A 62271-nucleotide genomic window follows, 5' to 3' on the forward strand; every position below is an offset into this window, starting at 1 on the left:
GCTGAAAATCACGTCAGAACAGATCTGTCCCTCGCTGTTTGCTTTTCATGAGCACAGTGTTGGCCTGAATGAATGAAGTCAAGCGAAACGGCAATTCAGTGATTATCAAGTGACCTACGGAAAACACTGTATATTTACTCTCATGTAAGGCATATCTGGCAGAGGATCTAAACATATGTAGTATCTGTATCTTTTCTGTCAGCCACTGCAGAATTTTTCTATTTAGGAGTTTGTACATTTACTTTCAGTACAATTTCTCCACAAGCTGATCCCAGTCTGCTGAGAGCCTTTTCAGATATTTTGAGCCCATGATGTTCATTTAGCTCCCCCTGGATTTAGACATAAATGTCAAGGACTATCTTTCATCCTGGTCAGCGGCATTCAATGACAGAGCTTCATGCCAGGAGAGAGCCAGAGGTTGGAGCAGGCGCCTAGTTCTCCCCAGTCTGTCAGTCTCTTGTTTTATTTGTGTAATATGTGTTTTGGCCTTGGTCCAGAGCAGGGAAGTGCAGCAATAATAAGATTATGAGCGAGCCCAAACTTCATCACCTGTCCGCCACAGAGCCTGGGGAGATAAATTGATGAGGTGATAGATGGTTTGATACGACATGGGGTGCATGGTTGTGCGTGAGAAAATGATATTAATCCAGTTTATTAGTGAGATGGAAGCAAATTGTGCATAACCGTGGTGGCTTTTTGGTGCTGCTACAGGGATATTAGTGCTGTTTGCGGAGTGGTGTGTGTGCACGAGAGAGAGATGGGTATTATTTCAGTGTATTTTGTTTGATACCTTCTTCAAAACAGCATTCATTTTCCTTAATATAATTCATAGATTTGGTCTATTGTATGATCAGCAAGTCTTTCACATGAGCAAACATAGAAAAATAAAGTCAATTCAAGTTATAATGAGCAGCAGCAGCTATAGTCAGGGGCTAAACCTAATGAAGTTTTCAATCTAAAACTAATCAGTATGATAAAATAGAGAGAAAAATATCATAATAATAGGGCATGTCCTCAAGCATAATTGACTTTGAAGACTTTCTGATTTGTTTTCACTCATTCAAGATTGTAGACATAGTCCGGAAGTGTTGATGTCAGGCCAACATTGTCTGGGTTAATGTGTATGTGAGATCGGCCCTGAGGACAATATGCAAAGTGTTCACTTTTTCTTTTGCGACTGTTTCCTCATCTCCTCAAATTTACTGTTGGATTTACTGCCAGCAGTTCCTTCAAATATGTGAGTGTGTATTAGCTGTGTTGACAATATGGTTAATCGCTCACTTACGAGGAGAGATCACACAATATGCATGTCAGCGTCTCATCAGCATTACACAGAATGTATACAAACAATGTAAAACTATTAGTAGGATGCTGTGCTATGTTAAAAGATTTATATGATTTTAAACTAACAGCAACCAAAAATATACCTTATTCCAAAAAGGGTGAATGATAGTTAGAGTGTCTGTTGTGCAGATATTGGTACCCAGTGATTAGAAAGAAATGATGGATCTGTGCCTGCCACCTGACGATTGTCTCATCAATTTCTACAGTCTGCTACTGTGCAACATAAAGTTACAGCGCTGCATGTTTGTAAATGACCCCTTTGTGAAGGATCTGAAAATTTCACTGCTGGCACCGATTTGCACTTTCACTACAAAAAAGGGCTCTGAGAGAAACTGCAACCAAACCTGTTATATGTCAGTGTTCCTCGGTGATCCATGTTGCATGCACCTGCATGTATTTGTCCCTCCTTCGTGTGCACCGTCCAGTGGCTTAAGTTGACTCAATAGAGTAAGTAAATACAACAATCTGCCAAAAACAATTACCTGACTTTAAGATCCCACTCATTCACTGAGCTGACGGTGCCTTTGAGGAGAACGGAAGCTGACACTCGAATTTGCATCCGAGCAGGGTTGCTGGCTGGTAGAGTGGAGGGTAGCGACTCCTCACCCCTGCCAGAATGAGGCTTTGTTTGTGTGTGTGTCAGGACCGATCGGTGTGTTGCAGCTCTCGAGAATGCATGTTTCCCCTGTTTAAGTGTTAGACTGGATGGCTGTGTTGGAAGAAGAGAGAGAACAGAGATAAATAGGACCGGAAAGGTGGGAAAGAGGAGAGGAAAAATACAGGGGAAATGTTAACATTTACGGAGACAAAGACAAAACAGGGAGATTAAGTGGTGAGAAGGACATGTCCTCTGACTTCACCAGAAAATAGGATTTTATCTATCAACAGCATACTCTCTTTCATTATAGTATCTTTATCCAGTATGGACAAGCACAACTAGAAGATTTCAGGTTTCATGCATGGATAAACCTCGTCTTCCAGCGTGACATGTCACTCTGTGGTGTTTCCTGGTTACTGCTGAAGATTTTCCTGTTCAGGATGTTCATTGTTCTTAAAGGACTCATTCTGTGTTCATATGGCAGCAAGATGCTTTCACGTGAGTCCATTTATACTTGTGCTGCTACAGCAACGCTAACATAACAGATAAGAATTAAGCACAGTAGTGTTAAATTGCCAGGGCTCAGTGTTGACATAGCTTTTTCTGTCTGTCTAACAGGGTGGGAATGTATTTTTGGGGGGAGTGTTGTAGATTAATTTCTAATTGAACTGGACAGTGTGCTTTTGTTGAGCTGTACCACCACCTCAGTGTTGAGGCCAATCTCTCTTGCCCTTAATCACCCTTCTACCTCAAAACACCATATTCTCTTGTATTGGTCATTCATTTTGTAGGAGTCCACTCCCGCGCACCATTGCAAAAATCAATACAGTCCGAGCTGAGCTCAGTGGGTGGACGGAAAATGGCTTTTTCTAGCCCTTTCTTTCTCACTGACCAAAGAGGATGTTGAAGAAAGGAATCAAAAATTCTGGGCAAATTTTGACTGTTATGTTCAACAGATTTCATTAGCTTCAACCTTTCCGAGCCTGAAATCCATCTAATTCACGCCACCAACCGAGCACATAACAAGAAAGGAGTCAAGGACGCCTGTCATTAGCAACTGCAACAAAGTGGGATGCACATCTCCCATAGCATGTGCAGCCAATTACATGGATAGCTGGAAACAATAGTCACTGAAGATGTCAGAAGTGTGTTCATAAAGTCAACACTGCTACACTGCAAAAGAAAAAGATGTATTATCAAAGCATCTAAATATTATTTTAACAGCTTACATCAGAAGACTAATGAGTGCGCGTTAGTGTTTTATGCTCACTGAAACATGCTCTCATTAAGTGTGACCTCCCTGTCAGAGTAAAGCCCAGTGGTGAGTGTGTTGTGTTGTAATGAGAGCTGGCTGTGGGCTGAGGATGAGGAGAAGAAAGATCAGGACACTGTGTCTGAGACACAAAGGGCAGAGGACTGATTCACTCTAACCAGCCATACCACACTGGAGGAAGAGGAAAACACTGGCGCCATGACTGAGAGCTCTGTATATTTGTTAAATTACCAAACACTTCCACACAAAATGAGATCCACACATTGGATATTTTTAAATAGATCATTATAGAATTTTTAAAACTCACAAAATCATGAGCTGCACAATACAAATCCCTTTTGGTCTCGGATGCATCCAGCTACAGTATAAGCAAACAGCTCCATACAAGTAGATTTAAAGGAATAGTTCAACAATTTGAGAGACATGCTTATTCGATTTCCTGCTCACAGCTGGGATGAAAAGATTAATACCAGTCTCATGTTTGAACGCTAAATATGAAGCTCCAGTCAGAGCAGTTAGCTCAGCTTCACTCCAGGAAGTTACTGCGATCAGCCTTCCTGCACATGATGCTACATACTAGCAACACTTTTGTTTTTGTATGGATTAAACAAACAAAACAGAAGGTGTTAATCAGTAATCTCTGGAAGCAGTGGTAGGCAGAGCCAGGATAGCTTTTTTTTTTTCTTGTTAACAAATGGGAAAACTGCCAGTATAAATAAAGATTTACAAAAGGTAAGGCCTTGGGCATTCACAGTAATTACACAAGCATTGTACTGACATTGAAAACGACACACCAACGTTCACACCTGTATGGTATGATAAATAACCTTGATCCAAAGCCTTAACTGACCTAACCCTGGGAATATAATTTCCCTCAAATGCTGCATTCAAGGCTTTTTCCACTTCAAGCTTTTTTTTACTCAAGAAACAACATAATCTACTCAAATCTTTGTAGTCAAGTCTATCCAGCTGCACTGTGACCTCACTGCATGGCTACAGGACATTTACATATTTGACCCCGTGACTTCTTCTTGTGCAAAAAACACATGAAATTAAGTGTTTATGTAACATTTTCCACCAGTGAAATACGTATTTCCTCTAAAACTGGTTGAGCTGTTTTCTTAAATCACTGCACATGCATTAAACACATGCCCTCTCCTCTCCTTTTCCCTCATTAGGAAATAAACTAGCTGTCATCAGCAAACTCTTGTTATTCTCCTCATACATTCAGCTTGACTTTGTCCTTTTTTGCTCTTTCTAATTTTCCCTGAGTCCCCGCTTTGAGCAACAAGAAGACTGAGACACCTTTTGTTTTGCACGTTGACCAAAAACGACCTCTTCCCCCTTTCCTCCATTGCTCTTTAGTATTACACTATTACTATTACAGCAGGTAATAGGATGTGATGGGACTGGCTTCAGCAGGTGTTGGAGGATGGGGGAGTCAAGGCTGCCTGAGTCCAGTGTGGGGATCTTGATTGCAACAGACAGGCTATCTAGATGTGGCCCTCAACACAACCTGATCTGGGATTGGTAGGGACTGGCTAGATGGATGTTACAAATGGGGTCATCCTCCTCTAGTTGTCACCAAGAGGACAACATCCTCCTCAGTAACTATACACCCCAAAAGAAGCAGAGAGGAGGAGGAGGGAGATACAGCTGGAAGGAGAAGAGACTAGAATGAAAGTTGTTTAGAGAACAAGATTACAATGAGCATCCCTGGAGAGAGACAAGGGGTGGGGATAATTATGATAATATCCCATAATGACCTGTATTTACAGTTAAGGTTTTATTTTTACAAAATTACAAAGCGCTTCACAGAGAAGAACATATGAATACAAACACTGACAGCAGACACAAATCAGCAAAGGGAAAAACTGAAACAGAACAACAAACAGAGGGAGAGCACAGGACACGCAATACAAGAAACTGAAAAAGACACCAAGAAGACCTGAAGAGAAAGAGAGCCCAGTCAACATACAGAGGCCCTCTTACAGATATATTTATAGCAGCTTAATCATATATTTACAGCAAGGAAATGAGAGACCTTAAGAACCTGGACCATGGAGCCGCTTTAAAGTGGCCTCGCACATGGACGGTGTTCAGTCCCATTTGCATTCAGTGGTGGAAGCCTTCTCTTCCTGACAAGCATTTGAAATGATACACATAAAAATCAGGTTTATCTGCAAAGTTGTAGGAGGCTCATGCAGCTTGATAGAGGTTGTTTTTCGCGAGTCCTTATATACCTGAATCTCTGCATCAGAGGTGGTGAGTGCAAAGTTAGCACAGGCTGCAGAGCCACTGTAGCCATATATGGGAAATATACCTGATACATAGCAGAACGCTCCTCTGCATTTTATTTACTTGCTGATTAAAAGGTCTGTATCAGCGATATCTAACAATATGCCTGTTTTATTCACACCTTATAATATGTTTTATTTGGCAGGTAAAATTTCACAATAATATGGATAAACTAATTTGAGGATGTTAATGGTAAGTATGACTGAGTGTGTGAATAATAATATGGAATATTGTGGTTTTTGAACGACCCGATGTAGAGGGTCCATGTATATTGACGACAGAGGAGGACCCAGAATGGATCCTTGAGGAACACCTCAGCTGTCAAGAGCTGGTAATTAGTGACCTTGACAAAAGCCGTGGTTGTAAAGGACAAAGTTCATGTGGAGAGATCAGGTTAACTGAATGAGTCAACGCAGCGAATGACTAACACAGGAGACTGCAATTTATTTTCCCTTTCCTACAACAATCAATGTTCTTTTGTTTTAACCATTATTGTGGTCATTCTATAACCTTGTTCCATAACCTGTTTATTGTTCGTCAATAAATTTTAAGGACTTGTTGGTAGTTTTTGAGGGAGAAGACATCTACTGTTTTGGTTAATCAAGGTTGAACAATGGCATGTATAAGAGAGTTTCAGCAGGAGCATAACTTGTAAAACAGATGAAGGCTGAAAAGGCTTAGAGAAGGTTTGTTCTCATCCCACCTCGTACACAAAATGAACCAAAAAGTTCTGTTATATTGGGTCTGGATTCAGAACTGAGAGAAGAGGGATTACTACCATTAGATGGATAAAAGCTATTGTGAGACAAAAGAGGAGGGGTCATTGAAGATGAGATTTGTGCTGAGACAAAGAAGAATGGAGACAAGCAGCAGAAAATATCCCTTCCTCATCTTATTAATGTCCTTTCCTGTTACAGTAATTAATATTTCGATTGCACTCCATTTATCATTCTTTAATACAGTACATCTTGGAATTGTCAAAAGGTAAAAAAATTATATATATACATATATATATATTTTAGATAGCTACTGGTACTGCTTGGAGACTTTTTAACTAATGTTGCACTATAATTAATTATTTTGATCTCTTGCTTTTTTTTTTTTTTTTTTTTTTTGGTTTGTTTGTTTTACACACACACAAAAAAAGGTCTAAATTGCACTCAGTACAGTCATTTTAACACTCTGACCAATTACAACAACCATTAGAGTCTATTGCAACAATGTGTATAAAGCATTATTTTCTCCTATTCTTAGCTTAGCTTGTTTATTTGTGTCTCAAATCCCTGTTCTCTGTCCTCTCCACCCAGTCTTTTGCAGTTTGTTCCTGATTAAATTGCACAGTGAAATGAAGGATAAATAAATATCAGTCTTACTTTTCCTCTTACCTTATAGAACCCTCTCAACGTGACTTCCTTGGGAGCAGAGCTGTCCTTGGTGGTGCAGACGTCCCCATCACCCAGCTCCACCAGCATAAACCACCTATGATAAGTGCAGCTGTAAAGCTTAAGGTCATATGTAAATGACTGAATTATAAGGTCAAGCATCAGTCTGATGAGCGAGAAGTGAATCTCATGTGTTTTTAATGTGGAGGAGAAATCCTTAAAATTGGTTTGTAATTATCAAGCTTTACTTTAATTTCCTAAAGACAGCATTATACAGGAATTTATATCTGCATGTCTTGTATATTGGACTTGGCAATATTTCCCCAACAATTTCTCTGCAGCTCTCAAGCAGCAAAGTGCTCTTATTTTAAAATGCAGTCCAAAATTTGTGCCAAGAGCAGACAGTAGGTGTATATCATTGCAATAAATCTGAGTGAAGGAGACAAATTCACAGCTCTCTATCACGACTGATGGATACAGAGGAGGAGGCAGAGAGCACTCGGAGGTCTGTCTGCAAGCCCTTTAACTCACCCGCTGTCTGCACTGTAGGTGTGGTGATGCTGCAGGAAGAGACATAATATACGCACACATAGATAAGGTGAGTGCAAACACACAGGCGCCCACACACATACCCGACTTAAGTGCATATTTGTGCACACAGGCCATGTATACTGTACATAAATGCCTTGTTGAGTACATAAATAACACACACGCATGCTAACACAGTCAGTTTGGAGGCTGGGCCTCGATTAGAGCCCTCTGGATGACTAGAGAAAATGATCTGTAGGCTATTCCTCAGGCTGTCATCAGCTCAGGATCAGTGTGAGGTGGGGGTGGGGAGACAAATGTGGTGTGGTGGCAGGATGTTATTATTTTATCTGGGCACTGTGCTCGGCCAGAAACTTAAAAATGCAATCAATTGCTCTATGTATATTACCAATTTGAAATGGAATTACATTATTTTTCCACAGGAAAGCTAACAGCTTGTTAGGCTAGTTACATTTATCAGCTGTTACGTCAAGGATGCCTTTAAACAGCTGCAAAGCCTCTACATCATTCTGCATTTTAATATGCGTGAATAAAGAAAACCACACATTGTGGTTTAATGAACAGCTGGCCTCTGATTGGAGGTATTTAATGAACCTCAACTGCTAGCTTGCTACCTTTAGAGAGCCGCTAGAGTTAGCTCAGCTATGATTTGGTACTAAAAGACAGTGAAGCATTCATGATGCAAACAGATCTTTTGGTCTGAATGTGCACAAAGGAATTACATCCCAGAAGAGTCACTCTACTTGCACAGAGGCAAAAATGTCATCAACTCATCAAACTCAGGGCCAGACAGTAAACAAGCTAATGTGATTGGTTGACCAACTGTAATGTAATTACTGAATTACACATTCAAATCTCTATACCACTCATTATTGAGAAATCACATTACAACGATTGCCCCAAACTGTCTGGGTGAAGGGTTTTATCCTGTGATTTAATAATCAGAAGAATATTAAATTGGGCAGGAACAGACACTGTTGTGTGCTTGTGTATGTTTACGCTGCATACATAGCAGAGTGAGGAAGACTGTGCTGAAGACACCTAGGACAGGTGGGGAGTCTTTGTTTTGCATTTGCTTTCCAATGTATCATGATATGCAGTATGTCCCCCATTGCCTAGCAACAAACACATCACCAGCTGTAATTATGTCAGCCCAATTCATTGACTCTATCAATGATTCACCAATAAGTGGCATGTTATGATCCAGCTTTAGGGGTAAATGGATACCAAGAAAATTAAACCAGGTCCCAGGGGGATGTGGGCTTCTGATAAACTAATGGAAATCAATTGGGGCTCTCTCATTAAAGTGATAATCAACTATGTCTGCTGAAGTTGCATTGATTGGGAAACTGTTTGAGTGACAGCTATGCTAACCTCAGGAGCAGTGAGGATGAGTCATGGTGAGTGGGTCTTTTGAAGCATCCTCTGTCACTTGTCATATCCTGCCTCCTCGCTTTGATCCGCGGGGACACAGCGGGTCACATGTCGTGACGCTGTCCAAATGATCCACGAGATGATAGATTCACACTCTTACTGCACTGTGTAGTTAGTGCGAGGTGTTTGATGAGCATGGGGAGGGAAGAATTCTGAGTATGCACAAGTTTACTTTTTATACAGCCTAACTTGTTTTTGAAAAAGATGTTAATGATGATGCTCCTGTACTTATATGGAAATTCATGCTTACCTTCCGATCTGCTCCCACATCAGCCCCATTCCCTCTGCCTCCCTTCTCCCTCCATCTGTGTGGAACAGGACGCCGATCTCCCCACCCACGGTTTACTCTGAGAAAGTTGCTTCCGCCCACCTATGGAAACACTTTCCCTCAGTAAGTTATTAAACACAACTCCCCCCAGTCATGGCAATATTGGCTCATCACCTGTGTGTGTGGTTTCATTTCGCTTTCATAAAACTAAATAGAATTCCCCGTGGTGAGGAAAATATTTGTTCACCTTCTGAGTGTTCAGAGGTGTGTGTGTATTTGTTTGTGTTTATTGCCATTGCCTACTGGCCATCCATATTGTCCTGTGGGTGTAAATACGTAGTGATGAGTAAAGGAGAAAAGCAAGGTAAAGGCACAGCGGTGACTCAGGTCAGATGGAGGCATCACACCGAAGTAAAGCACAAAAATTACGTTCTGCTGAATAGTGGCAAACAAAAATCTACCAAGATCTGTATACTTTCCCGTCAAAACAAAGCCTCTCCTCTAATAAGGTGACGAAAGTCCAAAACACAAGACAAACGACCTCCTATTTTAAGCAGCAGCACATTAACAAGCCGTGAGCCATGTCGGTGTCCGCATTTTAGCAGTGAACAATAGTGTTTGATGAGGCAGACCTAAATGTTCCCCTCTCAGCAAGTGAAAACAGACTGCAGTCTGCCATTGATTTCTCATCCTGGATAGTGACTAAATACCTGAGGGCTGATGTTATTGCTGAGCGAGGGTGTAAAGTTTGCATTAAACTGTAGCTGTTTGTATTGAGCAGCTTACAATTTACAGCACTTGGCAGTTAGTTTCAGTGGAAACTGACCTTAAAACATTTCCCTTGTTCAACGCATCCAATAGTTGGAAAAGGAAAAGAGATGCCTGGTTGCTCTATATTATCCAACGTAGAGCAAAAATATGTCGGGTGCTCTTGGAAAATGGGGACAAAACAGAGTGCATTAAACAATAGGGCAATGTAGGCTCTCCAAATGTAATGAAATGTAACAAGCAAGGATGGAAATATTAAAACAGCTTTATTGTAGCAGCATCTAATTGTTCAGTTTAGACCAAAGTTGTTACACCAGCATCCCTTAAACCAAGTGTGGCTGAAAGCTGTGATTTAAAATTTCTCTGCATTCCCCTTTAAAATGTACTAGATGTGATGTGTTGTCATGAGTAAAGTATTGCTCTTTGTTTGCATGATACAACTACATTGCTGAAATAAAGAGCTCCTGCATGCACGGAAGACACAGACAGAGACAAAGAGTGTGAGAATCTCAGTGTCAGTGCCTCTGTGTCTCCCATCCCCACCAGTAATCCTCTGATCCCAAAGGCCCAGCAGTGGCCCTCAGTAGCCGCCCCTGCAGGTGCCCGTCTGAATATTCTTATTAAAGGGTTTTGGTGTTGTGCATTCCCCAGGTCCCCGTGCAGGGGGTAAGGATTAGCAGGTGCAGAGCTAGACGCTTATCCTTTGAGCTAGGCAGGGAGTTGGTTACGCAGGCAGGGGGTTAGACAATCAGCGAACGGTTGTTAAGCCAGCCAGAGCGAAGTTTAGCCAACAGATTGCTGCTGTAACTTTTCTAAGTGAGCCAGAGAGGTAAGCCAGCATGCCAGACAATTAGGGGTTGAATAGCGAGCAAGGCAGCTATCCAAACACGCGAGGAAGCCAAGCAGACAGGCAGACAGGCAGGGATAGAAAAACTGTAGGGGCAGGTGTAGAAGTAGGCTGGGCAGTGTCAGGCTGTCTGTCTGGTGACTTGTCAGCCTAACTGTCTGGTGTTTGTGTGCGTGGAGAAGGGGTGGGGGCTCACTGAGGTGGCAGCTGCGTAACAGCACATGAGGGAAATCACTGTCAGAATGCTGGAGATGTGTGTCAGCCCTGACCCCAGAGGATGACCAGTCAGATTAGCAGGGCTGCAGAAGGTCGTTACACTGCGTGCTGCATGTGGCTGTGGACATGTGGACGGCAGCAATGTTTGGAGGAGGATATGAACATCAACATGTCACCATATTGACAGCCTGAAAGCTTGCTTCCAAATTGTCTTTGAGTGCATTGGTGATCACGCACATGTGTGAGTTCATCATGACAACAGCTCTATGCTTGTTTGCTTTGTGAAGGGCTCCTAATATCTCACCAAGTAAGCCTGTCATCACACACAGCAACGCCAGCAGGCAATAGGCTTAGTGCTTTCATCCATATTCTCGTCTTTGCTGTTTATTGATGTTTGCTGTCAGAGCAGCAATCTTCCCCACTTTTCGGGAGTGAGGTCACTACAGTATGTAAACAAAATGTCCAACCTTGTCTGCTGACCTCCCTGCTGCTGTGAGGAATCTTTCTGCGTTTGGTGTGATATCCGTAAAGCCGGTTTGTTTACTACAAGAGCTTAGAAAACACATATTACTGAATGTCATGTGACACCACATCCGGACTGAAACAAATATTTTGAACAACCTGTAATTTCACTTTTGTACTGTAGAGCTAGGGCATGGACTCAATCAAAATGTAATCTATATTACAGTTAGACTGAAGGCACTGATTCTTAAGGCAAGGCTGTATAATTATACACATTAAACGTCCCGTTATTTTGTCTTTACAGGCAACAATTTTCTAACAGGTAATTTTGATCCAAATTGCATCGTAAGTAACATGTTTTTGCTTATACCTGTAGTGGTACCCACACACATAGTTTTATTTACCCAAGTTTTGAAAAATTCTTCTGTCACTACCCAGACACAATGGACGTGACTGGAATTTAGTTTAGTTTTTAGAGTCAGCGTAGACGGGGTTGGAAGACTACAGGTCAGGAAATGAGTATCCTCGGGGGGTGGAGTTAGAAAGAAGTGAGCTTACCAGACAATCTGTAACTCCTCATCTCGGCTTGAGGCTAGCAGCTCTTGGCCACATTAGCTGCTATTAGCATAATCATAATTGTGATTGGCCCTGGTGCAAACACCGACAATTGCTAATGCATATACGACTGAGAAGCATTAATTTACTACTTGAAAAAATTAGATTGGCTTACACTTGAAAAGGTTGACGACAGAGAAATGATAAAATGCTGTAGACTGGAAAAAACCTTGCACTTTACTCTAAATGCTGCAGCTGCAGATGCTGCACAGTCTATCACTCACGCATGAAGACTGCGTCTCTTTACTTTTATGCAAAAGGGAGAAACTGCTCCAATAAATCAAGCTCATGACCAACGAGCTATATCATGCTACATACTATATCCACTGTGATAAGAACGACCACAGAGAATGAATGAAAACATGAAGGGATAAAGGGACACTTTTCTCTGCATCAGCCCACAGTGGCACCATTGATATTTACACCACACCTGAATCTCCAACTGAAGTTCTGACAAGAAAGAAGAAAGAGTTGAATGAACTAAATGGTTCTCTGGTTCTGCTGCATCGATTTTGATCTTTTTTTAAACTGTCCATTGAGAGTCCGTCAGTTTTACAGGAGTGCAATCAGTGGAGTACTTCAGCAACATACAGTGCTTGATATTTTTAGGTTCAGCAGGATATCAATGCAATGATTCTCTCATGAATGTATCATTTGTGCCATTTTCGGAAAGAAAAAGTCGATAACAACAGAAACAGAAAGGCAAAATAGATATACAGATGCATAAGGGGTTTCTACAGTGAAGAGTAGTGCTGAACAACAATAAAGCAGATCACAAGTGCATTGCATTTATCAGATCTTGAAGAAGATCTTCTTCTCCACGGAGATGCCATCTCTTATGCCATACCATTTTAATGTCAACTCCAGAACATCATGTGCGGTCTTGCACAGGATTACAAAATGTGCAGTTGTTTCGTTTTTGCATGCAACACAAAAAAAGGCTCCTTCTGGCCATCCGCTGAACTCGATCTGACAAAATGGACTGCCTGATTTTCCACAGACACCTGAGCCTCTTGGGAAGGATGAGATTCAGAGTGAAGATGTGACATGCCATGTAACACAAAATGAGTATCTAATAAAGTATAAATGCCAAGCTCTATAATACCATAAGCTTGTCTGATGGTAGAGCTTACATCCTGTCAGAGGTCAAATGATGAGCTGTAAACATCATCCACATTCAGTTGTGAAGAAACTACATGTCTGTATCGTGTTTACAGGAAGAAAGAAAAGATGGCACAGGTGGATTTTGATGGAAGAAATATATCAGGAAAGTGGTCTGTGTGGCTTTAAGGCAAAGCATTTAGAACAAATAATGTATAATGTTGTAAGGTATGTCGTCCAGCATGCAGCCTGAGCTAGTGTTTCAGCATGCTGCCAGAGCACTGCGTCTGAATCTCCACAGAGGAGGTGTCAAATAGCCTCTGCAGTGGTTACTATCCAGACCTGCACTGTTACTGGATACCTGCTGCTCCTCATGTGCACATGCAGGGGAGCTGGAATATGTGCTTCTTGTGTACCTACCTGTGTTTGTATTGTATGTGTGCTATATTCCATGTGTATGAATCTACTGAACTCTCCACCCTGATGGAGCTATGGTGTTTGTATCTGTATCACCTGTGCATGTATTTTGTGAAATGCTCTTCCAGTATAGAGTGTTTGATATGTGTTTTATATGTACTGCCTGAACCTGAGCAGTAAACTATCGATGCTCTCTTCATGTGCTGTTGGGAAATATGTTGGAGTTTATGGACTTCATTCCCCCTCCCTTTGGGAGAGGCAGGACGTCACAGAAGTATATCAACTCTGGCCGAATGTTGGCCCTGATGGTGAAGCAGACAATAGCCGAGCATCTTACAGCCCCTCCACAGGGAAATACCCATAAAAGGTTAACAAAAGTCACCTCTTAGACGGCTCTCACAGTCTATTAATCATGTTAAGATGATTACGTAAAGGGAATTATCTACCAAAGAGGGCTCAGGCAGGGCACAAGAGTAATTTAGGCTTCTTTTAGCACTGGAGCTTGGTTAGAAATACTGTTCATGGCTACAGAGGCGCCCAGCTTATCCACCCAAATAAAGGCCTCATAGAACATCACAGTAAATAAAAGTTCAGAAGTGGAAATTCCAACTTAATATCTTGAAATTTTTAAGTATAAGTCTCCATGGTCACAATCTGTGTCTTTTAGATATAGAGACTACTGTCTCTGTGGGAAAACATCAATATGTCTACAAGTGTAGTCATGAGACTCTGCAGACTAAAGTTGCACTAATCAATATTTTTATATTAAGAAATGGCTCATTTTACTATGTGTAAAGTGATAAGAGTCACTCAGTAACAAACCCACTGTTTATCAGTGAACAGTATTGCTCCTCTTAGATCAACTGAGCATTTCTAGCATCCTTTATTATTGTTGTTGTTGTTGTTGTTGTTGTTGTTGTTGTTGTAAACAAAACTCATGTATGTTTATGATCACGTGTGTCTGTCTGTGTGTGTTTCTCACTGCAATTCAGGCCAGCTCTGGCCTCACCTGTGGGTGCAGCCACCCTGTGTCTGCTCGGTGGGCTGTTCCCGCTGCTTCTCCGATGTCATCACCACCTACAGAGCGGGCTGCATGCCTCTACCTGCAGGGTGCTGATTGTTCTGGCTTCCTCTCTTTCTCATCTTCCTCCTCCTCCACTTCTTACCCTTGTGCTTCCTCCACGCCATCCCTCCTTCATCTCTGACTCCCCATAGTGACAGCTCGAGTTGACATTCCCAGTATGCCTGAGGCCACTCAGCAGGATATTGTCCTCTTTCATAGAGGAGCGCTAATGAAAAGGGAGACCACCCCCATGTGCACCCACAGGGCAGTTCAGTCAACATCAGACTCTAAATAGAAATAAGTGGTTTATGATTTAGTGTATTGTTGTCATAGTTGTAATATAAATATATCATATATAGATAGGACCAGATTAAACTGATATCACACAGTATCCTAACACTGTGTTATGCATTGACACATGAGGTGAGTAGGTTGCCAAGAGTCTGTGGATATTAAGTGAGAAAAACAACTTGTTGGCGACAAATGAAAATCATTCATCATTGATAAAAAGCTAATTGCTGTTTAGTGAAGAGATGCACATCTGCTATTTCAAAACAAATGATTTGCCAGAATTGATGTAATATTATGAAGAAACACGGTGCATCTGAAGAAAGCATAACTTGTGGCTGATCATCTTGTCCTCGCTGCCTGCTGCTGCCCCCTCTGTGTTGTTTCTTTCCCTCTTTTCCACTCCCCTCTCACCTCCAGTCTTCCTCTCCCAGGGGTTGTATGCCTGATTGATATAAAATGCATTGCTTTTGAATCTTTAATTCTCATTAAACCAAAGTGTTCAAGGCCCGTATAATGGCTAGCAAATTCAAAATTGCCATCAATTATCTCTCTAGACCTCTCATTAGAGATTCTGGCCACAGTTTTGGGCTACTGCTGCTGCTGCTGTCCCCAACAGGACGCTGGCAGGTCCGCCTCCACTAATAAGGAGAAAAGTGCACAGTCATAGAGAGGGGGAGAGGGAGAGCCACACCAGTCCCCTCTTTTTTTTTTTCATTTGCTCATTTTTATCTCTCTCTCAGTTGGTGTTAAAATTGTTACATTACACAGGCATAGGGACTGGCAAAAGATAATAGCAGCAATAAGCCATTAAGACCTCACTCCCCAAATTTGCCTCATTACTGCGGATATAGTGACAAGCCCATCACCACACACACTCCAGATTTATTCAATATTGGTTTTTAAAACATGTCAGTGTAGCTTCTAATAAAATCCGTACCAATAGTTATATTTGTAATCTTGGGCTTGTCATATCCAACTGATGCTTCCACACGGCAAGTGTTCTCTTAGATCAGCGAGCACGAGGGAAGTGATTCCCCTCTCTTCTCTTGAAGTGAGACAATATCACGAAAGGAAAAAGTTGCCTGTTGGCTTGTGTCTTTTTGCATGTTTCAACATGATTTCCAAGGCTGTGACAGAAAGTTGCCCTCCTCAGTCTGATAGTGTTCAAGTGGACAGAGCTGATGCACAACAACTGATGATCTGTTGACTCGCAGTCATTCTGAATGGCATCCAGTTGCCAGATGATTTGAATACAACAGCTGCCGGTGGTTTCCTCTGACTGTCTCCCACTTCTGGCAGAGGCCAGAGTGACACGTTTTGGACCTTACAGTAAGCGATTCGTCAAGATGGCTGGAGAACGTTTGCTTTGATTTTGCTCTGGGGACTGGAGAGCCTCTCAGAATGCAGATCAGAGTCACCACTTTGCTTTGTGTTCAATGAAAGAAATACACACGTTCATACTCTCTCTGTCTCTCTCTCTCTGCTACACACACACACACACACACACACACACACACACACACACACACACACACCACATTGCATTTGCCAGGGCCAATCAACAGGACCCCTGGGGAGCAAGATGGGGAGAACCAAATTCAATCAGGCTATTGATTTGAGGGCGTGTGTCAAAATGGAGGGGAAGTGTGTATGCGCTTGTGTGTGTGTGTGTGTGTGTGTGTGTGTGTGTGTGTGTGTGTGTATGTGTGTGTGTATCCTCACACTGTACAGCATGTCAAGGCCCACTTTTGTCTAAAACAACCCTACAAGTACTTCTATTTAAAGGACTATCAGCTGCTGGAGAGCTCTCTTTGTTCGGCACTGCGGCCGTACAGGGATTGTTACATCCTCGAGTAACATCCTCCAGGATACCGAGTGAGTTAAACTGAGGCTGACACACTTCAACCCAAGCTTTGCTGAATATCAGCATTAGTCCAAAACATCACGGCGAAGGCCTCATTTACAAAGGTCCACCCTCATGTCATAGACACTAAAGGGGTCATATGGACAAATATGATCAGACAGCTGGTTTTGTGAACCTGCGGGATTGGTATCGTGATATGCTGTGTGTTCTTTTATGACAGCCTGTCTGCTGCTATTTGTTTCAGAGGCAGAACAGTTGCTTGATCCTGTTTGGTGTTTTGGAGCCTCCAAAGTAAAGCTTTTTTATTTACCTTACCTCTATATTTTTGCCCCCAAGCCGGCACATGCGTGACCTGTAAGCATTTATGCAAATCTGATGCTGAGTGCAACTGACAGTATATGATTAGCCATCATTGTGACTCCTGTCTGACAAGACATCTGTAGCGATGCATAAAACCGAGCGATTAATTTCCTTGTTACGACACAACACCATGTCTGGGTATACGTGGTAGGATGAAGAGGCAGAAAGTGTGCCATGATAAATGATATGCCCCCCAGAACGAGAAAGCAGTTTATGTATGGAGGAAGGGGAGCAAATGATCTCTTTTTACTAGTGTGCAGGTGGTGTGATAAATCTCTAACCCCAGTGGCCATTTTAAGAGCAGCTTGGCCTGTTTTTGCAGACCCTCCCGTCTTGGCTCCCTGAGCAGAAATAGGCAAGCACCATCCTGCAGGAGATGAGGAGATGCACTTGGTATATTCTTAGACTTAAGCTATATATTCAAACAGTATGTTCATATGAGAGCCAAGGCTTTGTTAGTAATCACTTCACTCTTTATGCTAATTTCTTATCTAAATATACCAAACTGCTGTTTAGGTGGTAAGGTCTGAAAAACAATAGTTGGAGTATATTATTTGATGGATTTTTGAGTCCAGTGTCCTGTGAGAGAGGCCACAGAATGAAACAATGAATAAAGAATGAATTAATACAGACATTCATTTTAAAGGAACCTTTTGGAAAAGATTTGCTTTCTTTTCAAGAGCTAAATGAGAAGCCGTGCACATTAAGCACAAAGCTGGAGCCGGGCGGTGATTAGCCTCGCTTATCAAGACACAGGGGCACCCCGTTTTGTGCATGAATGAAGAGTTTAACATTTGCAGGGCTAAATACAGTACACTTATTCACTTTACACTTATTATTCTTTACAAGATACAACATGTCACATTTAGAAGTGCTAGTCGGCATGATGTGAAAAAAAAGCATCTGTGCATAAAAAGCACACTGATGTACTTTAGACAATGGTAGAGCAGAGCATAAGGGGCTTTAAATCTTGAGATGTGTCAGTGTGCTACCATGATAACATGATGTGACCTTGTCATTTGACCCCTGAAGGTCACATCATGACGTTCATTTAAATTGTTTCCTCCCTAACGCTTATAAAAAACATCATTTTGATTTGATCCATGCTCAGTAGGAAGCTGCTGATGATGGTGGTGCAGATGTCCCAATAAAACAGTCGTCATTGAAAATAAAACTCCCATCCACATGAGTTACGGCTCAGCTTTCTTTCCAGGTGAGGGAACAATGTACTTTGCCCGTACGCCTTGATTCAAAAGGATTCATAGGCATGGCATCGTGTGTTAGTCCTATTCTGTTGTTTACCTCTTTAGACCGGACACAAGGGGAAATCAATGCTGCTCTCTGACAGGTCAGTAAACAGACTCCATCGGATATTTACTGGTGTCGAGGTTCAGCGGCCCTCCTCTTGCTACTGTCTTCTTCATCTACCCCGCCTGAGTTTATATTTCTGACCAAGCCAAGTCACTCCGTCAATTGGCCCCCATCTCTGACATATCCCCCCTTCTCCCGCTGCCACTATCGCCCATCAGGGTGACAGGGTCTTTAATCGATGTGGGGCCAAATGGGTCTTGGAAAAGGCCATTTAGCCTGGGTTGTTGACACTGCTGCTCAGACAAAATGATAAAGCTTCTTGTTGAGATAAGACGAGGGAGGCATGTTATCAGAGACAAGGACAAGGCAGCAGACCTAATGGGGGATCTGGGTGTGGCCTATGTACTGTATATATGAACATGTATGCATGTGTGTGCCCCTTTGTACCATTAAAGCTTGACTGAATGCCTACTCAAAGTTTCAAGTGCTCGTATTAATTAGGAATATAAGCATGGATGAAGCTCCTATAAAAGGGATGAGTCATCATGCCTTAACCAATGTTAAATAGTTAGTATTTGTATTCCTTGCTATCAGTCCTCATTTTCCTTTGTTCAAATGCATTCATTTTTGTGAAAACCATGTGATGATCAACTTTCACAAGCTTTGTAAACTTGGCTCAGCTGCATTAAGTCAAAGCTTCCTTGTGTCATTGTTATTGTCATAAAGATGAGTTGAGGGTGATCAGTGTCAACATCATGTCACTCTCTGCTTAATGTCAATCAACTGACACCCACAGGAATAAATAGAAGTTTGTACCAGGAAAGAATCGCTTCAAACCATGTTGCCCAACAAACTTTGTTTTCAGACATACTCTCACTTGGGGCATTGTGGTTGTCAAGACAGCTGCCTAACAGCTTGGTGCGAGCGCCTGTGATCACAGCCCCACGATGCAGGCACAGCAGTCAAGTTGTCATATGACAGGGATGGCATGGGGGTTGGTGCTGCCTTGATCAGCTACATTTTTGTCCAAAATTCTCAACTGTATGCACTATGTAATTATGACACCTCCCCCCTTGTGGCTGCATCTTGTTTCCTTCCTATGCTGATTTGCTATCTTTAGAATCTAGTGATGAAAAAATAAATAAATAAACAACTCAACAATAACATGACTAAGCATCTACAGCCATTCTGTGGCTTTGTGAAGCTGTACTAAATTCTCACATCAGCATGTTAACTTATCTTACCTTATCTCTTTTCTCTTATCACGCTCATCATGACAATGTTAGCATGATGATGTTTAGCAGGTATAATGTTTTCCATGTTCACCATGTTAGCTTAATGTGTGAGCATACCAACATATGAGAATTATCACCAAACAGAAAGTATGGGGACACTGATGTATTGACCAAATTTTACAGAACTCCATCCAATAGTTGTCAAGGCCTTTCACTATGTAGTCTGCATGTTCTCTCCATGTTTGCATGGGTTTCCTCAATGTGCTCCCACAGTCAAAAACATGAATGTTCTCCTGTCATTCTCCTGTCAGTGCCATCGACCAAGGCATTCGCTTAGAACTGGAATTGCTCCCGAGCCCACAGCCTCCAGTTCATAGGCTGGGAGAGATTGAATTTCACTATTTGTTGCTGTGTGTGTGATTGTGTATTTGACAAAAAAAGCTTGACAACCTCATGGTGGCATTGACTGAAATTTCTTAAAAGGTGGCAGGACACATCGTCTGGGAACCAAGGATATCTGTACCGAACTCTGTCCCAGTTTATCCAGTGGATGTTGAGCTATTTCAAAGGATGAGTGAGAACAAGTTAAAAAATGGCATTATAATACACCATGAATGTCTCATATAGATGTAGGGGTATTTCAGTCTGTACCAAAGTGGTGAACCAACCGGCTGACATTGCCATCCCAAGCGCCACGAGCTTGGCTAAAACCCTTCTGGTGGTTTTCCAATGCAAGACTTTTACTGTGAAGTGGTATGTTGTGATATGTTTGCATTAATGGTTTGTAACACTGAAACAGAGCAGAAGAGGAAGAGAGCAGATCGAGGAAGCTGAGCAGCTCCTGTCTGAAGGAAGAACAAAGCCAGTCCAAACAATTCCAGTGATACACAGCAGCTTTACAATGACTGAATGCTGAACTTTTTAAAATAGCACCTTGTCTCTTGCCAACTGCATGACCACACATGTGAGCCAATCAGGTCACTGTGATGTCAGCACCGCTCATATATGGCCACAGTTTGGCTCTGCTTGGGAGCATGGCCATATTAGCATGGGTCAGCGCATAACCCTCTGCTGTGAGAGTCCAAGGGAAATACAGATGAGCATTGCACTGCGTGGCATGCCACAAAGTTGTATTTTTTAAATAATAAAGCATAAGCAAATGTAAAGAAAAGCATCAATTTACACTACGTAAGTGGTGCAAAATAACATGTGATCTAGATGAGGACAGCAATGAATGAACAGTTTCTCTATGGCACTTTAAATCATTAGAGTGAAGACATCTACAGCATAATCTCTAGTTTATTTTAGACAGTGGGATGAAGCAAGGCATTACAGAGAACATATGGCCACAGTTTATCTGCCCCACCACCACCACTATTCAGACAGGAAGGAAAGCACGTCATGATCTCAGTGCTGCAGAAAGAATAATCGGAGGGTCTGCAGTGAAAGTGCAAGTTGTACTATAGATATCACGTGAGCAACTGTGTATGTATATCAGAGTATTAGAGGTTGAAAGGCCAACTGAGAGGGAAACAGAGAAAGAGACGAGGCAAGCAAAAAGCCTTACTCAGACAGAGATAACACACTCTACTGGGGGACTTTGAGTGTGAGGATGGAGCATCTGCTCCTGCCCACTGGGCCTCCCAGCTAGTGCAAGCAAACACTCACACTCTCTCTCGCACACGCACACGCACACACACACACACACACACACACACACACACACACACAAACAGAGAGAGAGAGAGAGAGAGAGAGAGAGAGAGAGAGAGAGAGAGAGAGAGAGAGACAAACACACACTAGGAACCAAACTGCAGCTGATTCTAATGAGGCCGAGGCCTGCTGGGCAGCAGGATGGCTGTTCCAGCCTCTCTCTGGCTCTCTGATTCTTGTCCCAAAGCTCCTCACACGTCATTCACTGTTTCACACCATCCGCACTGTTTTAAACTCTGCAACTGTTCCTCCCAGCGTTGGCTCTTCAGAGCACCCTCACATTACGAGACCTGACCGGACTGGAACAGAATAGAACTGAACTGAATACAAAAGAAGAAAGGCATTGATTGCTTTCCTTCAGCTTTCTCCCATTATTTTCCCATATCTGGACATCTTTTAGTAAGTGAAATACTGCACTGATACCACAGCTATTTACCAAAGAAAGAAAAATAACGTTCTGAGGTTTTGTTTAGGCTACTGAGCGTACTTTATGTAACTGTCATTTGTTGTTCTGGACTTGACTTGAGTCTTGGTGAGTGACGAGCAATCCCAAACATCTAGAAAGACAAAAGCCACTGTCTTGTCTGATTTCTAGAACTATTTCTTCTTTGTATAGTTGGTTAATAGCAAGTATTCACTGCAAACAGTATATATGTAAGTAGCTAAGCCTAATAATAATATAGAAAGGTTTAAAATCAAGTTGGATTTAAGGATATAATCCTTCAAACTTTCATGAAATCAAAAACCCCACTTTGCCATCATCAGATCAAATTTGCAATCTGATCAATGCTTTTTTTATGACTACACACCTACAAACCGAATGACATTCCCATCATCCTCAGCTATACTTTATGCTTTGTGCTAATTAGCATTGTTAGGATGCTAACATGCTAAACTAAGATGGTGAAGTCAAAGCATTGTCATTGCCCGCTTGTTAGCATAGTGACATTAGCATTTAGCCACTGCTGTGCCTCACTATAGCCTCACAGAGCTGGAAGCATGGTTTTGTCTTGTTATGCTGGTTTGAATAAAGATATTTTTGACAGATTTGGCATGATGCTAGCACATTTCTCTAGATTACAAAATATCAGGTCAGGTTAGAAGTTAGGTATGGATCATAATGACAATGGCTACAGCATGGGGAAGACAAATCTGCAACATAACTAAATGAATACATATCTACAAACATAGACGAATAAGTCCTTTGTTTTTTCTCCCATGTAATCTACGCTCCTTCTGCAGGCTCACTGATGTGTTCGCCCATTTTATCTCATCCAAACTCCAAACTCATTTAGTCTCTTTTAGTCTCTTTTCTTCGATTCATTCACTCCAACTCCCTTTCCTTCTCTGTCTCAAAGTTGCTCCATCATCAGGAGGGATAAGCCCAAACAAATCTGCCTAAAGCCTTTGCTGGGCTGATGGTCTCATAGGAGTGATACCTATTCCCTCTCCTTTCAAACGCCACTAATGGCATATTGACGCTCATGCAGATTAACAGATTATTGCATTTGTGTGCATATGAGGGGAGTGCAGAGTCATATCAGTGTTATTTTAATCCAACTTCTGAGCATCTTTTATCATTTCAGATCGCTCAGAAGGAATTTCAACTTGTCCTTTTTCCCTCCCACTTCAAACTGGCAAACATTAGCATGAGCTACCACCAGCATGAGATGAGTCATACTTGGTTAAGACCTTTTGATTCATTATGACTGACTTTAAGGTGCATGATAATCCATTACAGCTCTATGAAAACATCATTTTGCAGAGATTATACAGCAATTCAATGATTTAGTATTTCATTGATGTTTTTATTATCATTATCATTTTATTTTTTTTTTTAAAATGCAGGGATGTCTAATCCCATCTTACTCACTGTATTTGCTCTTGCAAATACATTTCCTTTTTCAGACAGTCTGGCAGCAGTCTGCTTCTGCAGATGGTTGTTGGGGCTCCACTATTTTTAAAGCGATAATAAAAAAAAAGGTGGGGGACTTGGAATGTCAGTGTGGTAAAGAGCAGGAGGGGACAAAGCCGTCAAAAATATCCCAAAGGAGTCATCTCATCCTTTATTTCAAGCCCTGTAGCTAAACTAATATAGTGAAACGATCTAAGATGGCCCTTTATTTCTCAGTCTCATCTCCTAGGTGTATGTGTTTCTGTGTGCATGTGTGCGTGTGAATGTACATGATTGGACCCTTGTGTCTGATCATTGTGAGAAAGGTGCTAAAATGGTACCCAATTGGTTTTAGTATTTTGTCTGGATTCCCTTTCTGTGGGACATTAAACTTTGCCAACCTCACACAATGGCACACCATGGAAACATTAGCGAACTATGCACTGACATCGCATTGTGTTACTTACCAATCACATGCCAAATCCTTGATTTCCAAATCATCAGAGATCCTTTAAAATAACTGAAACTGGTCATTGTTTTTATGTTTTTTTACAGTCAGGTTTGAGAATTGGGGAAAAAAAAAAGTGAGGAAGAGAGAGAGAATTTCCATTATCAGAAGCTAGCCAAAGTGTCTGCGGTCATTTTGAAGTGAGTGAAAAGCCGGAAACATCTAGCTGCAGCTCGCTGCTTCTTGTTGTATTAGGTCAAATGATAATTACATTGCGTGTATGTGCAGCTGGCTTGGACGGCTTATTTCTGGCGTCATTGCTCTGATAGAGGCAGTCTTCTATTAATTTGATATTTGACAGAGATAGATTGAGAGTCATAATGTCAGACATTAGAAATTCTCGTTGCTAAGCTGATGCGTTTTCGTTACAATAACTGAAACATCGGCAGGCGATTTAGCAGAACATCGTCAATCAAAGGCTTTCTTCCTTCATCAGAGAATACATATTTGTCATTGTACCAGGTGCTGTTTGTGCACCCAATGGTATGCCTCCCAGCAGTGCAGTGAATTCAAATCCACTTCTGTCAGTAGTCCAGCTGAGGCTTTCTCTGTCTGCTCTGTCTTGTTAGCGCCTTGAATATTATTTTCTTATTAACAAGCATGAAGTGGTTTGCATGTAGCTGACTATCATTAGCTTCTCAGCACAACAAGATAAAGATGTTCTCAAATCTGCTGTCAGATTACTACCTTCTACAACATACTTATTTTCTTATCTGAATACTATTTACATACTAACTTGCATATTAAGTGTATAAGTGTCAGCAAAATTCAATGCAGCACAGTCAGATTTTCACATCAAATATGAAGTTTTCCTAAGAAATATAATGAAAACAGAATTTTGTTGATTTCATATTTTCCATTATTTAGATAATGTGTTCCATCCAGGTTGGGGCTGTTGATCTTTTAAAGGTGCATTAACTAATTGTTTGGCCTCTTGGGAGCTACAAAAACAGGCTGTAAACCCAACATGAACATATTATCACCTTATACCGTGTTATGGAACAACATTAGCATTTTGTTGGAGTCTTTTAGCTCTGCTTTTGGTCTCTCCAGAGATAAATATCTGGCTCTTATGCAGCTGCTTAATGTTCCACTATGTTCATGTTACTATGTTGTTCAACTATGTTTGCTGTTTGGTGCTGAGCAGGCAGTGAACAGTGGGTTGAAAACAGCTGTGTGCTTCTCTGGAAATGCTGATGAAAGCAGTGAAAGTGAGCCAAAACAGCCAAGTTGCAGGTTGGAAAACCAAAACAATGAACTTAAAGACATTAAATTACTCAAAAATGTTGGAAAAGAGTTGCTTAAAGCCTTGTCTGCTTTGACAGGGAGCTGTGCAAAGTCTGCTGAACTGCCTAATGTGACATCATTTGAATCAGTGTTGGTTGGGACTGAAGAATACAAAGAAAGTAAGAATACAAAAAAGTTGGAGTTAGAAAGAATTGAGCCCACTCAATTCTATCAAGGCTGCCATAGCTGCTGCTAACATAACACAGTCAGCTTTTGTTTGTTTGTTTGTTTTAAAGACACATCTCTGGTTCTGCTGAATTCATTTTAATGCTTTTTTGTCCATCTGTACCTGTCTGTGAGCCCATGTTATAGACGAGCAATGCTAAATTGGCACTGTCCTCTTTTGATAAAAAAAAAAAAAAAGTAGGTGTATTGATAATAGCAGCTTTAAAGACAACAGTTACAATTTCCTTCCAACACTCAATGCTTCAATTTGCTTTATTTGCTTTAGTTCCAGGCCTTTTTCACTGTGTGTTGTGAGGTGGAAGTTTGCTGTGGAAATGTCTGTTATTATCAAAAATGAAAAGATTACTTAAGCTACAACAGGGCTGTCATATCTACAGAGCCACCTGAGACATTTATAGCAGAGGTACAGAGACGCTCACACACAGACATATCACTCAGGACTACGAGAGTTAACACTTGACTGAGTAGCCAACTCCAAAGCAAACAAAATAACAGCAAAAACAAAGAGATGCAGAAGTAGAAAGGATGTGGACAAGAGGTCATGGAAGTCGAGGCGGTTTCATGTGGGAGTTGGGCGTAAGGTCTGGTCTCTTGTTCTCACCCCTGTCTCAGTGAGTCAGTCCTGGGTCTCTCTCAGAGTTCAGCTCCTACCTCTGCCTGCCTCCACTGCTGTCACTCCATATCAGCATTGTGTTAATGCTAACATCTCACTCCACCATTCCTGACTCTGTTCACCCACTCAGAAAGAAAGAAACAAGTAATGAAGAGAGAAAGACGGCAAGAATGCATAGACAATGCCAGAAATGCCAACAATGACCACATAAACACTGATGAGATACAATATTGTAAGATTAAGAAAGATAAGTAAAAAAAAAAAAAAAAAGCTTCTCAGGTCAGCCAGTACTTTATTATACATCTTGTCTTACATAACATGCTTAAAGAAAATCTACGAGGGTTCATTCAGTTTGCAAGGGTCATTTTCTGTGGGAAATTCTCAACCTCTGGAAAGCAGGTAGACTGTGCAGGCAGGCATGTTGGTTGGAAAGAGAGAATTTGATTGACTTTTATTCTACACCAAAATTTCACTGACAGCAGACAGCGTGAGCACATCACGAAATGTCTCAAGGGAAATTGGAGGAAAGAAGCAGTTTTCACATCAATTCCACCGCTGAACTGCACCTTTTAAGCTCTCTTCAGTTGCAGAAAGCAGGCAGTACCAGTCGCTGATTGCATAATTAGTTGCTGCCTTTGGTAAATCAGATGCTAATTACACACAGATTGCGACTGCAAATAAAACGAATGATTTCTGGCGCTGAGTCTTTGCACATCCATCAATCAACTCATCTATCCGTCAGTCAGCATAATCGAGTCACCAAAGCCCACAGCACAAGGGAGTTAGTGTCCTGCCTCATTGCCTCAGTTTGTTTGTTTATTTATTCATTGGTTGAATAGATTTCTTGAACATCAGACAAAATGATTAATTTGTTTTATGAGATATTTATGTGTAAATGAACAATATGCACAGTTTATAAAAAAAAACACACACACTGTTGCCAATATGGATAATAAATACAGCGTTATTGCACAAATACACAACTTAAACAATGCACAATATGTAAAGGTACTGCACCAGATGAAATGGATAATGTGAGCATATATTAGCACTGATAACAATAGTGCAAAAACTGGGAAAAGCAGAATCAACACAGTGCTACATGACATGATGCTCGCATTAAACAGTGTGACAGCTGTTGGGATGGAGGACCTGCAGCAGCGTTCTTTCCTACACAATGGATGCAGCAGTCTGCTACTGAAGGAGCTGCTTAAGCCCCCCACTGTCTCACGCAGGGGGTGGGATGGGTTGTCCATGATCGATGTCAGCCTGGCTAACATCCTCCTGTCACCCACCTCCTCGTGTCCAGAGGGCAGTCCAGGACAGAGCCAGCTCTCCTGACCAGTTTGTTCAGTCTTTTCTTTGTCCCTCTCAGAGCTCCCACAGCCCCAGCAGACCACTTTGTAAAAGACTGCAGATGCCACCACAGAGCCATAAAATGTTTTTAACAGTGTTCGAGCATTAGTGCAAAATATGTTTGCATTATACCTGAAATGCAGATCTGGCCTTCTCAAAGTCTTGACCTCAGTCTGTATCTGGACCAAACGGCAAGTTGATCCAGACCCAGCCCAGGTCTCACGTTATGAATAAGCTACACTTGGATAAGTTATGGAGTGTAATGTTTTCTATTTTGAAACAAATGTTCTCTTGATCAATAATTTGTTAGTGCAGTTGAATAAACAGTGTAGCTGGAGATCATTCACCCCCCATGAATGTGATTTTAATCTGGTTTATTTCCCTATGGTTGACAGCGTTGTCATGGTGATGTGAACTGCTGGAGAGCGTTGTGTGTCGTTCATACGTTGATGTTACACTGAAGGACTTGCTATCAGCTCCTGAACCACAGATACAGAACGTGTCTCCTTTTTTTCTTGGACATAATTTCTAGAACTAGTCTAAATGTAGTTGTCAGAATATGTTTAAGTCAGGAATTAAGATGGAGTAACTTTCTGAGCCTTCTGCCTCAGTTTCATGCTGGTCCAATCACAAGAGATGTGACGTTGATAAAATGATTAACTGTTATTATGTTATCTCAAATCATTCCAGACCTGTAAAAATCAGACGCAGATACAGTAACATGTTAAAGGTAAATTTTTATAAATGGTCATGACGTTGGCCTAAAGTTACTTGACATTGTGCTCAGTTCACCCAAAGCGCTGATAAAAAGCAGATACTGTGGGTTCTTACTGGGTGGATTTTGATGAAAATTGAATCGAGATTCACATGAAACTTTCATGCATTTTCTATTAATAGAAAGATACATTTAAAATATGCACAATTATGGCAGAGATGTGTGCTTGAACACATCTTCTTCAGAACTTTACAGATAATAACCTCAGGGGCGGGGCTTGTGGACAGCCAAGCCAGGCAGTGGCTTGGAGCCCCCAGCCAGTAGGGGGGCCTGGGCCACTCATTTACAGCAACGATTATTGATAGGCCTGGGCATTCAGGGACCCCAGTTGGTCCCTGGACCTCACTTTGATAACCACTAATCCATTTTCCAGTATTCATCTCAGATGTCCCGGAATTGTGCATTTCTGTGTGCAAAAACCAAATTTTTGTGGCGTGCACGGGTGGGGGCCCCAGGGATTTCTTGCTTGGAGCCCCAAGAGACCCCAGCAATGCCACTGTATAACCTTGATTGTGGATTAAAATAGTTTGCTGACGTCTTACCATGTGACCCCATTGCAGTGTTGGTCATAAAAAGCGCAGTTATCTCACTGGTGGTAAATGCGTTTTAATGGCACCAGCACTACATGAAAGATTTAAATGCATTAGTGTCCCTTTCTAGCAGGGCCTATATAAATGTGGCAAGTGTCCCCACAATGAAGCGCACACAGTTTGTTTAATAAGCCCTCCATTCCAGCAAGATATGGGAAGAGTGGTAATGAGAGATCTGTTATCTCTGTTAGCCATTAGTCTTAGTGTGTGAAGTCATTAGAGGATGTAATTAACTCTTATTGTACTAGAGATGGGTCATTATCAGACGAGTCTAAGACACATGTAGCATCGACGTGATTCCCCTGCTTATGATGGTGACCTACATGGGGTGACACGTTAAACACGCTTTGTTATGCGACTGTATTGATGCTGTGTTAACGGCAAATGCTCGGCCGGAGCTGTGCTTTTTATCATCACTGACCAAATGATGGAGCACGTTGTTCCCTCGCTTTGCATGCAGATGCAGCATTATGAAGACATTTAACAAAAGTGTTTGTGCTGAGAGAAAATGGTCCTTTTTTTAAAGTCAAACATGAAACACAACAAAATGCCTGTCCAGATCTCATGTGTGCATTTATTCATTTTCGCGTAGCTTAAAGATGCTTCTTATTCAGTCAGTGTAGGCGGAGGACATCATAAATGAAAGTTGTTATGTATTTTTTCTTCCTGTTCCTGCACTAGCCTGTCTGACATGGTTTACATTTTACACCAGCAGGCGCACTGGGATGCCACCCATTTACATAAATAAACAAGGTTCTTCCATATGAGGGAAATTTGAGACTTTACTGTGTTACAGGAAATCATAGGAGGGATCTATTTGTTTGTTTCCGTTGCATCTGCATAATAAATCATTGATAGCCCCATTGAAATCCTCCTGCTGCGAGAATGTAATAAAACCCTGAACATTCTGGCAGATGAGCTGAGGCTGAGTATTTGTACAACAAGCCGCTTCTCGTCAAACAGCTCCCCGAAGCCACATCGAACAAGAGACATAGTCAGAAGGCAAGTCAGTCTGCTGTCACAAACTGCATGTCCCAAGGTGCTCTTTGTTTGATTTGTGCTGAAATTCTCACACACTTCAATAAAAGCTAAATCTGAAGAACTGGCAAATGCATGTTTTTGCTTTTTTTGTTTTTTGCATGAAGGTAGTGTGTGATGGGGTATTAAATGGACGTCACGAACGGGATTATGAACCTATTGACATGCAGTAAACCCAGGCTCAGGGTAACTTCTTTAGATCACCTTTCATTTCAAGTTTGTTACAGCTTTTATCATTACATTTATTGCACCTTTGGTCGTACTGTCATAGTTTGGGCCAGCATTCCTTTCTACAATAATAATGCTGCATAAGTAATTACATAAAATGAATGAAACAGAAGTAGAATGTAAGACTGCTGACCTGCTGTGACAACAAAACATTTCCCTCCTCTGGGTTTTTCCTGGAAATTTGGCATCACCATAGTCGAGTCGAGGGAGGCGCGACTCCCAACGCATATTTGGTATGCTGTCATAGAACCTCTTTGTGTTTTAAAACATTTCAGTTACAGATTTTGTAATAGTATGTGAATTGTGTGGAAATTGTATGTCAATCCACCTCAATTTGTGTGGTTCCTTGAAGTTCACATGCTTTGCAAGCTCTGCTCTGTAATTCCATCATCTTTACAGAGATGAGGACACATTGTTAGGCAGTGTTACAAAAATCCATCACCTCCCATACTTTTTTCATTCATCCTCACACTCATCCGTGACACCATTCAATAAAGACTTTGTTTATCACATACAGGAGAGGAAAAGAGAGAGAAAAAAAAACACTGTCAATGGCAAAACTAACAATCAAACTTGAAAATTATATGCAGAACTGGTAATAAATACATAACATAAATACAGTCATAGATAACTTTTTTTTCACAGAGAAATTAAGGAGATTGATATCTGAGGGGATAAGAGTCTGAGGGGGGTATATATAATTAGTATATATAATATATATACTAATATTGATAATACCTGAATAATAGTAATTTTAATGATTAGGTGATTGATGATTATGACTTTAACTAATATCTCTGAAAATCATCATTTAAAGTCAAGATTTCAAGATAAAAGAATAAAAACATTTCATGAAGCTCTCTAATAGACGAGCCTCATACTCAGTGTTTGTCAACATCATATGCCTGTTGGTTAGTTTCAACATGTGGTTGCTGTTGTCTTTTCTTGAGAAAGCTTGCGTGTTTGAAAAAACTGTTCCTCTTTTACATTTTTAATACCCTAATAATTTCAATAGATTTATTTACAGATCTATGAGCAGTTCAGATTGCATCCTTCTCCATGAGTAATTGCATTATTTTCACCACAGCCTCAACATGTTTGAACGTTTTACACATTTGTTTGATCACAGGCTACACTGCAGATGTCTGTGTATGAAGCAGGTGAGAGCTGCTCAGTGACCAAGTGGTTGAACTCCATTGTTTGTGTTTTAGTTGGTGTAGCAGGGTAGACCAGCGCTGTGGATGCTGCTGCTGCAGAGTCTGACTCTTTCTCACCTGCCTGTGAGGTAGAGGGCTCAATCACATCTGTCTGACAGGAAGAGAGCTCCATCACACCTTCCTGTGAGGTGCAGGGCTCCATCACTGCTGTCTGCACCTACAGAGGTCACTCAACAAGCCGAGAAGCTGTGTGTGACCTCTCTAGGTTTAGATGCAGATGCTGCAACACACAAACAAACAAATAAACAGAAACACTGATGACCATAACTTCCATTTTAAAAGTGTCTTTATTTCCCCTCCACAGTCTGATGCATATTATAAACGCGCTGAGATCCACAGAAATATCGTCTTACCTTCACCGCTGGTGAGAGCCTTGCCTCTTATCCTCTTTCTCTTTTTAACAAGCACATAAGACTGGCATCTGGCAAAAACTCTTTTCAGTGACTTTGTGTCATCAGCTCTGGTGGAGTGATGGCAACATGTGTGAGTTGTATGTGATCGGAGCGTACATACATAGTCGTTTCTGGATGACCAGTCATTGCATCACTGTGCGTGGAGCAGTCACTCTTTGTCTGCCTCTTCGTAGTATTTGGCGTGCTCCTCTTCTGACAGCACACACACACTGACACACAACTGCACATGGCTGTAGGCCTGCTAGTGCACATTATTTTTTATTATTTAACCTTTATTTAACCAGGTAAATCCCATTGAAATCACAAAATCTCTTTTTCAACTGATCCCTGGCCAAGCTAGCGGAATAACAGTGTTTCAAACAACATACATGCAAAAGCTGGAGCATAACAGCTGTTTGAATATGCACACAGATCCACATTAGTGAATGCTGCAGGCTCTGCAAGGCAAACTCTCACAGCGCATTTGTCTCATGAATGCATTCAATTTGTTTTCTGTACATGTGACAGTAATTAAAGATCATTTCCGCAAGCATGACTGCAGAAAACGATCTTTTTCTAAATTTTTGTAATATTGAGTGTCTCAAACATAGGGGGCAAACACACTTACCCTCTGTCCCGGCATAATGTTTACCGCTGCACTGCCACTGATTTTGAGTTTAGGCCAGGCCACAACATTTGGCCTCTGCGCCTTCCTGAACAGCATGAAGGGATTTGGCTGCTTATTTACGTATGACTGATCTTCATCCTGCTGGTTTTCATGCTCTCCCCTTCTACGGGAATACAGGAAAAAAGAAGAAAAAAAAACAGAATAAGAACACGCATGTTAAACTGAGGAAATAGTAAATGGACTGTATTTATATAACTTAAATCTAAGGTGATTGTGATCCTGTTATGAAACTGGTTTATTTATGGTCTAGTTGTAGACCATGGCCACAGATCATGAGCCAATCACGAAAAGGGAAACTACATTTTGGCCAAAACTGTCCAGAACTCACTTACTTTGACATGGAGGTGTAACAGCAGAGGAGCAGCAGAATCAGAAGGAGCAAGAAAATATCTGTGTGTATATCAAAAGCTAGGAACTCTTATTAATGCAGCATTTAGTCAGAGTCCTGACCTCATTAAAACAAAATTTCACCTCTAACACTGACTTTTTGGTGTTATGCATAACATCCATCTACGAACTGTAAGTTTTAGATTTCTGGATTTTCCATTTTGCAGCTAATTGATTTAACCTGCAGTTCAGTTGAAGTATGACGTGTACTGTAATGCAGAAAGCCTTGTCCACGCATTGTTTATTTATCCTAAAAAGAAATGCATTCAAACTGCAAGATTGTCCTACTTCTATTTAAATTGTTTTAAAATGTGTCATTTATCTATTGGAGTACACATGTTCAGAACAGATGTGTGTGTGTGTTTGTTTTGCACAGCTGTGACTGTTGCAGCATTGATATCCTTCTTCCACAGCAATGCTTCTAAACCTGCTGTCCACTGCATCGACTCTACAACCACAGTGACAGTAAAGGTGCTTCAGAGTGTGTGTGTGTGTGTGTGTGTGTGTGTGTGTGTGTGTGTAACCAGCATCTTGGTGGGTGTGGATGAGCAGCAGGGGAACTGGCAGCTGCTGCTATTGGGGCATCCACAGTCCACTGATGTGCCAGGTACTGTTAAGGTTAGCCAGCTATGATACACACACTCAAAAAAATTCAAATATCACCATAATACTTGTGTGATAGTGAGGAGATTGTATTCCCAACACACGTTAAAGCATATAATTAGAGGTTGATCACAGGGATGAGGATGTCACCATGATGAAATTCTTATTCTTAACATTTAGGTAGTACAGAACCTGCCCATAGCTATTAATACCTGGCTGAACAGGTGACCTGAATGCATGATGTTTTGAGCATTCAGTGGTCCCTGATGGGAGCAGCCTGCCCAGTGTTCAGTCCTGCAGCAGCCATCAGTGGACCTGGCTGCTCAAACCTGTGTCAGACTGCTCCCGGGGGGGTGCACCCACCATATTCTCTGCTCAGGCCTTCCACTGGCTGAGGGTGGATGTCGAATCCTAGGCCCGCAGGGACAGGAGGAGGAGGAGGAGGAGGCGGTGATGGAGGTGGAGGTATGGGTGTGTCTCCCAATATTTCACCAATCGCCACCTCCAAAGTGGAAAGCCCCCCTCCCCCCCCCCACTCTCTCCTCCACAGCGCGTTCCGACTCTGCGCTGTAATCCATCTCGTTGGCAGATGTTTCCTGCGTTGTCTCCGTACAGTTTGTTCTCAATGAACCTAACCAGAACAACAACTCTTGTCTGACTGTCTCTGAGGGTTGCTGGGCTCCTGTGGCACACTTTGATAAGAAGCTGGGTTTGAGGCACTTCTGTTGGGAGTAACATCAAAAATGAAATCACCAGCTGCAAACTGTGAATGATGAACAAAGCGCAGTGAAAACAAAAACATTGTTGGACAGTAAATGTCCCCAGTCAGCTCTGTGAGGAGCTCTGGCTCAGAGTGATAACAGAATCCTGAATGCTACTAATTATTGTTAAACTGTGTGTTTACAGAGCCAAGTGCATCTCAGTCAACATGATGAGTGGTGTTTCTGTGTTTGAAAAGGCCACCGTCAAACCTGGCTGAAAAGCTAGCTGTTCGAGGACTCACCTACTGCGTGCCAGGTTACATATTCTATTCCCTACAACCAGTTCAGACAGTCAGTAATGGAAAATATCCAAGTGCATTTACTCAAGTACTGTGCTTAAGTACAGGTTTGAGGTACCTTTGCTTGTACTAAATATTCAGCTATGCAGCAGCATATAAAGTAAATTAAATGATCCTCACTTTTAACATCTGCAGCATTCAAGTGATGTTATACATGAATATCTCCTAATTAAGACAGTAATATATGATTCTGAAATGGATCATTTTGCATGACGAGCACTTTCACTTTTGGTACTTCAAGTGTATCTTGATGCTGATACTTTTGTGCTTCTATTTAAGTGAAATTTTGAGTCATAATGTGTACTTGTAATAGAGTATTTGACCACACCCTCAACATGTTGTGTCAGTAAGTGAAATATCTGCAGATGCCAACAATGCTGATGTAGCATTTTTTTAAGTAAATGTGATGAAGTCATCAGTAAAGAGTTGCATGTTTACACATCCAGCAGTTACGTAGCAACATAATCATGAATTTGGAGTTGATACTTGCTGCTCAATGCTCCACCGTGTTCACCAGCCACTCATTATCAACACAAACAGACATGACTGAGGCCTAATTCACCCGTGTCCTCTCGTCAGATAAGTGCAGGTGACCTGATTTTCATACTAACACCACTCCTGACATTATCCCTGAAGGTACCTTTTTGTGGTTTTCCATCACAATAAAATGATGTTTGGGAGGTCTAAGGGCGTCTGTGCTTAGACTGTACAATTATTTGTATCCATGACAGCAGAATACAATAGTTTTTTTTTTTTCTTTGGTTGATTCTGCCCTTGACCTTCAATTTGTCCTTTACAGTAAAACAGTCAGTGTGCTCACTAACAAGGAGTGTGTCTGTGTTTACTGTGCACACATGCATTTACAAATTCTTCTTGGTGTGTGTGTGTGTGTGTGTGTGTGTGTGTGTGTGTCTGTGCGTGTATTTTTTTTTTTTTTTCTGTTTTCAGACTGTGCTTTTTAAGGCAACAAATAATGTTTAATCCCATTTCCTCTCAGTCAGTAACATTATCTCAGTCAGTAACGTATGAAGCAATAATGTCATTGTTTCATGGTGAATTAATAATGTGACACATGCTTGTTGACGGCTCCCAGAAAAGTCCTCATCTTCCACAGACTGACTGTTAATTTCTTCTGACAAACAGCTCCCAAGTCAATGTGTCACCATACAGACATCAGCTGCATGTATTTACATGTAGAATGGTTCCGTCCGGCTCTGGTTCTTACTGGTGTCTCTTTGCTCAAACGGCCGACAGATCTGGTGTGGTGTTTATAGATTTACCCTTGCATCGGCTGGGTATGCAGATGGGGAGGATTGACCTGCTGTGACCTTGGAAGACTGCCCTGGCGGAGGACGACGGCGACCTCGGGATGGGCAGGACATGCTGCAATGCAGCAGAGCAGATCAGTGGCGCTGCATGCTCTCTCACACACACACATACACACACACAAGCTGCAGCTTACCAACACACTTTTCACACACACAAACACACTCACTGTATATAAATTCCATTAAACAGCGAACCGTGCACAGATGCACACAAATCAGTATAGACGCGTGCATTCTCTTTGTCTTTCTGGATGTGCCGGCATGGGTGTGTCTTAATCAACCTGCCACTGTCTGGCTGGTTGAAACGCACACACCGCCCACATGACTCTGCATATTGAACAGCACGTAAACATGCATATGCTCACACACATTTATTCCACGCCCCTTCATAAATGCACACATGCACAGAGAAGAAGCATGTCTGCAGGTGTATACACACACGCGCAAACACACACACACACACAGAGTACATAGATGTGGAAGTAATGCAATTTATAAACTGTCAAAACATACAGATTCACACATCCGGACAATATATCATGCAAGCAGCAAATGGTCAAAACATACATCGGGGCATTTGTATGGTACTATATTTAGAGGTCTACATACATAAAATTATACACACTAAAATAATGCAAAGAGTTCAACATCTTTCCTCTGTGCTCCTCTTTCTTATTCTGTACATAAGCTGCAAGAACAGCACCAGAAATAATAACTTTCCCTCTCCTGTACATCTAATCAGCATCCCTCTTATCACACACACGTATAAACAGAGTCGTCAGTGCTTTTTTGTTTTTTTCCTTTTCACTGCACAACATTTACTTTACAGCTTTACACATAAGGCGATCACTCAGTTCCATCGGCCAGTAGATCCCCCCAGACGCCCCAGCAGGGCATCCCATAGGAGGACAATATGTAACAGCAGTGCCAAGACATCTGCTTTAAATAACAGCACAGCACAGACCCTCATTAAAGAGATTTTCTGGGCCAAATAAGTAAACCCTAATCACTCTGAGCAATCAGATCAAACCAGATCAGCCCCTGCTTGCTTTCATTTGTACTATGAGTGTACTGGTAATACTTCAGCCCAGTGGACGAGCTAATACACGTTGGTATTTGTGGTGACCTTCTGCTGACTTTCATTTATTTCCTGTGGGGCGTATCCATATCTAACCTTACCCAAGACAACTAGACGTCAGTGCCAATGTTAAAGTGGTCTGGTGATGTTGTGTATTTTCCTTATTGTCAACAAATGCCATGAAAAGGCCAAAACTTATGCTGAATCCATCCTGCTAACAAGCATTGCATGTGTAACTGAAGCCTGATATAGTTTGGCTAATGCTCTTTCATGGGTACTGCAGTTTGCCTGGAGTCAAACCTGCAGACATTATCCTGCTGCTGTAAATTCTCACAAGAGTACCAAACGTGCATTAATCTGCAGCTGAAATGAGTTCCCAGCAGATGCAATATTTACTCCTGCTACAGGGCCCAGCTGTTTCAGGAAATGATCAAGTCTTTTTCAAAATGAAACTATTGAAAGATTTACATATTCAGGAGGAACAAATAAAGTTCAGCAGAAGCTCAATCAGGAAGACTACATTCATGCCAGCCCTGTTCATGCTCACTCATTACTTAGATTTTCTCTCTCTCTCTTTTCCCACTTTTAACTCAATAAGCTGACCACGGGCGCCTCACTCTTAGTCAAACCTGTCATATTTTGCTGTCAAAGTTTAAAAACGGTTCCTGTCTCGGCTGCTCTCACTTGCCATTTCTGTCACGTCAATGCGACCCTTCTCCATCTCATTCACCTCCTGTCCTCATTCAGCACCCAGGGATCATTCCACTGCGCTCATCAGAAGTTCTGCTCCACATCACATCTATCTAGATCTTCAGCGTGGCCACCACCAGTGTTTAGACTCCATCGGGCCATTATTCCCTACAGTATGGCATCACTACCTGTCTTAAGATGACATCCTGATGGAGTCTAACTGGCAAAGACTCTTTCATTAGGATCATGTCAAGTAAATGAATTTGATCATTCTTTCAGTCTCTGTGTCAATGAAGTCTCTCCTGACTGAAACAGGCTTGGGGCCACAGACAGGGTTATGAAGCTGGAAAGTAGAAATGGACTAACGCATTGGGGGTTTTGAGCTTTCATGGCATCTGTTGACGGTAAGAAATATAAAGAACAGCATCAGCTTTATCCTTTAATCAAACCATAAACATGAACACACAATAGTGTCGGAAACTTTAAGCGCAGCCGATGCTAACAGCATAGCTGGACTGAGCCTGTTGGTCAGGATGTGAGGGACGGTGATGGGTGCAGAGGAAGGAGAACTGGCTGTTTCACAGGAAATCCACTCCAGTTTGACTCTATTGTCTCCAGTGTGGCAGGATGAGACGTGACAACATGTGATGGTGTCGTGTTGAACTGGGTGAGAAAGTTTGTTTGCTCACGCTTCCTTTGCTTCATCGAAATTTCTTTTTATCACAATTAACAAAATTGGCTTATTCTTCACCACATACATACAGACAAAGGAGGAGAAACAAGTCTTTTTTTGTTGCTGCTGCTCTATGTAACCTATTGATTTTTCCCCTAACCTTATAATCAGTTTCACAACATGTCAACGTGACCTTTGACTGCAGGGTCAAAGGTCAGGACACACTCACCTCCGAGTCATTTCAGCACACTGAAATAAAAGCTGAACAAGTGATGCACTTTTACATAAAGAAGTCTGTTTATTATTTGATATATATATCATATGCATCTTCATATAATAGTTCTAATACCAGTAAGTCAAAAATAATAATCATATTATATTTATATATATAGATATATAGAAAACTAATCCAATAATCTACTTTTTACTTGGACTTTACTTCCTTGTAAAAAACAACATGGAGAAACGTATAATCTTATCCCCAGCTTCAATATAGGCGCTTTAGGGGAGCAAAGAAGATAATACAAAAAAGAAAAATTACACCTGAACATTGCATCTTATAGAACTAGAACATCTGTCAGCAGCTAGTAATGGTGACCATCTTGGTTTAAGACACAGGAAGAGGTTGTTTTTTTTTTTTTCCTTTGCTAGAACATCTTTGACAAATAAGTTTTTTGTTTCGTTTTTAAATTCAGTTGAAATGGCTGAAAAGGTTGAAGACGATGGCAATCACGTGATCGGCTGGATTTGGCGACTGAGAGACAGAACATTAGATTACACCAGTCTCATTACACACTTTGAAGATGATGGATATCCGAAGAGGAGGGGGGAGGGGAAAACCAGGGAGGGGAGGAGGAGAACAGGGGATGAGTGTGGGAAAATAATTAAGAACAGCAGGGTGTAGAAAGTTTACTTCATGTGCTTCTCCACCAGTGATCTGCATTTGTAAACAGAGGGGTCGCAGCACAAACAGCGCAGAGTCCTCTCCCCTCGTCCTCTCCCCTCGTCCTCTCTCACCAATGCCCAGCCTCCTTCCCTTCCTCTGGGTGCTGGAGGTAGCTGAGTCACCATTGGCAGGGAGAGATATCCACTCTGATTCATTTAACTATGGCAGTCTTCACAAGTTTTACCAACTGTCCTAATAGCACCCCCCCTTCCCCTAAAACTCTCGATATGTAGAAATGAAAACATGGAGGCAGGCTGTTTCAGGGCTGTGGACATGGACGAGGCCACGGACAACGGACCACCGCAGCCGTGGAAGGTGGTGTCCGGGGGTCCTCGTGTCCATCGAGGCCAGAGACGCAGGAGGGCTTTGCCGCTGCCACCCCCTCCTCCGTCTTAGGAGCCTAGCTGGTCAAACTGGGGTCAAGAGGAGGCATCAAAGCTGCACAGGAACAAAAGAGGAGGAAGAAGAAAAGATCTTATTACTTTTGTGAGGCTTTACTAATTTTTGACTGATTTGATAAACAGGAAAGACCAAAGGACAAATGCACCTGAGCCCCTGTATGCCTGTACAGCCATATTCATACAAGCACTGCTGCCCTGAACTTTTTCAGACATTACCCAGACCAGCTGTATGTGTGAAGGCAAATGTTTGAATCAGTTAAACCGGACATTAACCAGACTTTACCCTGCCAGCTCCCGAGAACAAAGTCTGTGTCATGTCTGATTGAGCCCATGTGTGAATACAGCAGGTCATCATCTGGAGAATTCACAGCGAGCGAGTGGGCGTGTTGACGATGTCGATGACATTGTTCAGAGTGTAACTGCTTCGCACTCTTCTCCTTGTCTGTATATTGCTTTATAAATGCATGTAACATTTATAAAGTAATATATTACATTGATAGCAATGTAAAAACAGTCATCATTACGCTCTACCCAGGCGCCAGACGCAGTGTTTCAAGTCAGTGAGAACGCGTCTGACACGGACAAATGTGCTACATGCGTGAAAGGACAACTCTGGACAATGTCCACAGAATCAGGTTGCTTAATAACCGTAGAGCAAGTCAAGCAGCTCAACTTCTAAACATGAGATATTTTTGGGTGTTGGAGGATATTGTTACTAATATTGATGTTGCACTGTTGTTGACACTAATCAGGCGCTGAGGTGTGTGATTCCACAGATGCCTGCAGCTCCTTAGAGTAGGCTAATGAGTTCATTTGTCTCTCACAGTAATGCTTAGTTTTTATTCATTGACAAAAACTGTAATACATTTCATCTCACTTCTCGTTTTTTAGAAGTCACCTTTCATTTAGGGTCATTTTCAGCATGAAGAAAGGTTAGCTGTGAATATTTTCCACCATGGTTTTTCTGTTGATAATATTCAAACTGAGTGCAGGTGAGAATAAAAGATGTTCAGCAGATCTGTGCAAATTTAAGGCAATTTCGAGCAACTTAACACAAGAAAATGAACATTTTAATTTAACCTAAAACAGAAAGTACAACTTGATAAGAACAAAATCTGATAGCACTTTCTTATAAAGGCTGAACTAACGGCTTAATGGCCATTCAATGGTTTAGTAATTCTTTATTAACAGTAATAAGGCCCTTTACAAAAGTACACCTTAAGAGTTGGTTCAACTTATTAATATATCATCAGTTCTGCAGTTGGTCAGAAGGCAAATCACTCCGTCATTGCAAACTGCATTTCCCAAGATGCTTCTTGTTAGATTTGTGCCCACACTGTTCTTCAGTAATGGCACAAACTGGTGAGGCTTGCCTTTAACCATCATCATTTAGCATTTATAGGAGGTAATCTAATGTATCTGGCAGATTTGTTGAACATTTATCAAGGTATAGTATTTGTTCAAATTTGCGTCTATATTCAACATTTGTATTGTTTTGTCTGTTTATAAACCAGCCTTCACTGGTGTGACAAATACATTTATGAACACTACTATTTACGAACCATACATTTATGAAGACACTAAATACGGGGTTGAGCAAAGTGTTACTCAAAAGCAGTGCAACTGGCAAATGCATGTTTTTTGTTTTTTGTTTTTGTAGCACAATTATTTCATAGACAGTGAAAAAGCTTTGAGGGATTTGTTTGGGTTTAGGATGAATGACGTCTCGACTACGCCTCTATTTTAATCGGAAGTGCAGACCACAATTATTTTTGCTGAATAATTGCTTGCAAAGTAAGGCACCACTGACATTCTGCATGGCAATGCATTTCTCAGTAAGCATTACTCAGTTTCATGGTGATGAATACTCAACCATTAGCAATACAAACAGATCAAATCCCAACTTAATTCTCTATTTCACAGCAGTCCCTTTGACTTGTCATAGTAGGAAATGCAGAGGTGTTACCAATAACATTAACAATGTCTCTGCTCTATTCAAATGTCCCAGTAAGCCATGACAGTGTGACACTGAGCCAGCCTGCACAATACCAGCACCTTGAAACTGAAGCAGCTGCTTATCACACCAACACAAATACTGAATTTAACCTTGAAGGATTTCAGGGTTCTTAGGGTTCTCTGTAAATGTTAACCAGTTGTTAATAAATGGATTTGGTCCAGATGCAGCAGCCAAGGTGATTTTTCACAATCTGACAACCCAAAAGATGTCCTTGACTTGTTATTGTATTATAAAGCATCAGCAAAGCATTAGTGACTGATTTATTAAGCTGTAATAAAGCCACTGAGTAACTTGTCATGTTTTATCTTAGATAGATAGATAGATAGATAGATAGATAGATAGATAGATAGATAGATAGATTAGCTACAGAAATCCTGTGGAAGCAAATGAAAGAGACAGAGTTTGAATGAGTAAGATGTCGATCACTGCAGGCTTTTGTGTTGCTTATCAGTGACAGATTCTTTTGTTGCCGCCTGCGTCTGTCCCCGCCACAGCAGAGGACCAGGGGACCTCACTTCACTCTGCATTATTAGCACATCCTTGTTGCGTTTCTCTGAGCTTGCAAATCATCTACCAACATAAAGAAGACTTTCTTGTTTCCCTCACCTGACTCACTGGTGCACATGCATCGAAGGAATGATGAGGTGAAAAGAATAATGAGACAGGAAGGGAGGGAGACGTGTTCATCCACAGGTAGTAAAAGTCACCATGTATGGGAGAACGACCATGAGAATGTGTGTGTGTGAATTATGCCTATGATTATACGTGGTTGTGTGTAAGTGTGTTCTGGCTAGGGGTGGCGTGACTGTCCTCTAGGGGGAGGTATGTCTTGTCTTGCAGTTGCATTAAATATTAACACAGCCATCTCGCCCTCCCACTGGGGCCTGATTGAAGATGTAGCATACACACAGGGACAGGTTAGGGTCACCTCTAACTCTGTAGTCCCACTGTAAGCCCACTGTGATTACACCTGGGCCAGACAGCGCATGCAAACACATTTCTCATCTGGAGTCAGTACACTGGACTAAAGGACCAACACCACAATGACAAAAGATCACAACAGAGATATTGCGCTGATCACCTAATGATTTAGCAAGAAAACAGTGAGTGAAAGTATTAAAATATTTCATACACTCCTGACTGTGAGATTTCTAATTGGCATTCCTTTACATACAACACAAATACCCTCTGATTTGACTGTCAAATTTAGATTTCACACTACATTTAACAGCACTCTGTATGGTAAAATAGAATAATGGAAGCTAATTACAGGATTATGAGCCCTTGTGGAAAGAATACACAATGACCGTCATTAGCTGTTCTTCTTTCAAAGACTCGAATTAACAGAAAAGAGGTTTATGAAAAAGAAATAAGGTGGAGAGGGGTTCTTACCTGTCCCATAGCTTGACATTTCTACAGTTGTTGGTGCAGCAGCCGGCTGATATCAAAGCTGTGACAAACAAAGACAGAAGAAGAGATGGGTTTTAAATGTGTTGTTTTGACAACAGAAGAGCGCCTCATTAATCTAATGATTTAGAGCTGAGTCTGTCTGTTTAGACTGCCAAAACAGGGGAAAATGACTCATTAATAAAACACGGTGATTGAGTATCACCAGTTTTTGTTATCAGCGGAAATGCATGCAAAAGGTCGAATAGGGAATGTTTAATATTGAACATGTAGTGCTCACCATTCACACAAAGACTGACTCAACCATATATAATGGAACACTTTGACACTGGAAAACACAATTATTTGGGGGGGGTTGTACTTCAATGAGAAGATTTGAAACCACTCTCATGTGTGTATAAAGCATGTAGCTATAGTCAGGTGGCAATTAGCTTAGCTTAGCAAAAAGACTGGAAGCAGGGGGAAACGGCCAGCCAGGATCGCTCCAAAGTTAAGTTACGTGGTATAGCTACTTCTTGACAAACAATTTTTATCCTTCCACCCAGCACTTAATGTGGAAGGTGACGAGATTTTGAAAAGTAAGTAAAAAAAAAAAAAAAATCTGTTCACAAGCATGAGTAGCAGATTTTTTAACTTTGGACAGAGCCAGGCTAACAGTTTCCCCTCAGTTTCAGTCTTTATGCTAAGCTAGGCTAATTGACGCCAGGCTTTAGCTCCATACTGAATGCACAGACATGAAAGTGGTATTAACACTCCCATCTACCTCTATGCATACATTGTCAAACTGTTGACTTTATTTGCAGAAGACTGCGACCAGGATTATCCATTTATCGGTGTTATTTCAGCCCACATACTTGTTGTATATGAAACTGCAGTTTCATTTCCACTTATGTTCAGTGTGGTCACAACGTGTCCCTCACCACTGCTGGAAATGTTTTAGCTGATCAGATCACAGTTAGTCCTCAATGCATCTCGGGTGCATTTACACAACCCGATCACCCAAAACACATTTAAAGGAAACTGAGGGGTGAGAGCGTATCAAATTTAAGACTAAGAAAAGTGCAACAATAGCAGGAGGCAAAGGTGTGCAGTCAGTGATTCATAGAAACAAGGGTTTACTTTGCTTAAGGAGTAACAGATGAAACAGCTTTGTCCAGTAAAAGCTGGAGAAGTGTTGCTGCCAAACAAAACAGTGTTAATCTAAAGTAACAGTAGTAAGTGCAGGACACACAGTATTTATCCTCATATTCTCGAGCTCTGTGAGCACATCTGGTCAGAACTTCAGTTAAAAAGTGGAAAAATGCCTTTGCTGTAAGCAGTCCAAGATTAAAAAAAAAGTTATCCCTCCTCACCTCCTTTGCCCTTCAAAACAATTCTTTTATCCTTGCTACCCTGCTTGATATTTCTCTCTCTTTCTCTCTCCACCAACGGTTTCCTCCCCATGTGCCCATAATCATGTTTTCAGCACATTTCCTCTACTTGGCGCGCTAACACCTCTCATTAAAGATTCATAATGCTCTTGTGACCGCCGAGTGGCACAAAAGATTCCAGTAGCCACCTTCACTAAGTTCCCTGCCCCCTTCCTCACTCTGTTTATCTTCATGAGGGGGGGAGGGGTGGGCGAGGCAAGCCGGCACAGATATGAAAACATCTTTAAAGAGTCAGGGGATGCAGCAGTGGGCTAGAGGGTATTTTCATTTGGAGGTCAGGGTGTGTGGAATGGAATTGATTTCACAGCTAAAGCAGAGCTCATAGACCAGTTACAGAGAGGTAAACACATGATCACATCTCACTTCCTCCTAGCACACAAACAAAGGCACAGAAACTCTGCAGGAAGTTCAGCTGATAGCTGTTTAGATGGTACATTCAAAAGCAGGACTTCGAGCATGCTCTGATAGATCAATACAAACATAGAGTGGTAGAGTATGGAGATTCCCTATGTGACTTTGGATTGATGCTAGAAATAAAATCAGCACTTATGAACTTTAAAAATGAATGAGGCAATCCTTGCAAATGAGCTCTGAATGTATGATGGTCATATTAGTACAAAACCAATATTTGGTCGGGTACCTGCCCAACAATGTGATTAGTTCCAGATGTGTTCCAGATGAATTTTCATAACAAACACATGGCTGGTGTCCACTCTGTTCCTGAGCTCAGAGCCTTGTCTGGGACGTCCAGATTCATTTGCAAACATGCGTGATACTTTCATTCACTGTGACAGAGAGCCACGTTTGAGCTGAGCAGAGTCTTTACAGTGGAAATGGCTTCGCTTAATGTGCGTTACTGCAAGAAACCTTTCATCTATTTCCTTAATGTTGTCTTTACAATCAACACTTTCTACCGGCATCAGAAATAAGTTGTTGTGGTCTCCACGTCATAGCACTGTAGCACTGTAGTCTAGTTTTCCAAGGACATCTGTGTTATGGTTTTGTGCTTCTTCGCTGTTGTTTTTGGCATTGCGCTCGTCTACTAGTAGACACACAAACAAGGCTACCAAAAAAGTAGCCCACTGATGCTGTTGGATGTCCCCGTCAGTCACCTGGCCCTCGACTTGTTGGCTGCCGAGGTTAGTGAAGATCCTCCCACAGAAAGTCTGCAGAAAGTGCAGCTGATAGCTGTGTGGCTCATTTGAAAGCAGGACTTTATCTGAACATGCTCTGATAGAGCATGGAGTATAGGGAAAGAGAAGATGGAGTGCTCTAACAATGACATTGCAGCAATTTGTTTTTGATCTATTCCATAGTTCGGAAACATGAATTTCTATTGATTATACTAGTGCGAAATCAATATTAGCCTATAGGCTCACTATACAATGTGAAGATCTGTTCCAGATTTTTCATAATAAACACATCGTCAGCTGGGCCTTGTCGTCACCCTGCTGTATGAAGGTTGACGTCCCTCTGTTCCTGAGCTCATCAACTCTTTTACATTAGTTTCAGTCTGGCGGCTCTGTACATCACAGTACATACAACTGTGATGCTTACAGTTAGCTTACAGTGCAGTCAGGAACCAGAGGACAAAGACAAGTAGAAATGCACCGTCTAGAAATCTGTCAATAAAGACAGACACTGCTGGAAACAATACAGTTTCTTGTTCAACGCATCAAGCTAACTCAGATCTGCGTGTTAAGATTCAAACCTCACCCACTCAAGCACAAGAACAATTAGCTTAAATGGATTTGCTGTCCCAAGGTCAGCAGTCCTTCACACACACACATACACACACATACACACACACACGAACTCACACATAGATCACAAGATTACAAACTGCTGTCTTGTGATGGAGCAGTCCTGTTAACACACAGCAGGCATGTGCCAAAATCCATAGAATCCCATTAAAGTGAACTTTATCAATGTCTAATGAAACTTGCTCTTTCTGAATGCTGGCAAGCATCCGTGACCTCTTCAAGGAGAGTTATAGAGTGAGAAAACATACATCACACTTGAACAGTGTTTGTTGATTTAGTTATGGGCCTGGCGTTAAAACCAAAATTGGATTTAACGGGATGTGAGAGATGTGTAGAGGGAAAGGGGGTCTGTGCAGGTCAGAGCAGGAATATATAGATAATGTGATTGCTCCAGAATAATGCGGGGCCTAAGCTCCCTTAAATTCCACCTCTGTACACCAGAGCTCGAGTGAAAGGCTCTAAATTTCCCCACAAAGAGATCTGTGAGATTGGCTGGGGAGACGCCGCTCCCACACTGAATAAATCACTGTTCTGGATGGGAAACCCTTCTCCCTCTGCAGCCAGACACCAATTATTAACTCTATATGACTCATAATCTTGCAGTTGATATATAAGAGATTCACAGAGGTGGTCTTAACAAAATAAGATCCCTTTTGCTCATGAAAATTGATTAAATAAACCCTGAATGAGAGGTGTATCTGTATAAATTGTCACAACCAGTAATGAAGTTGTTATTGTTGTCTGAATGCAGCCAGAGAGCACATGAAGCCACTCTCCCCCGGGCTGCTCATCTCTCAATCCTCTTTGATCTGTCAACCCCTCTCTCCTTCTCTCAACTTACAGGATCAATGCAAGGTAATTTCACATGGCCATTCCCTCAGATCTCCTAAAAATCTGCTATATAAATTATTCAGGCTGGCTGGGTAGGAAAGCCCGTGGAGATGCATGGTAGATCAGTGACCTTCCATTTAGCTAGCAGTCAGTCAGACAATCAGACAGACAGACAGACAGTCAGCGAGGCTGCCTGGCTGGAGAGCCGCTTGTCTTGGCGTCCCTCTGGCAGCCGCAGTCGAGGCTGTTGTGTGCAACGCTGAAGCATGAGGGCAAGTTCTGAATGCATAATACGGCGATTATGTGTGGCCATGGCACGTAAAGCAAGCGGAAACAAAATGCAGGATATTTATGGAGTCAAGTCAGCGTTTGGTCACTGGCTCACAGCATCTCAGCCGATGCCACTTCAGGTCTGTGGAATTTCATCTCTTTGGTCATTCACTGTAGCGCCAACACGCTGACTGACCACGCTGCTGGAGAGACCCTGCTGGCTTGTCTCTCTTCAAATCCATAAATTACACTAAGGGTAGACTTATTTATATATGAAAAAAATATATACAGTATATCAGTGTCATTTAGTGACTTTCCCAAACTGCCATGTTTAAAGTCATTCCATTGTTGTGGGACAGGACCGTTGGTTACAGAAGGTAAAGCGGTGCAAGGAAATGTAGAGGCTTCAAATAGCAGTTAACTGCCTCCTTGCTCTTTAATAGTTATTGCACAGACCTGAGAGTGTTATCAATCCAACTTTTGGCAAGTATGTGGATAAATATCTTTCCCAAAATGGAACTATTCCTTAGAAGAAACAGCTGGACTCATCGACATTGTCAGTGCAGGTATATATCTTTTTATTGCCTTACAAGCACATTTCCCTAAATCACTTACTGCTTTTAGGAGAAATGTGTTTTTTCAAACTTGCATCTTATTTAGCAATCTTCTTTTTTTATATATGTAATTTAGACTGATACAATGGATGTATCTTCACAGGAGAGTGTTTTCCTTAACAATGCTTTTCTTACCTAAGCTCACATTTGTCATTGCACTAGACTATGCAGAGTGTGAAAACACAGGAATAAGAGAGAAAAGGCTGTCAAGTCGCTACAATTAATGCTAATTGTCTTCTGACTACTGTGTAAGAACTGTAATGAAGTGAGTGATGGCAGCAGGTAGGAACAGCAAATAACTTGAAGCTGCAGGTTAGCTCAGTGTGAGGCTGAAGGAGACTGTGGAGAGATGAGAGCGTGAAACTCACTGAGGTAGAGCTGGATAATTGGTGCCCTGTAGGCTGATCAAGCCTACAAGGCCTGTGTGTGTGGTTATGTGTGTGTAGTTATTTTGCCTCTGTGATCTCAGGGACACAGACAGACATACACACATCTAAAAGGAGAGCACACTCATGCAACCATGCGCGAACTCAAGCATGAAGTACGGACGTCACATTTTGATTATTACCATGAATTTCTGTGCTTTATAGCAATCGTGCACATGCTCGTTTAGTTTGATGGATGGCCGCTGAAATTTGAAATCTCAAACTGAGAGAGACCACCAGAGCAGGAAAAAAACAGAAAACTGTCAGAAAGATTTATAGAAGTGAGTGCTGTCACAACCTCAGCCCTTAACTCTTCTTCTGTTGCTTTTGTCCTCCATGTTCAAGCCTCCACATCATCCCCTTACATTCTTACAAGGGCCCGTGTTGTCAGTCACACTGGTGTGGTATGCCTTCTGCTGTGATTCTCAAAGGTAGAATTAAATATTTAAGCAGACAGTTGCAAGATAAACTGCTGTTGTCCTATTTAACATGTCACCACCCATCACCTCTCAATGCTGCTGAATAATATAACAGCCCTGGTGTGTGTGCGTGTGTGTGTGTGTGTGTGTGTGCGTGTGTGTGTGTGTGTGCGTGTGTGTGTGCGTGTGTGTGTGTGTGTGTGTGTGTGTGTGTGTGTGTGTGTGTGCGCTCAGATGAGTGGGGTGAGACATGGACAGTATTGGTAATTTCTCCAGCTGTGAATAATGCAGGATTTCAAGCATCCCAGAATTCTTTGCTGCTTCGTCTAGCACCAAGGATCTGCATTTAATGACTTCTTTATTCTCAACTCCCACAAGCCTTCAGACCTCGATGACCCACGTCCTGAGGCTGAGACTTGTTTATACTTTCTCTCCCGTACATAATGAAATCAACTAATCCTGCTGTAGCCGTGTCATGTTAATAAGCCCTTTGTATTCAGATAGAAATAATGCAATGTATTGCATCAGATATAACAAAAATGTTGAGGCAGTTTGCTTCAGAACAATGCAATGAAATATAGAATTTAGGTAACATTTCGTCACACGTGTGTCCAGGTTACATCTACGTGTGGACATGAATTTACATTCTGCTGCTCTTAGTATCATGCAGCAAGTATGCTTTTTTTTTCCACTCTATTATATGGGATAAAAAAAAAAGATTGCCTCACAGTATTAAAAGTAGAGTATTAAGAAATATCAATATAAAGTTGTATTTTTAAAATCATGGAGAAACAGTTGAAAAAGTAGAATACCATTACAAAAAATGACTCTACTCCAGTTCAAAGCAACCCCAGAATTCTCTCAATTACATGTTTTACCTGCAGCTGAAGCTCTCACAAAGCCAGATGAAAGAGGTAATTAAATGTACCTTTAACAGCTCTACCTGTAACAGTACAGGAAATGAGCCAGTCAGTCTGGAGCAATGGGGGTAATGAAATTGATTTCAATATCTGTAAGAGGAAATCTCACAGACCAAAAGACATCTCTGAAAGAGAACTAGTAAGAGATAATGATATAAATATAATGACTGCGGTGCCAATCATTTCTCGTTGGTCGGATAAGCCCATCCATCCGCAGTAATGGGAGCCGCACACGTGCTTTGCTGTCATTCTCATCGGGAAAAACATTACATCAAATGCACATAATGCACAATATGGGCAGGAGATAAATTTATGCTCCAGGAAATGGATAACTACATCCTGGGTGTTGTATAAGGGAGGGATAACAATGCTGTCAGCTGCAGTGGTTTTGACATGTTATCATCCCGATGTGTTATCTCACTTTCTATCCGTGTTTTAACATATGGTGAGGCTCCAAAAACCATCACAGTGATGGTAGCAGCAGAGCAGCTCATCACTGCTGCTTGATCAGTGATACAACTGCTCAACAGACAGGCACCACAGACAAAGCCAGCCGAGCATTAAAGACAGATACAATAACACAGTCTTTCCCTTACTGGAATTCAAGCTGAATTCAATGGCATGAAATGTAACGTTGCATTCAGGGGTTTCACCAACACCACCATACCTGGTCTGCCATGACCGCTAGCCTGCTGGCTAATGTTAGCAAACTTTAATCCCTTTGCAGACATAACATAACGCTGCTGTGTTCATCCATCTGTTACGGTAATGGCCTTTTGTCATCCAGATGTAGGTATCTGGTACATAAATATTTGTGATGGCTTTATTCAGGCTTGACAACACATGACAGGACAATGCAATGCAGTGCTGTATGTGGCACCTGGTACCCCACAGGGAGTGGTGTCAGTGCTGGAGAACAGCGGTGAGTTAAACAGTTAATAACACGAGGGAAGACAAGTGTTCTCAGCTGTCTCACAGGCTGCGTCAGTGATGCATCAGAAAAAGAACTTTGCCACTGAAGCCTTCACATTTGACCATCATGAACACAAGGGACACCCCCCTTTGGGACACAGTTCACTCATAGAATTTCTCATCATTTCTTAAAATCAAATCTACTGCTTATTTTATAAGAGAAGAGAAGAGTAGAAGAACAAGATATCAAGATGGGACTCTTGTTTGATTCCTATTTGTTCACATGCAGTACATTTTTATGCATGGCATGGATGTAAATAAAAAATTTAGGTTGGAAGAAAGGGGGGGTCATTTTTAAACACTTTGAGCTCATTTACATTGTACGGTGTTTCATGTTTTATTAAACTGATCTGTGCATGAGAGATAATAACTGAGGACACATTTATTGCACTTGTCTTAATACAGTAAAACATGCATTCATGGACATTACTGAGTCCATTTCACTCTTGACTGCTCTGGACCTGTGCTACCTGTGCTTTAGCATTTTACCGCTATCCCAGATTGTCACTTATGGCCAGAGTGGCTGCTGTTCAGCAGAAATGACTGAGACTTTGAGTTGTACAAAGGTACAGAGGTAACCTGAAAGACTGCCAGCTCTCAGCATGACACACAGCTACAGCTGAAGTAAATGTAACATAGCTAAATGTGGTTACTGCTGGTGACTTTGGGACTGACAGAGGTTCCCTCAGGCCCAGTGCTGCCCTCATACATGGCAGCCACTCAACTTCCAGTTAATTACCTGGCCTAGCAAGCTAATTTCCTCTCAGCTCAGTGGGCTGCTCCCCACTGGCACAGCATAAGAGGACAAAGACTGTTCTCCATTCCACTGGGTTTGCGTGTCTACCGGATGACTGGGGCTACTGTGGAACATTTGTCACATACCTCTGGGGTTTGGGCTGGAGCGATGCTCGTACATGCCAAGCAGCCGCCTTCATAACTCACGCAGCTACTTAGGAGCTTCTGGTGAGGGGTGGGGGGTGTTTGGGAACATCCGACAATAGCTAACTGCTTTACATGTTCATACATAAAGACTGACTGATTTGTTTCAATCTGTCTGTCTTTACAGACGCACAGTAACATTTACATATACGAAAGCGCCAAAATGCTGCACATGAATGCCCTCATAATACTCTAAAAGTTCATCTTGGCTGTATATGCAGTGCATAATCATTCTCCTTGCCTCTCCCTAATTTACAATTCAGCTTGCCAAAAATAATTCTTGTTCTCTTGTTGGAGACATTTCACACTCCATTTCCCATTGACATCACTGTTGTCATGAGTATTTGGCAGGAATTACAGATGTAAGACCAAAAAAAATTGTGTGCATTGTTTGAGTATCACAAGGTAAAGAGGCAATCGTTGCTCCGTCCACAAGACGCAAGCTTTAAAGAGGAGAAGCTGAAGGCGGCTTGATTAAAAATGACAATGATATGCACCAGAGGTAGATAAACAAAATGCCTAATCATGCACTCCTTGGTTAATGGCTGCTCTGATGGCATATAGGCAAGGGTGTTTGGGATAATTGGTCTCAGGTGTGATTACAAATTCAAATGCCATGATAGCATTTAAAAGTAACATTTTCCCCTTTGCGGGGCTGCGATAAAGACATCCACCTTTGAGAATGGCACGTCTCTGATGGCCTCAGCTCTAACTACCTCTGGAGTTTTTAACCTGCTCTCATTCCTCTGCTGCTTTAAATGATAAAACGCATGAAGCAGTGAACACCTCCTATCTATCTGCAGCAATATAAACACAGGATTATGTGTATGAACAATTCAGTCTACACAACACCATGGCACTTTAGCAAGTGGAACTAGTAATGAAAGGTAAAGCTGGGATGGTAGCAGTACAGATGAGGCTATCTGGTAATAATTCTAATCCATTTGAGTTACAGCAGCCTAATGCTCCTCCAAATCCTTTCATGCCAAGCAGCTGTGACAAACATTTGAGTTTCTTCATGCTGCTTAGGCTGTCAGACTTCACAATTTGTCAAGGGGATGCTTTCCATCCATTGCCTTGGCAGATGAGTGAGGAGAAGGATGGAGTGGAGTCAGAGGAAGAGGAAAAGATGTGTTACAGAGAGGAGGATAGAAAGAGACAGAGAGAGAAGGAGGGGAAGAAAACAGCCAGTAATCCACTCAAATACTTCCTCAACCCTCTTTGCTCAGCTCAGCCTGGCAAACAGTACATCCTCCGGCCTCCTCCAGAAAGAGGCCTTTGTAATCAGAGTTTTCTCTCTGTCCGACAGCTGGTTGTTCACACTGGCAGCCAATTAGGATGGAAGGAGAGGAAGACAGAGGGAGGAGGGAGAGATACAGCCAGGCTTTCTCAGTGACAGTGGAGAGGGAGAACATTATCTGTGGCCAAAGCTTCAGCGATGATTTCCTGTTGCACTGACAAGCAGCAGCACTTCTAAACAACAGCCAGAGGAGCTGAGAGTCAGAACTGATGCTGCAATTATGAAGATTAATAGAATCAATGGGACAGTGGGATGATCTTTGCTAATTTGATCAGATATGTTATGCTCAAGAATGGAGAATCTTGCTGCCAGTGTTTATCAGCTCTCATTAAATCAAAAGACAAGAAAAAAGGTTAGACGTGAACATGCAAAAGTTCACCAGACGCTTATTTCAAAGATTCAGTTTCTGTTAAAGAAAAAATATGTTCGTTTAACTGACTGTTCGCCAGACCCCTCCCTCAAACAGTGATTGTCCAATCATAGCTTCGCAACTGTAGCAAGGCACTGCAGAACCAATACCACAGACACGACAGCAGAAGTGTAAGAACGGATTACACCGTGTGTTTTCTGCTCTTACCTAAGATGAAAAATGTAGAACGTCTGGCTAACTAGCTTACTACGAAGGTATCCATCACTGACTAGCGTTACTTTATGTTGAAGGGTTCCATGCTACGTTCACTGTGTAGTACTTCCCCTCTGCCTGGGAGCCGATATCAGAGGTTAGGCTAACATGAGGAGCAACATTAGCATTATTTAGCTCACTAGCTGTAACTGATAAAATCTGCCCGTGACAGTTATCATTTCAGGCAAAAAAAATCAGTTGGCCAGAAATGAGGAGTCTGTTTTTTCCCACTTCTGTATGAAATCAAGTACCCATAGCTTCAAAAAGAACTAGAATTTTCATTGTGAACTGGGTACCAGAGAGCTTGACACGTAGCAACAGCAACTAAGGGGGGTGGGGCTTTGAGAGGTCAGTTGTAGAGTGATTGTTTTTCACTGTGTGTGTGTGTGTGTGTGTGTGTGTGTGTGTGTGTGTGTGTGTATAGCATTCACTGGCATCACAAGGGCAAAGGTCGTCCCACACACTGTACTGTCTTTTTTTCCCATGTGACTTTTTTTCCTCCTCCCGATCTTCTGAGCAGCTTATGCTAATATGCAGAACTTGTGATTGCTAAAGCAGAAAACATGATTAAGTCTCTCCTCTTTTTGAAAAAGACCCTCTGTAGCGCTTTAAGCCTAGCAAACAGTCACCCCTCCAGTCTGGGTCAGGAGACCACTGTACAGTGTTCATGGCTGATTATCTTTGCCTAAGAGAAAATGCATCACATGGTAAGATGTATTTGGTCAAACCTGAAGGTTTCACTGTTTAATTGTACTGCCCAGTGTCACATACTGAGTCTTAACAGGCACATTGTTTTACATAGACAAGACAATAGTTATTCAAAAACTTAAAATTCCAACACAACATGCAGTTATTTTATGTGTAATTTATGGACGTGGTAGTCCCTGAATTCTTTTAATTACACCGCTTATTTTCTGAATTATGTATTGTTGAGAGGAGTGGGTAAGCTTACACAGGCTTTTTTTCTGGCAGAAGACTAAACATCTCTGTCACTGTACAAAGCAAACAAACAGTGCTACGTCATTTCAGGGATTTTGCCTTACTCCCAGCTGTAACTACAACAGAATATGTGTGATAAACTTCCCAAAAGATGCAACAGCAGATTGTATGAAAAGGCTGCAGAGGTCAGTGTATTGTTTTGCTTTCATTTTGGATTTGTCAGGAATTTAAATGGCCTGAGGTTCAGTACTGTCAAGTGGCACGTGAGCATGAGACACTCATTTGTCAGAATAAAAACGTACATTGCTACAGTGACCCTGGATGGGACACTGTGGCACATCCATCCAAATCACATACACACACACACACACACACACACACACACAAGTACATAAAAAATGAAATAATATTGTGCAAAGGGCTTAGAGGATAATCCAAGCGAATGGAGTGTACTACATCGTCACAGGAATTAAATTCCCTCTTCGTCCGAAAAAGGACATGGCAGTAAGGATGGGTCAGTGGATGACACATGTGGACGCGGCCACAGAGCTGCTCTCTTTACCTCTCCCACCTCACAAATCTATTAATTTGCTTTCTTTTCTTCATTGCCAACATTGCAGTGTTTGTGTATTTGAATCTGTCAGCAACATTTTGAAGTGATTAATTCAGTATCTGCACCACAGAAGTGTTGATTACATGTCTTGATGTAACTGCAAATATTGTGTTATGACAGTTGAAGTTAGTGTCCTTGTCAGGTCAGTGGAGGCACGGCGGCCCTGCAGGGACACGTTTGTGATAGAGATACAGCCACCCTGTCAGACAGCTAGACATGATATACCAATATGACCCTACAGTAACATGCACGCACTCAGATTTCTCACACACAGGTTTAATGAGCTCTTTATGAACCTGGTTAAAGGCTATTTGGTTCATGCATTTCACTCTAAGCTAAGTTCGCGAACTGTTATGCCACAGTTGGCAAACCACCAGCTTCAAGGGCCAGTGAGTGCCCTGTGCACTCACAACATTTTCCAATTTAGGATTTGTGAGGCATTAATGTGGCGTGGCCTTTTTTCAGACATCATATGAGGTTTCAGGTTACATCAAGATTGAAATCTCTTGTGGAGCTATAGAGTGCTCAGAGAGCTGAAATAGAAACAGAATGATCATCTAAATTAAAGTTGTGTGTGTCTTTATAATATAATCCGTACATTGCAAAAAAAAAAAAAAAAAAAGGCAGAATAGATTGTTTGCATTGACTCCCAATATGGTGAATATGACTGTTAACATTGTAAAACCTTTGCAGTATGGTTCGGTTTAGGCATGAAAACTACTTGATTAGGTTTAAGAAAAGATTGTGGTTTGCTTTAAAATAACTACGCAAGATATCTACATGAGTTACCTTCTGTTACACACATTTCCTCCTTTGCTCCTTTCATAATTATTATGGCCAGTAGGAGTCACTGCTTAACAGCAAAAATGCATAAATATGGGTCGTAATAAGGTGTTTGGATGGACACTCTATACAGCCTGTACCTAAACACTCCAATTCCAACAATGCATCTCAATATTGTCTTGTCAGACCATCCCTGTCTGGTAAATAACAGTGTTTTTCAGATGCCACAACTTTGTAACAGAGTCTTTCTGTCGACATCTTCAGTCTCCAAACCCAAGCTGAGGTAACCCTGACGACATCACAATTACATCATCAGGGTTATTTTCTCAGACTTGACAAAGCTACTGCAGAGCCACAGATGACATGCAGTTGTTTTAACAGGCTGAATAATACTCTAAGTAAACTGATCTTCATGTTTAAAATCTGTGAAGTGCCCCTTTAAGGTCCCAATGTTAGCAAAGGTAGCACACTCAAACCAGTAATATGTGTCTTTGCTTTGTAAATGTCACATCAATACATATCAATCCAAATTATCAACAGGCAGAAATGACTCAGCAACAATATCGCATAATCTCATATATTGACATTACCTAACGAGAGGTAACTGAAATGCTTGCTGTAACAGTTGGATCTACTCAGCTATGTTTAGACTGTTTCTGTTTCTCTTGTAATTTCAGTCTTATATTGCCGAGTCAGGAAGATATTTCACCTTGAGGAATATGTCCTTTAGCTTGTGCCAGCTCTGTGCCACTCAGCACTTTTTTTCCCCCGGACTCCAGAAATCATTATCAGCCACTGTGGGGTATTTAAACAGCAGCCAAATTGGTACTCTGATATTCCTCCTTCTTCCTGACATCCTTAACTCCGACTGATCTCACTGAGATAGGCATCACTGCAGCAAAAATTTGGGGGTAATTCGTGGTGCACGTGCGTGCCTTTTTGTGAGCCAGCAGCTGCGACGCTACACCACACACTGAAATCTGAGCATGGCTCATTTGAGCTGAATCTGTTCAACTTAGATGTAGGACATGTAAAATAAGTATTTCTGAACCCTTTATTTTCTCTTTCATACGCTGAGCCAACCCACATTCCTCTCGAGATGCCCAAAAAATCAATAATGCTGTAAATTTTGCAACAGTCTGAAGTGTATCTCTATTTTCTCAATTGAGTAAGTGCATTCCAATCAGATATCACACAGCAAATCTCCTTTTTAAAAATTTTAAGCTTTTACAGAGAAAAAATGGTCTCGGCCCAATGGCAAAAACAAAAAAATTAGCAAAACCTGGAGAGGCTTTTGTGCTCAAGTTTGTCCTTGCAATCCTTTTGGGGACAAATTACCATAGTCCCCATAATGTAAATCATTCAATTTCAGGGTGAAGACTTGTTTTAAGGTTTTGTTTGAGGTTGGGGTCAGGGTAAGTTTTCAGGAAATGAACGTAAGTCTATGTAATGTCCCCAAATGTGATGAAAACCTAACATGTGCGTGTGTGGCTTGAGTCTATGTGATTTGTATATCTTTGTGTTTAAAACATCCACTGCATTTAAGTGCATGTGTGCATGAGCTACATAATGTCAGTATCTTCTGGCCTTTTTTGGCCTTTCTGAGAGGAGGAGTTATGTTAATTAGAAAATGTAAACACAGGATGATCACATGCACTCAGACAGAAACATAACCGAGCACACACCTACCATTCATGCCATTGTAGATGCTCCGATGATGTGGCGACAGCTCGTCCACAGCTGGCCTCCTCTGCCCCTCTCTCACAGGGCTGCCAAACTTCATATGGTCAGGGCTCATACTGTACTGGTGCCTTTGAGTTTCAGGGCTACCCCCGTGGACCACGCAACCCTTTTCATGGTGTTCAGTGGTCCCTAAATGTGCCAGTTGGGGTTCGGGGCTCCCACAGCCAGTACTGCTAATGCTGCTCCTGTGGTGCCTTTGATAGAGCTCCCCGCTGCCTCCCTGACCCAGGAGGTGCTGCCTCTGGCCCAGGAGGAGATCAGAGCTGTGGTGCTTGGGGTGCTGCTCAGGACTTCGACGGCCCACGTTCCTCCCGTATTTTTCCGGACTGAGGCCCCGCATGACTCGACTGTGGTCAGGCACAGATATGGAGCCACAGCGGGGCCGGCAGAGCTGGGGCAGGGTGTATGGATACTCCAGGCTCGTACTCCGGTGGCGCCCGGCAGGGTGTTCAGGGCTGGACACCTCCCTGTCTCCTCCACCTCCACCTCCTATTCCACTGATGCTGCTACACCTGGGTTTGTGCACAAGCTCTGGGCTCCCTTTTTCCCCACCACAACTGACTCCACCCACTCCTGGAGCCAGGTGAGGCTGCTTCTGGTGAGAGTGATCGGAGCTGTCAGCGCTCCCTGCGCTGGAGGTGCTGCTCCCATCCCCTACATCTCTCATCAGGAGCCCATGCCCGGGCACCAGCAGCAAACTATTCTGGCTGTCTATGGAGTTACGGCACCCTCCCATGCCTACAGTCCCTCCCCCTCCACTTCCACCACCACCACCTCCTCCACCTACCAACCCCTTCTCCTCGTCCAGCAGCAGGCAGAGCTCCTTCAACTCCAGGTTCTCCCGGATTACCTCCTCCTGCCGAAGCTCCAGCTCCTTGAGTTTCTGGAGGTAGAGGGTCACCTCTTTACGCATGATGCTGGCACTGTAACGTCCCAACCGCTGCCACTCTCTGGATACACGCTTGCCTTTCTGGCGGTCGTCATCCAGGAAGCAGCACAAGTCCCGCAGCTCACGGTTGTCTTCTTGCAGCTTCTGATTAATGTCCTGAAAGGAAGAGAAGGAAAAAAAACAAGAAGAAAACAGAGTTAAATTGAGGCCCAAGCATTAAGAGGCATCATAAAATATGACAATGCTGATCATGGCAGACAAAACAAAACAGCTTGTCTTGTATTCATTTAGCTCCCAAGTAAATCGCTGCAACCATTGTCCAATTTCAATCCATTTCACTGCTCTTTTAGATATCAGTCAAATGCTGTATGCAATCATAATGAGATGAAATCCTAATCCTCTCTGCCTTTCCCATAAAAGCACTGACTCATTGCGTACCATTCAATATGAAGTACATAATGAAGATTATAATGCTCTGTAGGAGATGGAGAGGCCACACACAGAAATAAGAATGGGTTGGGGTAAATCACATGTCCTCAACCTTTTATACCCAGCAACATTTACTTAAACATCCCTTTCTCACCTCCCCAAGAGCTCCTTCTTTTTCTCCCCTATACTCCCTCTCCTGCTCTCTCTCCCTTTCTTACCCTCCAGCTCTTTCCTGTGTAATTAGGCAGCTTGCATGGGTGGAGAGGTGACGGGGTCTCCAAGAAAGGCAAATGATCCACATGTGCTCCATCTGAGGCTACCTCAGGCTGGGTCTCAGCTTTAACTGTAAACATTGTGGACACTGTGTTATATTCCTCTTAATAGTGCAGAAACTGAAGGCAGCAGGCAAAGGTTACTTGCATATACTTTCACAGCAAATGCCACGTTGTTCTAAAAGCAAACTGTAATGTACCTACTGTAGATTTATGAGCAGGAATGGCGTAGGAATGTGAGGTGTGTGTAGCTAAGACACAGAGATCTGGACACCAGATTTGATACCTGGCATATGAACAGAGCAGGAGATTTCAAGAGAGGCATGCCTTCCTCTTCCAGGATGAATTTCTACCTCACTGGCCTGTACCGGAATCTTACTTGCTCTGGGTTTTATGAGCTGACTTGGAGGGATACATTTTATCACTGATTTGGTCTTAGGCGTCCCTCCCCTTCTAAATTTAACTCCTCTTGATATTTTAAAATCGTGAATTTCCCACTTCCCCAGCAAAACTTGCATGAAAACTATAAGCCTGCCTTAGGTTGAGCGTTCCCATAAAGCCAGTGTGCACACAGGGTCCGCATTCATCCATATCAGATTGTCATACAGGCCTGCACAGTGGCACAGCGAACTTCAATGATACCATCGATTCTCTCACCATGTTTGTAGAGGCGCTCTCTAAACAGTGTAACATCCCTCCCGCTATGCGCGCTCTCAGGTGCGCTCCAAACCTATGATCTCATCCTTAACCAATGCGCGCCCCCTCACCTTCAGCCCCCTGATCTCGTTCAAATGCAGCTGGAGGCTGCGATTGACCTCTCGGATGAGATTCCCGTGGTCCAGAATCACGCTCATCTTGTCGGCCTCAGACCGCCTCAGCCGCCGCACCAGATCCTCCTTGGTCCACTTGAGCAGCTCTTCATCAGTCAGGCCGGAGATGTCCTCCGCTGGACTTTCAGTCTTCGTTATCGACAGCTGGAGCTGGGGCTGGGGCGGCGGAGTCGCTTTCTCCATTGGCACAGTTCCTCCGGCACCGACAAAGCGCAGAAAATAGTCAGAGGCTCGTGGGCGACGTCTGCTCGCATCCGCTCCCCGGTCGACTAGAGGTGGAAAACGGTTACCGGTAGAAAGTCAGTCGCATAGTGTGGCCTTTTCTGTCGCTCCCGACTCTTCCACTCTCTGCTAGAGCAACAGCTGACGATGCCGGCTGCGTGCGATACGGAGGAGAAGATGCTCGGCTGTCTTATCACTGCAACATCCTCACAGCCTGGGAGGTACTGCAGACAGCCGACATGCACTGTGACTTATCGGCTCGGTTTAGTATCCTAATCCGGTTCCAAACGTGGTCAAAGTGAGAAAAGCTTCGGTGCACACACCTGCCGCCTGTATGTTCAGCACTCTGTGAGAGAGAGAGGAGAGAGTCCGCGGTGCACGGCAGCAATCTCTCTCTCTCTCTCTCTCTCTCTCTCTCTCTCTCTCTCTCTCTCTCTCTCTCTCTCTCTCCAGGGCTTTATGCTTCACCAAAAATACAGCTTGGTTACAGCGCCACTTAATGTTTAAAGACGCACTAAACAAGCTGTGTGAAATGATGCTTGTCTCCCTCAGGTTCCCGGTGACTCTCCGACTGATGCTTTGTTAAAATGTGGCAGCACATAGAGACATGGACCCATTAATGTATGTATTAATGTGTATGTAATGCAGGACATGCTGCTGTGATGGTGGAACTAATTTCAACTATAGTATAGTCGTGAAGGCAGGTAATAGTAGGTCATAATTTATTAATTGATTTATATTTTGTGTGGTTAATCTAAATCTGCAAGTCACAAAAAAACTAAAGCTGTTTGCTAAACGTAGTGGAGTAAAAAGTACGATATTTCCGACTAAGATGTACTGGAGAAGAAGTATAAAGTGACATAAGATGGGAAAACTCAAGAAGGCCTACAAGTAAGCTGCATCAAATTTGTCCTTAAGTGTAGTATTAAAGTAAATGCTGATGTAGGGTTAGTGGCATTCCACCATTGCATAGTTGCGTAACTACTTTTGAATTATTCAGTCAACTTAATTAGCATAAAAACACTAACGACTGGGTATCAATTTCTGTTGGTTTGTTAAAAAGGGTTAGGGTTAGGGTTTCACTCCAGCATCATGGACATGCTAATGGGCAGCACAGTGACCTTAGGATGTAAAACTGTGTAAAACATACAGCAGTTTCCAGGTGACTGATCATTTTATGACTTAATTTAAAAGGGGTGTTATTCAGGGTTCTAAATTAACACCCGCCAACCCGCCAAATGCGGGTTAAAATTCATATTGGCGGGTGTAAATAAAAACTTACTAGCCAATTTGGCCGGTAATGCATTAGGCAATCATGTCAGTCAGAGCCGCTCTACACTTCTCGGTCATTTGTCCCCCTGACAGTCCGTCCTACATTTCCCATGAACACTGTCGTAATGCTACGTGATGACGTACAAGACGCCCATTGGCTGTGCGCAGGCACACTACAGTCTGTAGTGCAACCGGCGCGAGAAACCACGGAAACGCAAACACAAAGAAGAAGAAGAAGAATGAACGGCGGCGTATGAACTGTAAAAAAGGAGACTGAGCTAGCTAAAAGTAAAAAGTAAAGTTAAACTAAATGCGTGGTTGGGACAGATGTCTGGGGGCGAGAAGAGGAAGGAGGCAGGGGATGAGAATGTCGATAAAGCGTGCGAAACGAAGAAAAGAAAGTTTAACGCTAAATGGCTGACAGGTCGTGAATGGCTTGTGTTTGATCACGAAAATACCGTCATGTTTTGTAAGGACTGCCGCATGTACATGAAAGAAAAAAACAAGACGAATAATTTTGTGGTGGGGACTAATACTTTTAAAGTCGAGGCAGTAAAGGACCATGAGAGTGCCCGAAGTCATCAGGAGAGCCTAAGGAGTCTGCAATACTGACTGCTGCACTATTTGTGTTTTCTAGTTGTACATACATAATTCAATTTATTACCAATGCAATTTTTTGCAAGTGTTTAAGTCATGGCTGTTACTTATATATATTTCTTATTAAAGAACGAAAGCAGAAACACTTTAAGTTGAAAGGAAAAATACATTTTATTAGGAATGTAATGATACTAAATACTTACTGGAAAAATGTCTTCTATAAAATAATTAATCTGACAGCATTTTTTGTTTGTATAAATTAAATGTTTGCACTTTCTGTGTATATTTTGTTTCATGTGTTGTACTTTCTGTGCATTTTTCATGCCAACAATGTAAATAAAATGATCAAATGTATTCAGTGGCACTCATAATCTCTTATTTTCACCGGGAAAAAATTTGGCTAGTG

The 62271-nt window shown here is 42.1% G+C and overlaps 1 protein-coding gene across 1 annotated transcript; it reads right to left on the minus strand.

Annotated features, from left to right (window-relative positions):
• Positions 1 to 38275: 38275 nt before the first annotated feature.
• ccdc85al (coiled-coil domain containing 85A, like) lies at positions 38276 to 60367 on the minus strand. Its single transcript, XM_076728072.1, has 4 exons — positions 59712 to 60367; positions 57301 to 58399; positions 42757 to 42814; positions 38276 to 39384 (listed from the first exon to the last, which is right to left on the minus strand). Exons 1-4 carry the CDS (start codon positions 59955 to 59957, stop codon positions 39366 to 39368), a joined length of 1422 nt encoding a protein of 473 aa, XP_076584187.1. The 5' UTR covers positions 59958 to 60367; the 3' UTR covers positions 38276 to 39365.
• Positions 60368 to 62271: the final 1904 nt, after the last annotated feature.

Source organism: Chaetodon auriga, chromosome 4, assembly GCF_051107435.1.
Source record: "Chaetodon auriga isolate fChaAug3 chromosome 4, fChaAug3.hap1, whole genome shotgun sequence".
Classification (NCBI taxonomy): Eukaryota; Metazoa; Chordata; class Actinopteri; order Chaetodontiformes; family Chaetodontidae; genus Chaetodon; species Chaetodon auriga.

Coding starts and splice junctions, on each gene's coding strand:
- ccdc85al (XM_076728072.1), bottom strand. CDS start 59,957: ATGGAGAAAGCGACTCCGCCGCCCCAGCCCCAGCTCCAGCTGTCGATA. Junction 58,400..59,711: donor ACGAGATCAGGGGGCTGAAG/GTGAGGGGGCGC, acceptor TCTTCCTTTCAG/GACATTAATCAGAAGCTGCA. Junction 42,815..57,300: donor CATCTACAATGGCATGAATG/GTAGGTGTGTGC, acceptor TGTTTGTCACAG/CTTTGATATCAGCCGGCTGC.